Source organism: Gossypium arboreum, chromosome 13 (assembly GCF_025698485.1).
Source record: "Gossypium arboreum isolate Shixiya-1 chromosome 13, ASM2569848v2, whole genome shotgun sequence".
NCBI lineage: Eukaryota > Viridiplantae > Streptophyta > Magnoliopsida > Malvales > Malvaceae > Gossypium > Gossypium arboreum.
Window position 1 is genome coordinate 111,937,902 of NC_069082.1, and position 72,089 is coordinate 112,009,990.

Below are 72,089 nucleotides of genomic sequence, written 5' to 3' on the forward strand. Positions count from 1 at the left end.
ATAGAAGGAGACGGTCGAGGTATTACTGGCGAGGCTGTCCTTTGATTTGACTGGGTTTATTAATTAGTTTTTTTCTCCAGATATTTTAAGTTGTGTTTTTAAGTTTCCTGTTCTTTTAGTTTTTCAATGTTCGGGCTCATTACTTCTGATAAAAGGTAAGGCCCAGATGTTAATTGTTTTGGGTCTTGTTTTTCTTTTTAATTTTCTCAATATATAAAAGCCCGGTCTCTTTATTCAAAAAAAAAAAATTGAGTCATTAAAATTCACTTAAGAAATTTTCCTTTTCTTTAAAAAATTATCTACCATCCTTTTTCAAATAATTTAATTTAATTTTTAAAATTTTAAAATTAAAAATAATATATTTTCTCTTCCAAATTCTAACATAATGCTTGATGTGTATATTTATTTATTTATTTACTACACATTATAATACACTTGTTAAATTCTAAACACGCTTAGAAAACTTCACTATAGTATATTAAATAATTTCCTTAAATATAAAATACATAAAAAAGGACTTATTTATTTCAGCTTTCAAAGTGCGTACAATATTTTCTTTTAAAAAATACTAGTTAATTTTACATCAATTTAAAATGTTTGTTAACCAGACTATTTAACACCAAAACAGTTTAAAAAAATTATTTTTAAAATCAATATTCAAACATACCTTAATTTAAGTGTGTTGAAATTACATCCTTCTACTTTACAAAATTTTAAAAATTAGTATTTCTACTTTAATTTATTAAAATTTAATTCTCATATTTCATGAAAACTAATTTGTTTGTTAAATTAATTAATATTGTTATAACTTTATGATTAAATAGCTGAGTTAAAATCTATATTTCAATAATTTATATGAAATAAATTAATAAAATTAATAATTCAATAAGTTATATGCTATAAATTAATAAAAGGCAGTTTCAATTTCATTAAGTACGAAGATAAATAAATTAAAATAAATAGAATATTTTAATAAAATAGAGTGATGAAATTAAACCTTAATTTTAATACTAATATCATAAAGCCTTCTGCTTCATGGGCATGGAAAAGCTTACATGGAGGAGTTGAACTCCTTAATAATGGAGTAGGATGGAACGTACGTATCTAATGAGAAAAACATCATGACATTCCGAAAGCACCAAACTTTAAAATTCAGCAACATGGCATTGAAAGAGCTGTTTTCCCTCTTGTCTGCGACTCATTCAATACCAACTCCCACAGTTGGAATATTGACTTGCTGAAATCCCTTTTTTGCGGAACAGGAAGTTAAAAGCTATCCGGGCAATTCCTCTTGGCCCATCCCATATCGATGACAAGCTAATGTGACATTCTACTAGTGATATGGCATCTATACACGGTGAAATCCGGTTATAATTTACTCAGGGGAAACAACATTTCTCTCGAGTAAAGTTGCCCAAGCTCAGGTGATTCTCCACAAAATTCTGATTGGAACTCTATTTGCAAAATTCAAGTGATGTGTGACAAAATTAATTAAAAAGTTGACTAAGGTAAGTATACTTATCAATTAATAATATAGTTATGAAAAGTAAAGATAAAGTTTCCATAAAGACTAATAATACTAATAATTACTCTCTTTCTATTATTTAACTGAATCATTCGAGTGATTGATTAAAATTAAGATTAGCTAAATTAATTAATGAACAAACGTGACAAAGAATAAATCACAAAAATAATTGATTAACAACCAAGAAGTGAAACAATACCCAAGAAAGAATTCACCTAGATTTCATTTGTCATTATCAATCTAAATTACGAAATTTCTTTATTTAGTAACTTTATCTATAGGAATCCCTAAATTATGCAAATATCTCTTTTAAGTATAAGAGCAACTGAATCTAGGTTGATTAATTGTAATTTTTTTTCTAATTAAAACCCTTATTATGGCATTAACCCGTGCTATAGATTCCCCTATTAGATTTGACTCTAATCCGATAGATTATGTTGTCCTATTTTTAGAACTATATGCAACTCCACCCAACTATGTAAGATCTAATCTTAAACAAAGTCTATTCAACCACCGATTTAAGTACATCGAATAAGGATCAATAACATATAAATATCAAACCAAGAATTAAGCCCACATAATTGAGAACAAGAAACTAAGTATTTATTGTGTAAAATAAAAATCAAATCACAGAATTCATCATAAGGTTCATCTCCCCTAGGTATTTAGGAAATTAATTCATACTTGTAAATAAAAAAATTAAGAAACAGAATAACCGAAAGAAATCAAGAAACTCATGATAATTTCCTAAGAAATCAACTGGAGTCTTCAATTATGACCGAAATCTGTTTCAAAGTTTGTTATAATAGTATTTTTTGAGTTGTTTTCTTGAATAATCTATGACGACTTCTCTTATTTTCTTATTTTTGTCATATATACGTCTTAGAATGCTCAAAAAACTTTAAAATCATGATTTTTCGTAGTTTGGTATGTAATTTCGTGAAATTGACATGGTGTACCACACGTCCGTGTGGGTCACACAGCCATGTGGAATGGTTTAGTCCGTATGACTCCTGTAGCTCGCTCGGACACTCCAATTTTCACCATTTTTGCTCCCAATGGCTCTATCAAGCATTAAAACATGAATTTAAAAGATTAGAAGTATAAATTCATAATTAACATCAGATAATCACTAGACTTGTTCATGGATCCGATCACAAGCTCTGCCCGAAGGCCCACTCGAAATGTGGGAGGGTTTGGAAAAATTATAGGCCCAAAAAATGGGCTTGGACAAAAAATACGGCCCGTTTAAAAAATGAACCGGGCCTTGAGTAAGGCATTTTTGGCCCAACCCGAATTCACTAAATTATGTTGTTTAATATTATTTTCTTATTATTTTCTCCCTATTTTGTTACTATTTTACTATTATGTTACTACTATTTTGTTGTTATTGTTTGGATATTGTATAAATCTTATTTTATTGTTAATTTTGTTATTATTTTAAAATTTGTTAATTTTGTTATTATTTTAGAGACATTTGCTTGTTAAGTTGCATCTATCTTAGTTTATTTAAGTATACATATTTTTTAAAATTTATTTTCAATTTGTTGAGAAATATTTATTTTGATATTTTTAGTATTTTTGATGTTTTATATATTTTTAAATTATATAAAATAATATAAAAATTAATATGAGAGGATTGGGAGCCTAGGTTTTAACATTTTTATCGAATTCGAGCTTGGGAAAATTTTATGCCCATTTTGGGTCAGGCTCGGCCTAGCAAAAGGGCCTAAATTTTTAGTTGAGCCCGACTCAACCCATGCACACCTCTAATAATCACCAGAGGCTAAGCTAAAAATTTTTTGAGGAGGACAGAATTAAATTGTATATTTTTATGATAGCAAAAGTAAAATTTCACTATTTTAATAGTTTATATCTTTATAATTTTAAAGGATTAAATTATTTTTTATAATTTTTGAAGAGGTCAAAATGTAATTTTATAATATATTAATTTAAAATTTTAAAATTATAAAAAATTAAAGGTAAAATTTATATTTTAGGGCTACTGCCAATCCCTTAACTTTGCCCTCACTAATCACCCAAAAATGAAAATTAAAACATGTTAATAATCACCCAAAAATCGGTTATGAAACTTAAAACATGTTACTTTTAGCAGTTGTCAACAAGCTTCTTTACTTCGCAAGCTTGTAAGAATATCATCGCATCAAATGATAACTTGTTTCGACGCCACCGTGCTGTGCCTGATCATTGTTATAGATGTGGGAAAGATGATAAATCTACTGAACGCGTTCTTTTTCACTGCCTTTTCGCCAAAGCTGTTTGGCGTGTTTCTTCTCTAAACTACAACCCATCATTGGTTGGTTTCACAAGTTTCTTCGACTGGTGAATTAAAATAAATGAATTTCCGGTTTTTGGTTCTTCTTCAGTTGCAGATATTGCAGCATGGACTTGCTGGTTTATTTGGAAGTGCAGGAATGCATGGATCTTTGAAGGCGCTATCAAAAACCCGAATCAAGTTTGGAATGAAGCTTGGAACGGATACTCGGAATTTATGGAGATTAATAATGGCTGGAGACCTACTAGAGACACGACAACGGTGAGAACGCTATGGACTTCCCCTCGCCAGGGAACGGTAAAAACTAACGTGGATGCAGCTTTCGATATGAAAACTAATACAGCGGGTTTATTTCAAGAGCTAATGTGCTGGTTTTTGCATCATCTCCACTTGTTGCGGAGCCTCTAGCAATCCATTTGGGAGCCTTGCTTGCAAGGAACTAGGTTTGGAGTAATATCATTACTGAATCTGATAACTTGCCTGCTATTATCGGCTGTTATTAATGACATTGCTTCTATTTTGTCCGATTGTATGTTTGTGTCTTATGCTCATGTCTGTCGTTCTTGTAATAGGCCAGCTGATTGGGTTAAAAAAAAAAAAGGATTATGCCCTTTTGACCGGTTTTTTCAGTTGCCCCATGATGATGTTTTAATGGATGTTCTTATTACAAAAAAAAAAAAAAATAATGACGTGAGGATAGAATTGATCAAAGTTGATATATTAAAGGCTTTATTTTGACAATTGGCCCAAAAAAAAATGTTAAAAAATTAGAAGCAGATCTTCATAAAATCTTCTATACAGATAATTCTTGGGAAAAAAAAAAGATTAAGATTGACAAAGATGGACAACGTATTGTTAATTTGTTGTATTAAAGAAAAGAACGTGGGAAAGGCCAAAATGAGTTGAGATCCTGTCATTATTTTTTCATTTATTCATTAGTCATCACCAATTAAGATCCATTCATAAACTGTATATTGTGCAGTACCACTCCACAGAGGAAAGTCAAATCCAACCATTAAAATAGGTTCAACATAAGAATGAATACATGGTCTATTAACATTATAAATTAATTGAAACATCTAATCAAATTGAAATTTCTAAATGTACAAATAGTTAAATTAGAAAATTTAAAATTTTTAAGTGCAGACATCCTTGTGTTGATTTTATATACTTTTATATAATTTTTCATTTACATAAGTATTTGATACATTGTTTATTGAATTTTTAGACTTTACAAGTGAATTAAAAGTGTGACAACTGTCACATTTATATATATTGTTTTAGTTTAAATATCGTGGTACTTAAATTATACTGATACATAAACTAATAATTGTTATCCATTTTACCCAAACTGATAGAAAAAAATTTTTTTGATCAATTAAAACTTGCCACTTAAATTTCTATTTATTTTTCAAAATATTACTAAAATTTGTTAATCATCGTCTAAAATGTTACTAAAACGGCAGCTCCTTCCTTCCTTTTCTCAATCCTTCTTCTACAACTTCTCTTTGCATGACGGCCTCGCCACTGTACCCTCACTTCATCCGTTTTGCTTCTATTGAAGCTAAAGTTCTAGTATGTGGTGGTGCTCCTAAAGGATCTTACCTTCAATGTTTAAAAGGTATTTTCATGGCTGTCTTGGATACATGCACTCCGATTAAAATAACCGACCCGAATCCAGAATGGGTAATGGAAATTATGCCTTTAGCTAGAGTCATAGTGACATGGTATTGCTTCCAAACGACAACATCTCGGTCATCAATGGTGCCGGGTCCGGGACAACTAGATGGGAACAAGATCAGGACCTAGTTTTGAGTTTGATTTTGTACGGAGCCGACAACAATATCAGCTTACAGTTTGAGGTTCAAAATCCAACCACCATCCCTTTGATGTAGCATTCCACGACGGCGTTACCCTGTGATGGAAGAGCTTTAGTGGGCGGAAGCAATCCCCACATATTTTACAACTTCACCGATGTACTTTTCCCTAGTGAACTAAGCTTGGAGGCATTCCATGGGGCAAATAACAAGTTTTAGTACTATTTTGAGAAATAAATAAATAGACTTTCTATGTGGCAAGTTGTGAGTGGCCTCGGATTTTTCTTTTTCTAATGGGACTAAGAGTTGGGTAAAATAGGTAATGGTTTAATAGTTTAGGACAAAAAAATGATTTAGGTACCGACATTTTACTTTTTTATCATATTTTATAAGATACCTTAAATTTGCTTATAGAGTCTAAAAATTTTATAAATGATATATGAGATAATTTTTAAAAATACGAGTGTGACATAATCTAGAATAATAAATATAAAAAAAATAAAAGATATGTTTTAAATTGGATTGCAGTCAAGTGTAATGAGTGTTGAATTTTAAGAAAGGAAGGTGGTTGAATAGAATAATTGATTTGAGGTTGTTGGTCAAATCAATATTCTCTAAATCTAAAAACATTAGTTACATTCAACCCAATGATGGAGACATGTTTGTATTTCTACGGATGAATGAGAATCTGGGAAAGTCTTCGCTTTGACGACTAATTTACAATTAATTAAAGGTATCATCAGAGGAGAGAAATATTAAATTTTATTCTATCATTATTTTTATCATATGCTCTTATGGAGTTTTGAGTTAAAAGCCACATTACAGATTTTAAATTTGGGTTAAATGTCTTGATCAAATTCTAGCTTCATTTTTGCCAATCAAAGGAATGATTCCATCGAGACCAGATGAAATATGTCCCACCCAATCTATTGGCAACCTAGTTTGAAGGTGCAGTGCAAGCCCCATTTCAGTGGCCAAAGGATAGCATCATGGAATGCCGAAGGGTCCTCGCAACACATTCATCAGATCCACATTATCAAATTCCAATATCACCTTCAACCATCCATAGCACCGACTCTCATTGCTTAAGCTTTGAGTTTGACCATAAGGGTTGTCGAAACTTTTTTGAAATCTACTTTTTATTTTTAAAATAACTAAAAAGGAATAATCTTTTTTATTTAGGTGTGATCGGATCACCTCAAAATTTTATTATGTTACTAAAATGTTAAAATTATTTTTGGTCTACAAAAAAATCCGAAAAAAAGGTTCGGGAGTCGATTATGTACGAGAATGGATTAACACTCTTATAACGCCCAAAGTTGGTACCAAAATGATTACTTGGTGTCTTAGTGTTGAAAGTTGAAAATTCGAAAATTTAAATATGATCCCTCTTTGCACGATTTTTTAATTGAAATCATTTAGTTAAATCAAAACTTATATAAGAAGCCTTTTTATTTCGAGATTACCAAAACAAAAAGGTCATGTCCCGTAAGTTAAGACACAACATCCCGAATTCTCAAAAATAAAATTGCTCCTTATTTAATTATTGTCTAAATCTTATGTGTTTTAAGTTTTAAAAAGATGTTCGGTTATTTAGGTTCAAAGAGAAAATCAAATCCTGTAAGTTAAGGCATGATTTCTCGAATCTCTAAATAAGAACGTTGCCTTGGTTTTGAAATTCCCCTTTTTATGCATCGAAAAAAATTAATGTAACACTTAAATGATGTATTTATTCGGGCATAGTATGAAACGGAAAAACGAGTTTAAACTTAATGATATAACGATAATGAGATAATATAAAATGGCTATGTGGGTAGAATATTAGAATGATAAATAATAAATAATAAATAATAAATAAATAAAGGAATACTATAATAATAATGTAATAATAATAGGATTAATAATCATATCATAATAATAATGAAATAAGTAAGGTAACTTAAAATAAAAATAAAAATGGAGGATGCATGATTAAGAAGATAAATAGACATGACGTGAAAGTGCCAAAAACGATAAAAAACTAATAAAATAACAAGAAAAATAAAATAATAATGATAATAATAATAAATGAGCAAAAAATGCACAATTAAAAGAATGGAAACAATCTATTTTTTCGAGTATATAAAAAAAAAGTAATAAATAAATAAATAGAAAAAATAGTTTGCAAAAGGTCGAAGTTAAATAAACAAAGGATTAAATTTAAATTTAAATGAAATTAGGGGATATAAATTGTAAATAATAAAAAAATAAACTAATAAAACAGAATAAAGAACCAAAATAAAATGCGCGAAAAGAAACAGGGACTAAATGGGAAATTATCCCAGACTCCAGGACACACGTCATCCTCTAAATGGGTCCACAGTGACAGAGGGACTAAATTGCACAAAAAAAACAAAAAGGCAAAAATTGAAAAAATAATAATAAACAGTAGGATGAAATTGAAAAATAGCAAAAAAGTGAAAGGGCCGAAACAACAATTAGACCCCCTTAAAAAACACGCGGATCCTAAGGAGAGTCGGGTCCAGTCATCGGTTCAGCACCAAAACAACTTCGTTTTGGGGCATTCTGGACTCATTTGAAATGGCGTCATTTAGTTTAATCTATATGAGTTAAAAAATATTTAAAAAAACCTCATTTTCACCCGTTTAAAAAAACAAAAAGGTTTCCTTCTCTCTTTTTTTCTCTCTCCAGTCACTCCCATATCCAGCTAAGGGCCACCGCACGTCCGCCATCTCCGGTGGCCAAAAAACCAAAAAAAAAAACTTTTTAAACCCCCTCTTCGAATAAAACACAGATATAGGGTTTAAATCCCTAGAAACCTAACCAATGCTAAGCTGGAGGAAAAAAAAACCGAAAGGTTTTGCCCTTTTCCGACGAGGCCTTTGACGAAACCTTAAAAGGTTACTAGGCTCCTCGAGTTAGAGGAAAAAGACCTACGAAGGCGGCGAAGACGGCAGTTTTCAAGTAAGAATTTTTTTCTTTTTTTTTACTTCAAAAATATAAAATAAAATTCTACTTTTTTTTGAAAATTGTGCTTTTTGTATACTTCTCCACGTAAAAACTTACAATTTGTGGTTATGGCTTTTATAGCCATATGTTACATAATGTTTTTTACTATTTTATTTCTTTTTTTTTTGTAATTTCTTCGATGTTTCTTGTTGTTTTTGCTTCTGTCCTTTTTTCTTTCTCTTTACAGGTGGCGGTGGAAGGTCAATAATGGGGAAAGACCCTTGCCTTTGTCGTTTTGGTGCAAGGGCGACAAAGAAGGCGTCAGGATTTGGGGCACAAACGTACTGACGTGGCCAAGAGCAACGGCGTAGGGGGCTAGGGTTTTTAGTTTATCTGAAAAAAGAAAGTTTAGGTTGTGGGCCTGTAATTGGGTCTTAGGGTTTTGGGTTAGGTTATATTTTGGGCCTTGGGGTTTTCTTTTGTATTTGGGCCATTATTGTAATTGGACTTTAAACTTTTTATCTAATTTTTATTTTGTTTATTTTTTTTCTTATTTAGGCCTAATAAAATTGGCCTGTTACAAAGGTAGTAGATCCAGTGATGAGAAAACTGTGGCCATCCATCAACCGCCCTGAGGGGTCTTTAGCTACTGTTGCCACTCTCGCAATTCTTCTTTTATTATCAAAACCTACATCCATATTCACCCCTAAATATCAGTGAATAGCACTTGTCACAATTCAGTGACATATATATTACAGCACTCAAGATTAATAAACTATTATTAAATTTACAATTTGATCATTTAACTTCAAGAAGCTACAAAATGGACATTGAACTATTAAAAAAATTTCATTTAAGTCATTGAATTATTTAATTTTTTTTATTTAAGTCGTCGGACTGTTAAGTTTTTCTTTTTAAAAAGTTCATCTAGCAACTCTAAGTCACGTTCTCATATCAGTCCTCTGGACTTATATATTTAGTTTGCATGATCTTTCGTATACTATCGAAATGCATATATTATAACTCTTCTTTTAAGCATTATTTCATAATGTCAATTTAACTGATATACCATTATCAACTTTACATTTTATATCCCTATTAATCTGACTCAAACTCGAACGGATACACGGATCTAACCAACACACCAATTTGGCACTCAATGCATCATTGGACAATTCTGAAGTAAATAGTTTGCGCCCAGCACTCATCAGTATAACCGAAGTAAAAGTTGTGCGCCCCAAGACTCATCGACTCGTTGTCGAAGTAACCCATACTCTGTCTATCTTATGGCATGCCAACTAAATCCAACTATACTCGAATAGTTAATAGGGTAACCAATAATCTAATTTCTAACAAATTTTAAATTTTATACATTTTAGTCCTTATGTTCAAAAACTAGTAATTAAACTTTTCAAACTAGTCATTTTTCACTTCTAAGTTTAAAATCTAACAATTTAGTACTAATTTCTTCAAGAATTCATCAATGACAAGTTTTATAAATTTTATCAATTTTGTAAATTAACACATGGGCTAGCTAAACCAAGCTCTTATGACCTCAAAACATAATTAAACCTAATTAATTTAATTAACATTATTTAATTAAAATTAAAATTAATTAACAAAGTGGATGGCTTACAACTAGTCTCCACCACCGTTTGGCCATAAAGATATGGTTCAACTGCTCATTGATCCTTCAATTAATTAAAAATCTGTAGCGATGAATTTTTACAATTTTGTCTTCTTACCTTAATTAACTATCAATTTGAAAGAAATTGAGAGACCAAACTTTAATTAACCTTTATACTAACCTTGTAAATATTATATAAATATTAAATAATAATATTTACGGACTCAAACATTAAAATAGGTTCTGAAACCGCTATTTCTGACACTACTGAAAAATAGATTTTTACAATTAATCTCAATCAATCAATTAAATCTCAACCCAACTATATTTGTTGCCAAAATTTGTCAATCCAAACATGGCAGTTTTTCAAAGCAACTAATGCTACAAGCAGTTGGCACTAGTCCAGGCCCTAAATGAAAAATGCCTCAATAAAAATATTAATTCAAGTTTGAACATGGATGTTAAGCTTGTTTGACATGTTTTGAATCAAGTGAAGTTTATGCTTGATACATATATTGAATGGTTGGTTGAAAATTTTGAATAGATACCAAATTGTACTATTTTGCCAAAAATAAGAGCCACGTCTCGACAAGCAACCTCTCTCGTCACAATATCAGCTGACAGTAAGTGACATCACAATATCAAACAACACGATGTCGTGATATGACTTATTGTTTTGGCGATGTCATGACATGGAAGAGATGATATCACAATGTCGACTTGAACTTCTAAAACTTTGCAATTTGGTCATGTTTCATGCTCGGGTTGGAAAAATAGCTTTCATAAGCTTGTATAAGACCCAAAAATGATTGTTTAAGCATAAAACAAATGTAATTGACATTGGAATACGTGTGTGAATGATTATTGATTGTGCATTTCTATGTAGTTGTTTCGGCAACCAATATAGTATCCTGTAGCTCGAACCTAGCAATTAGGTCAAGCGATGGGTGTTACATCTTTCATCAGCTAAGAATAGTTTCCATTCAATAAGCTTGATTCAATATTCTCCTTAGTCTTAGGGATATTAATTGTTTTGATCCAATCCTAAAAAATCTTCAAGATACCAAGCAAGAATGGATTGGATATCAAGGATGGACCGGTATGAATCTCAGTAACCAAATAAATCTCAACCCAATTATATTTTTTGTCAAAATTTGTCAATCCAAACATGACATTTTTCAAAGCAACCACTGCTACAAGTAATTCACACTGGTCCAAGCCCCAAATGAAAAATGTCTTAATAAAAATATTAATTCAAACTATAGGATAGCTTATTATTTATTTTATTTTATGCATTTATTTATGTAAAATAAAAGGGTTAAAAATTAAAAATATTTTATAAAATCAATATAATTAGATAACTTTTTTGTAATTTTCATATTCGTTTTATAATTTATGTTTGGGATTCGTGACTATCCTACCCAATAAGGTCTACTCCAAGATTCAAACCGCATCTATCCTTAAAAATGCAATATATTTTACCATTATAGATAGCAATTCTTGATAATATAATTAGATAATATTATAGTTAAATATAAACCTAAAAATATTTTTATTATTTTATTTTTATTTATTTATAAAATAATAAGGGAATAATGAAAAGGAATAAGGAAAAAAGTTAACAACAAACAATTTTTGCAATCAAATGGTTACACATATCACCCATTGATATCTACTAGAAAAGTTAATGATTTTAATTGTTTAAGAATTTAATTAAAATGCCTTAAATTTAAAAAATAATAATCAAATTTCAACTTATAATTTGAAAATCTCTAATACAATTAAGCCATCCAAATATTTCGATAAGTGTTTTTTAGAGAGAGTTACCTTGAATTTGAACTTGAGACTAAATGTGAATTAAAACTAGAATGAATCTTTTATTACCATTATTGATTATGATAATTTTTTAAAAAAATCGACATAGATAAAAAAATGAAATAATAGAAAACTGTTGGGATGAAAAGAATTAAGGTCCCCTTTAGATGAGTAGAGGTTGTAGTACAATAAAATCTTTTATTTCACAAGTAAAATAATTAATTTTAACTTTATTGAAAATAAATGTATCGCAAATCTAAAAATACCCTAAATAAAATAATAGGAAAAAAAGTTAATGAAAGAAAGAAGATTAGTGGAAAGGTAAGGGCACCCAAATTTTGGTATAAAAATTCAATGTATTGGTGCATTCATATCTAAATCTCAACACCCACAAAATGTCAAACCCCAATTCTCCTTGCAGCCTAACTTTTTAACTTTCTCCCCCGATTCCCCATCTTCACTTGCCCCACCATCATTCCACGCTCATTTACTACTGTTTTTCAACACTATAATTGATTTCGTGATATTTGTTTTCCATTTTACTAAAATTACATAAATATATTGTTTTTATATGTGGCGTCATATTAAATTATGATGCATCCATTATGTTTTTTAGTTCATTATATACCATACCCATTATGTTGATGATGTATGAAAAAATTGGTGAAAATGATTTTTTTTTTTAAGTGAATACATTTTTATCTCATTAATCTCTTTTTCTGTGCCGCCATCTTACTGATACCATTTCACATAGAAAATTTATTTATATAATTATAATTGAATTATAGCACACATGTGAGTTATTTTTTTAATAAAAATTAATATATATTTATAAAAAGTTATGTAAAAATTAATGAGATTTTGATTAAAATGATAAAGTGAATTATAGGTTTAAATTTCATCAAATGTTGGTTCTTTTCTTTTAAGATTTATTTTGGGTTAGGATTTATAGATTATTAGATCATGTTATATTCACGAAGTTAAATAAAATTTTGGTTAAAATAATAAAATTAAAAGTTCAAAATTCATAATATTTCAAGTTCAAATATTACATTACATTAATTTTATTAATTTTACATAAAATATGAAATCACTGTCATAATAATATGACTTATTTTATAAAATTAATGATATTTTAATTATTTTTATTAAGTTAATGTTTAAGTGAATCGTGATACTAATTCGATTAAGAATAATATAGGAAACTTGATACACAAGTCCATTGCTGCTCTAAATGTAATTCATGTAATAAATAAATTATAAAAAATATTATTCTCACTCTAGTGTGAGTTAAAAGGATTATTAACACAAGCATAGTATATCAATATTATTATTTTTATTGTGTATGTTAGTCTCCTACTAGTATAAATAAGTTATTAGGGGAGAGTTTATGATGAGTCACCTCATCTCTCTCTTTCCTGGAACAATATAATTTCTGCTCCCTCTTCCTTTATTTCATTGCCATGAATTCCAGGAGTAGATCATCAGATGAAAATGAATGTCCTGAAGAGAGCAGCTGGACTTTGTATTTTCAAGATTTCTCATATAAAAACACCATTGATGATCTTATGAACCAAAACAGCTCCTCCATTCTTTCTCACATCAGTCATCACACCCCCGATGCTGCCTGTTCTGCCGCTGGACCACTTCCTTCTTTAGATCATACACGTTTGAGTTTCAAGAAGAGAAAGATCAAAGGATCATCATCTGGCTTCATTGATCATGATTTGGAAGATACTGCTACTTCTCCTGCAAATAGCCCCAAGGTTACCTATACATTTTTACTTCAAATTTATTATTATTATTTTAAATATGTAAAACTTCTATTTTTATAGGTTTATAACGTGGGGAACCAGTTTGATAAGCAGAAAGATGATGCCATGGGGATATCACAGGTGAGGAATCAATTTTTTTTTTTTGGTTTTAAAAGAATCCTTGGTTTTGATTAAGTATGGCCGTTGTTCCAGGAGATGAAAGGGAGTGGGTCGGGGAAGATAAATGATGAAGTGGGGTTTATTGAAGGAGAAAATGTTGGCCATAAACTAAAGAAAAAGGGTCTTTGTTTGGTTCCTTTGTCTATGGTACTTCATTCTTTAGGTTGACTCCAATTTTATTTATATAAATTGCAGACAATTATTGTTGCTGTGGAAAATATCATATTTACATCTCTCATTCCTTTTTATTTTTTCAACAATTTTGTTGAGTATTTTGCTGTGTGTACTCACGACAAGAGAATTGAATATTTATAAGATATATTGTTCGTCGAAATGAGATCTTAAGTAAGCTCTATGTATGCTAATGCGTAACTCGTTTAACTTTGCATTCTTTACCTGCGAATACCTAAGAATATGCGAACTTGGCTTGTAAACCCTCCTTGCGAACCTTGAATGTATCCGCCTTGTAAGGCCTAGACTCGAGTTACAGGTCGATATTTCGAATTATACCCAAATTTTGAATTAGTAACGGGAAGTACATTTCTAAAAGAAATTCAGAGTTGGATGTTTACTTTAAGACAAAAGCTCTTTAGACTGGTTCCCACAAGAGTTTTTGGATTTAGATTTTAATTTGTATCCGGATTTTAAAATTTAAAAAAAAAAATAATTTGATAAATATATTAGAAAATTTTTAAGAAATTCTGGAAAGAGATTGTAATACCCCATACCCGTACTTGAGACCGGGATAGGATACGAGGCATTACCGAAATTTTCAGAATAATTTCAATTAATTTATATTATTTAGTATTCATTTTCATGTTTCATGTAACATCCTTTTCATATATTCAATTCAAAATATCATATAAAATACGATACAATACTTAAATTGTCATATTTACTTGCTCATTCAGGGTATCCGAACCTACCTGACTAAATTGCAGAAATACCAAGATTTAGGGGCATATTGGTAATTTACCATTTTCTCAAATTTCACCCAATCTTAAATTGATAATTTCATTTAATTTATTAATTTAGATAATAAAACAATTTATTCCCTTCAATTTAGTCATTTTTGACATTTTTACAAAATTGCCCCCTAAAGTTTTACTTTTATTCAATTTAGTCCATGAGCTTAAAACATGCAAATTAGCCATGCTAACTGAATATTCATATATATTTTTTCCTCCTCCTCCTCTCCATTCCACATCCTTAATGTATATAACATTCTTGTAAGTATGATTTCACAATTTACTTATTAATGCTCACATCAATCTGTTCACACGAGTCATAGTCACTCAATTATTTATAATTCGAGCTCCAGAGCTAAAAATTAAGATCCGTAAATTTTCCCTAAAACTAGACTCACATATCATTCCACCATAAAATTTTAAGAATTTTTGGTTTAGCCAATTAGTACAGTTTATTCATTTAAGTTTCCCCTGTTTCACTATCCAACAGTTCTGACCTATCTTCACTAAAAATTAATTATATCACAGTACAAAACTCGGATAATGTTCCCATTGATTTCTATTGAAAATAGACTCGTTAAGGATTCTAATCATATAAATTTGAGACTCTAATTAATTTTATCCAATTTTTGGTGATTTTCCAAATTCAAAATAGGGGAACCCGAATTCATTCTAACATTGTCTCACAAAATTCATTATATCTCATAATTTACAAATCCATTGCTTACACCGTTTCTTCTATGAAAAACTAGACTCAATAAGATTTAATTTCATATTTTATTCATCTTCTAATTCGATTTCTACAATTTATGGTGATTTTTCAAAGTTAGTCTACTTCTGCTGTCCAATATTGTTTTAGTTCAAGATGTTTATTACCATTTTTCCTCTAAATTTCAAAGGTCATACAATTCAGTCCTTGCTCAATTAGCCCATCTATTAAGCTAATTTTTCTCAATTAACATTCTATTCCATCATTCTAAACTATTACACAATCTTTAAAAATCAGAATTTTAACACTAAACCTTAATTCACAACTTTTTCACAATTAGGTCCTAAAATCAATTTCTATTGAAATTACTTGATAAAATCATCAAACAACAAAATAAAAGCTTAAAATTCATTTTATTTCATCATAAACAGCTAACACTTATCAATGATAGCTTTTAATTTTGTTCATAAAATCAAAACTAATGAATTAAACACTTGGACCTAATTGTAAAAGTCACAAAACATAAAAATCTCAAAGAAAAGGGTAAGAATTGAACTCACATATGTCAAAGTATGAAAACCAGCAGCTTTCAGACCTCCCATGGCGTTTTTGCTGAAGAAAATGATGATATCTCTAGATTTTTCAAATTTGTCTTGTTTTATATGTTTAATTTGCAAAATTTCCCATTTTGCCCTTGTTTCTCCTTGTCTTTTTTGCTGATTTTCTTGCCCAACCGTCCAGCCCATACAATTTAGGTCCAATTTCCTTTTAAATCCCTCCTTTTTAATCACTTAAACTATTTAATCACAATTTAATAAACTTCACACTATTTTCAATTTAGTCCTTTTTAATTAATTGACTAACCAAACGTTAAAATTTTCTAACAAAACTTTAATACTAACTTAATAACACTCCATAAATATTTATAAAAATATTTATGGCTCAGTTTATAAATCCGAGGTCTCGATACCTCGTTTTCAACCAAATTTACCTGATTAATTCTTTTAAAATCGCAAAATTCACTAATTAAAAACAATTCTTTTAAGTTCGCACTTGGCCTATAATTATTATTTGTTAAAATTTCTAAACATACTCGTCGGATTTAGTGATCTCGAATTACTGTTTCTGACACCACTGAAAAATTTGGCTGTTACAGAGATTTTAACTCTGAAAAGAGATTTTAACTAAGTAAATTAGTTCTTCTCTAAAAACTGAAATAATTTAATCTCTATTAATTTTAAAAATGAGCAACTAAAGACAATGAATTACGAAATCAATGTTTTCTATCAATTTTACATATTTTAATTGGCATAATAATAAATTTGTCCCTCAAAATTTATACATTCTATCAATTTGGTTCTAATTTAACAATTTTAGCCTACAATATTTGTGTAAATGCTGAAATAAAATTTGTTGATTTTTTTAGAATGAAGATCACATTGACAAAATATATATACATTGAAGATTAAATTTGTATCATACCTAATTCAAAAAAATTATTATCATACCAAACAAAATTATGTACAATTGACGGAAGATATTAACATATAATTGATATTAACAAAATTTTGAGAATATTTATGTTTTTATATTTAATAAATCTATAAAATACATACATATAATTAAGAATTATGATATTTAAACTCAAAACATCATAATATCGAATTCAGAAAAACCATAGTGTTAGGCATCTCATTTTACAATTTCAACTAAACTTACGTTTAAATTTTTATATCAATTTCGAATAAATTTATTGCATAATTATTTTTACCTACATAACAAATGTGTCATTATTTAATTATAAAAATAGAAGAATTAGCGTTTACTTACTAATTTAATTATGAGCTAATTAAAGTCGTTAGCAAAACTTGACTATGAGGCTATGAAAATAGGTTGCAACTATTTTTTTTTTTTATCTTATTCGATGCACGAGTTTAATTGTATCTATCAATTTTAATATTTTATATTTATTTATTATAATATTTATGGTTGAAAATTTTTAAATTAATATAAATATTTAATTTTTAGAATTATAATAATTTGTATGATGATAAATATAAACCCATATATTTAATCAAAATGTTACCTTATGCATTTAAAAATAATTTAGCATAAGTTTAATTCACCACATATGGAGTTAATCATATAAAAATTTAAAACATTATACATATTCATGCAATATTAAGAAAATGTTTTACAAAACATCACTTCAATTCGCATGCCATTTTACATTAGAAGTATCATGGAAACAATGATTTAAGCATACATAAGAATATAAGATTTGGACATTTATACAACAATTATAAATAAATAAAAATGGGCTGTTAAAATAAACTTAAAACTAAGGAATTATACCAAGCCCAATGTTTTTGGCCTAAAAGCTTGCTGGGCCATACCGAGATGATGGAGTGGCTTTCCATGTTGATGGCCTGTTGGGTAGCCTAATCCGGTTCAGGTTCAAACCAAGCCTTGGACCTAGGTCAAGGCTTGAAACAGAAGACTTCAATTTTTTAATCCATTTCCCCAGTAAACTAAAATAGTCACTTTTATTTATCTCAAGTTATATTTTAATCACTTATATTTGAAATGTTATTCACTGAGCCGTTAATTGTTATTAACGGTGTAACGGTAAACTGACGTGGCACATTAAATCATCATTTCAAACAAAAATTTTAGGTTAAATTATACAATTGGTCCCTTTTTTTTGAGTAATTTATTTTTTTTCTTTTCTGTTCTTTTAAGTTTCTTTTTTTTTTTCATTCTCTTCTACTTCTCCCTTTGTTTTCATCCCTTCTCTATTTTTTTAACATAATTTTTCTATATTTTCTACTTGTTAAAAAATTACTTCAACTCTGTCAAAAGTTTCGGATAGGGAGCTTAATGATACTGCTTTTCGTAGAGATGGAGAAAAAGATAAATTTGATTATATTGAAAAACCCTTAAGTTTTTCCTTATGATTATGATTTTAAACTTATGTATCGGGTTTACAAACCATCCTCTTCTGATGAGGTAAAACTCGAACCCGTAACCATTGTCAACTAGGCTCCCCAATTATGCTCCATTCTGTGACTGCACATTAACATCCATCAAGTACGATCCCTAGCTATACTTCAACCTGTGATTGTATAAGCATTGTGAACTTGGAGCCTGAGTTGCAACATGATGAGCTTCTAAGGCAATAGTTCTATCCCTACAAGATAAATGAAATGTATGAGTCTCCAAGCGCTATCGCATCACCGCCAACTCAAATATACATTTAAGTTTTTACAATGTCTACCTCAAACACAAATACAAAAAAAATTGTCCTCATAAATTTTCAACCCTAAACCTTAAAAAAACCCTAAAAAAGTTTAAGGAAAGAGAAAGTGAAAAGCGCGTCCTATACGACGCACTTTCCTGCCATAGAAACAAAAAAATACATTCAGAACGCTTTTTCACTTCTCTAAAATTAACTTATTTCATTAAATATCTCGATCCAAAATTAAAATTAATTTTTAAAATCGACCATATAAAAATTGCAAATTAATAGCTTGAAAATGGGTGAACATTTTATAGTGCAAACATGTGGCGTTGTAGTATGCTGCCAAGTGTCACAAAATAAGCTATGTCATGTAATTAAAAATTTGTTAATTTGTAAAATGTCTAGATTACTAATTAGTCTTTCTAATTTAATTTTGCGGAATCAAATAATTAAAGTTGTTTTGAGTTTCTTTTTTCTAATATAGAATATAGGTTAGAGTATATGGCTTGTGAAATGTTTAAATTCATAGTGAAACTTTTTAAAAATATTTAATATTTAATCTATTTTACTAAAATAAAGAGTTGACTATCTAAATTTTCTTCTTTTTTTCTTTTAACAATGAAATACATGTTGTAGGCTAACAAAATTGACTAATCTCTTAGTTTTAATTTTTTTTTTGAAGCCAAAATTTTTCAAGCAGTTTTACAACGAGATTGAAAGTAAGAGACTATAGTTATCAAGATTAAGCAATTTGAGTATTCGATATTTGTTTTTCTTTTGATATTTGAGATTTTTTCTCGATGAAAAACACTCAAATAATTTCAAAAGATACAAGTAAATACCGAATATCCAAATTTTAAATTGAAATTCTCTACAATTTTTCAAAGAAAAAAATACCAAATACCCCAAATTGCTTAATCTTGATAATTCTAATGTTTTATTTTCTGTTTCGTTGTAAATTTGTTCCAATTTTTTCTTAAAAAATTAAATCCGAAAGTAAGAGAATATCAAAATCTTTTTATTCCTAAAACTTGTATTACATGGAGAAAAAAAAAGAAGATTACGTGTTGTGCTCTTTATTTTGATGAGGTAGATTAAATCTTAAATCTAAGGTTTAAATTTATTCATTTTGATATAAGGTTAAAACAATTTGGCTCTAATGGTTCGTATTTTAAGAGTTCTCAGTATAGCTACCACCATTAAATATGTAAATATTTTTAATAAAAAAATGTGCATTTGATATATTGACAATGCACTTTTTTTATTTCCATAGGTAGAGTTACAAATTTGTCACGTATCTAATTTCTTTTATATATTTATCTTTTACAAATTCTTTACTATATTGTATAAACACTTCTCATTATCCTAACCTACTTGTGGAATTTTTAAAATTCACTAGTAGTGTACCAAATATTTTCTCTAAAAAATGAAATTTTGTTGTCATTCTATTAATGACTTAATTGGTTAGTTAATAATAAGGATAATAGTAGGTTGAGTATTTGCTATTTTAACAAAAATTGAATTTGTAATTTTTTGGTAGCAACTAGCAATTAAGAATGCCTAATAGATACTATCATTTACATGCATAATACATATTGAATCATGAAGGAAGATACTCCAAAGGTGTACGGGTAGATTTGCAAACTGTTTCAGTATCAAATCGTGGCTGTGAGCCAATTTCGCCATATTGTCAGCCAGCTAGTTAACCACTCTATAAATGTGCTTGAAGGAAACTCTCAAGGCCTGCCACACAACGATTTTACATCCTGAACTAGTTGCAGACTCATAGGCTACTGTTACACCCTTACTTTACCGTGACCAGTTGCACCGCCAAGGTGCTGCCACATTCCACCTCAAGACAAAGGACACCTAAGCTCTACGCCGTAGTGAGTCACTCGAAAACTCCCCATATATAACTCCACTTCGAGTATGGAGCAAGAACCTAAGAACCAAGAACAACCCAACATCCAATTCCTAAACCGATCCCGCAATAGGGATGGCAACGGGGCGAGGCAAAATTTTGCATGCCTCGACCTGGCCTGAAACTTAACCTATAACACCCCTATCCCGTCTCCTTCGCCGAATTAGGGTATGGAGTGTCACATCAAATAAAGAAATAATTAACAACTAAAAACTTCTCAATATCAATTTAAATATAAACAATCAAATCATTTATTAAACATGGAAAACATTCACTTAAATAACTTAAACTGAGTTTAAAAGCCCTAAATGTGAATTTCAAATACTTAATAGAATAAAATTTTAAATTTTAAGTGATTAGTGAAAATCCGTAGTTGGTATCAATATTTAAATGATTCCTTTATGAAAATCGATACCAAATTACTATATTATTTTCATGTCAAAACCATGGGTATCAATATTTTATAAACAAGTATCGATACTTAATTAAAAAACAATACCATTTTGGCATTTTGTTTTTCTTAACATTTTTTCACAAAGCTAGGTATCGATACCGAATGCCAAAATATCGATATCTCAGTTCAAAAAGGTAAAAATTTCAACTTTAAAAGTTCATTTCAAGCCAAACCACTTCTAGATACTACCACAGAATTAAAATACATTCAAGGACACCAAAAACATGTCAAAATCATTCATCCTAAGCCTAACCAAAATACCATCAATAGGCACCACAATTAATACACTAAAATAACTCAAATTAAATATCACAAGTTCACATATTAAACATATACTAAACATACCAAATAACCAATTTATTAACATTCCATTCTACTATAGATTACCTACTTTCAAAAGGGCATGCATAAGTATCCAACGTCACATATTTACACCATCATTTACAAACCAACAACTAAGGACATTTAAACACAAATAGCTTGGCACAAACTCAAAACAAACCAAGTTGCCAAGATAATATTTAAGCCCTATTACATGCTATTTATAACCGTTTGCCAAAGTAATAAAAAACTACCAAAATGATGGATGGATAGTGTGATTGAGCTCTGACGAGATTCCAACCGATTGAGCTTTTCGATGATCTACAAAACAAAGAAAACAACTACATAAGCAACTAGTGCACTTAGTAAACTTGTACAAATGAAAATTAAACTTATTGAACATAATAGGATTAAACCAGGCATAATTTCATTATATCATGAGCAAAGTTTCCTTTCCTAAATACACCACCTCATAAGGTTAGTAGGAGTATAGGTAAGCATATAAATCCAACCAATTTGTGAAACATAACTCAATAAGCATTCAATATACATATCATCCATCATGTGTTCAAATAATACTCTTTCCATTTCAAGTATAAATACCAACATTTTCCATTTCATCTTATAATAACCTTTTCATATACATGCATACTCAATTAAAATATTAATCACTCATTGAACCAAATAGAATATCATCGGATACTTAGGAAATGCTCACACGAGCTGTGCCTGTATCAAGTAATTGTATGTGCTCACACGAGCTATGAAATGGGTTTGCTCACACGAACTGTGGGTTGAGATGATAAGCTATAAGATGCTGCTTACACGAGTTATGGAAAATCCACAACAAATGCTGGACCTCAACCATCGGTAGGACATCCAAAACCAACACCCGAAATCGTATAACTCCTAATGACATGTCATTTGTATCCTAAGTATTCACAAGGTTCAAACGAGATATTTATTCATCCAAAACCTTACATTTCTATCCATTATACCATTTCAATATACTTTCAAGAACTGTACATTTCCAAATATAACTTCTAATTTGATTAAATTTGCAATTTGATGCATAATACCATAATATCACAAATTTTCAATTTAAACTATACACATCATTAATATTCATTAACTTTTCATCCAGATTAACAAATAAAATATTTAATCTTTATATGAACATACTTCTACCCAAAAGCAACTTCTAACACGAACCGACGATTACTCCGATACTTTAGCCTTTCCGCGATTTGTGTCTGTTTAAGTTGTTTCTTGATCTAGATAAATATTTTTATTCAATTAATCTAATTCCAGCGCTTAAAATAATTAATTTAATCCTATATCTCATTTTTACTATAAATTTATAAATTTACCCCTAAAATTTTAACTTTGTACAATTTAGTCCTTAAACCCGGAACTCACAAATTAACCACTATTAATGAAAAACCAAGCTAGCCAATTTTTCCTAAGGTCTAATACAACCCATTTCTTTCATCAATCCACCCTATTTTCATTAGATTTTACTATTTTCTCAAAAAAGTCCCTAAACATTAAAATCATCAAAAATCACTTAACAAAATATTTATATTAACTACCAACCTTAATAATCTATCAACTAAATTCACAAACACTTCCAATTCATTCATGGAAAGCCCCTAAAATTTTAATAATTTTACGAATTGACCCCCCGAGTTAGCTAGATTAAGCTAAAACGATAATAAAAACATAAAAATCATTAAAAATGGAACTCAAAAACATACCATGCAAAAAGAACACCATAGCCGAAAGCTTCACTTCTCTATGATGGTTTTCAGTTTGTAAAACAAAAAGAAAAGGAAGAAGAAGAAGATGATATTATTTTTATCATCTTTTAATTTAATTTCAAATTACTTATTTACTAAATTAACCTTTTAAAATCATCAATATTACATCAAAAATCAATCCATATTTATCCACTAACTAAAGACATGGTATTTTTACCCATTAAGCTCATTAATTTTCCTTTCCATATCTATTTAACTCATTTAACTAATAAGCATCAACTTTTACATTTTTACAATTTAATCATTTTACTTAATTAACTATTTAAACCTTAAAATTTGTTAGCCAAATTTTAATATAACCTTCATAAATACTCGTAAATATTAAATAAATAATATTTACTAACTTGTTTGTCATAATTGTGGTCCTAAAATCACTATTTCTAGCACTACTAAAAAGTGTTGTTACATAACCAATTGCCTCGACCCCAACTCTTAAGAAAAAATCCACCTCGAACCCAAAATTAAATAGGAGACTTTGACCGATTCGGCTCAAATTTAATTTAATTGTTTTATTTGAAGCAAGTAAGACTTTTTTTTTAGTTTAGCCTTAAAACTTAATATATTCATATATTTATTTAGTGACACAAAAAGCTTAATATATATACATATATTAGGGGTATTTTTGTAAATATCTTGAGGCAGATTTACCTCAAACCTGACCCCGACCCGATCTGAGTATTTTTTTTAATTTCACCCGACTTGAACCCAATTTTTCAAAAAAAAAAAATCCAACCCTAACAGATCGGGTTAGAACCCATCAGATTCAAGTTTTTTTTTTATCATTTTTATCTTGTAGCACACCGCCAATAATCTGTCTATCCAGCATCTCCCCTCATTAAACCATCACAATTCAGCTTAACCCAACCAACCCTCAATGGCGCCCAGACCAACTCTTTTGATGCCCTTCAACCCTGCTTCTCATTATACAACTCAGCCCTTTGTACATGCCTTGCCCACAACATTTTTCGAGAGTGAAACTTTATAATGAAAGTATATTAGGAAAATGAAATTTTGCTTGACCTGAAGATGAAGTGTTCAACAAAGACAAATGTTCACATAATGGCAATATAGATGATTATTATTGAGCATCCAATATAATTGAAATTATTTAGGATCATTTTTCATGTAGATTACATATACTGAAAAGGAATACAAATGGTTATACAATAAAGATGGTTTTGAAGTATTGTTTCTTTTTTTTTTTTTTGGTAGAAGAAATATTGTTTCTTTATATGTATTGTGTTCGCAATAGTGAATGATACAATTCATTATGTTTTATAAAGTTGGTAGTGATATATAAAGCATGAGAATACAATTGAATTTTATTATTTTATCTTTAAATAAATATTGGTACACATCAACAAAATTTATTATATTTGTTGATGATTTATGTTAGTTCGAAAGATCAACTCGAAATCACCAAGAGGGGGTGAATTGGCTTTTAAGAAAATGGTGAAAACAACAAATGAATGCGCAACAAAGAACATAATGATTTATAGTGGTTCGACTCCAATTGCCTACTCCATTACCTTAACTCTTCACAATTAAGGATTTTCTCAAATTCACTAATTTGATAACATTTGAGGACAACATTTAACTTTATAGTCTCCCTTAAGATTTCTACACTAAATCTTAAGATTGCAACTCCCTTAAGGTTTCTACCCAAACCTTAAGACTTAACCCTTTCAAAGAGTAAATACAAATAGCAAACTAAGAATTAAGAACACATAAACAAGAATACACTTGAGCTAAAGAATAACAATGAAAGCTCACTAAGGTTGTATTGATTGATCTTTTGGCTTGATGATCTTTTTTATTGTTGTAGGACCTTTGGAATATGGTGTTTATACCATTTAATTCATTTCCAACCGTTGTAGTTGTTGGAAACATGAATAGATTCATTAGGGATGAAAACACTAGATCATTAAATTCATTTGCAACAAAGGGTATCAATACTTTTTCTTTGAGTATCGATACTATCAGCATTTAATGCTTGATTCAGTGGCCGTTAAAGTTAGTTTACAACGATACTAAAGATAATTTACAATACATGGTAAAAGGTATCAATACTATACTTTTTGTAATTGATTGATAACATAATGTCAATTTGGTATTGATTTTAGAATGAGTATCGATATTTTGAAAACTATCAATACTTATAGACTTGTTTTAAAACAAATTTAACTTGATTGAAAATGTTTAACTCAATTGAAACCATTTTTACTTGATTTTATCATTTTGCTAATTTTGTTCAACTTTAATTTTTATTCAAAAACATTTTAATTTGTTATATCAAAACATTTTATCAAATAAAGTTAGATATAACAATTTAAAATTGCTAAACAAGATTTAATGTATTGAAATTGAGTTATAAAACGTTCAAATGAGAGGGAGTAAATGCATATGATACTCTTTTTTTTTTTCATTGGGCTTTTCCCACAAAATTATTTTGAGATAAGTTTGCTAAAGTGTATGGACATGAATAGTGTATTTTATTATTATGATTTTTCCTAATAAGATTTTAATAATACATATTTATTAATTAACATTCAAGAAGGAAGATTATAAATAATATTTTATTATGGATGTCCATAACTTTCAAGTGATAACCTCTAATGGAGTGACCATAAAGGATTTATGAGATTAAAACCTATAACTCCATAGATTTTTATAATGTAATTAAATATGTATTTACTCTTTGTAACTTAAGGGCTTTATTATGTCTATAAATAGAGACATCGAAAAAGTTTGTATATATACTAAAAGAAATAAAGAAAGTTCTCTATTTTGTTTTTTGTTGTAATGTTTATTTCTACTGGTATATATTTGGTTGGGTGAGAAAATAAATAGATAAAAGAGAAAATAGAAAAGCGAAAAGAGAATAAACTGAATATATTTAATAAAAAGAAATAGAAGTAATTATCAATTTTCATCTTTTAACTCATAAAAATCAATACTTTAAAAATGGAATGATGAGGGAAAGAAGTATATTTTAGTTCAAAATTACGAATTGTTCAAATATTTTATTTTATTTTTTTATATTTTGACTCTACCCAACAATGAATGTTAAGAAAATTACAAATTTTCGATTTTTCTTATCAAATACATTTACGAAAAGAAACTTTCCATTTTTCAACTTTCTGCTTTTGATTTTTTATTTTTCCTTAACTTTTTTCACTCTATCAAACAAAGCATTCTTTGATTATTTCATAATAATATATTTTTATGAAAGCCATTTATTATTTTAATTGTATTTTATACCTTTTGGGGGAAAAAAGAGCAAAACTGTTGAAATATTCAGATAAAATTTCGACCCAGCTTTTCCCCATTATGCAACGTGGCAGATTTAAGAGGACAGTTCTCCGATGTAAAATCTAGTTTCACTCACAGCAGATAACAACCAGATTGAAAAAAAGGACAAAACCTTGGGTAAAAGGAGAAATTAAAAAAAAAAAAAAAAACACGCACGAGAGTTACGTAGTTAAATGCCTTTTGCTCATCTCTATAAAATAGAAAAGGCTCTTCTTCGTTGCCGGATATCTGCTTGGGATTTAAATTCCATTTTCTTTGTTTTCTCGAACATTTCTATTTAAAAATCTGATTTTGATTTATTAATATCAGAAGCAATGTTTTCTTCAAGCAAGATCAAATCCGTCGATTTCTACAGGTTCAGATCTTTCTTTTCTCTTTTTGATTCATCGCATTCTTTTGTTTTATATATATTTTTTAATTTATCTCATGATTGACTCAAAAGAATGGATCTGAGCATTTTTTAGAAAGACTTAAACTAATCTCTATTTGCTACATTTGGATTGAAATTTCGTTTATTTGTTCACTGGGAAATGAAAATAAATTGTTGCTTTCTAGCACTGGATTGTATTCGCTTCAATAGTTTTGGAGAAACTCTTGTTTGGTTGCTGAAAGATTGATAGTAATTTGGTGAATGAGTTGAAATTCTTCTTCTTCAATATCGTGTATTCTTTTTTCCTATTGAGGTTTAAGCATACCGCATTGACTCCATCTGCTGAAATGCTTAGTTTTTCTTATTCGGAGTTTAAGTAAATTTTATAATGATAATTCTGCTTCTATAAAGTTCCTCTTTTTTATTTCTTTCATTTCTGTACAGGAAGATCCCTAGAGATTTGACAGAGGCATCATTATCTGGTGCAGGGTTATCCATTATAGCAGCACTTGCTATGATGTTTTTATTTGGAATGGTAGGCAGCCTTTCTTTTTACACTCCAACTTAAACTCGATCTGATTTGACGCGCTTGACTTGTAGTTTGTTTGTTTTTTTCACCCCGAACAACAGTTATGGTCCAACATTCTTTCATCGTATTAGTTGTTGTCATTTCCTTGCCTTTGCTCTGATGATAATTATAAGATATATTTGTAGTTTATTACTTCAAATTTTGCCTTGTAATGAAAGCATTTCTGTTTTCTTCACTTACACCCATTTTAATCTATTAAATTTCTTTTGCAGGAATTGAATGATTATTTAACAGTCAGCACGACAACATCTATTGTTGTTGACAATAGTTCTGACGGGGACTTTCTACGCATTGATTTCAACATCAGGTGCATTAATTTCCCGTGGCAATGTTCTCTTGGTTGTAATGTCTTTTCGTAGTTAAAGTCTTAAGCTTTATGTGGTATTACTTGCCATACAATCTTGTTATTGGATCTTGAAGTAAGACTATTTTTGGCATTTTCAGTGTTTGGTATGATTGATCACCCAAAAACCCATAATGGCCTCCACCTACTGACAACTCGGTGATCTTTTGTGTCAATGATCTTTGATGACTTGAGTAATTAGATAACTTAGCTGGGTGGTAATTTAATTCCCATCCAAAAGAGGGTAAAACTTTTATCAACAAAGTAATATGTTACTATTACTCAAATGTACAGTTGAAATTTTTCATATTAGAAATTTTAGTTTTCCAAAATAATAGTCATTGTATCAATTTCAAAATCTGTGTATGTATATATATATATATATATTCTGTTTTCTTCTTCTTTTTTTAAATAATCTTGTAATGTCATATGCATAGGTGGCAAAATGATTATGAACTGGGAATCCCTCCAATTGTACCATAAAGTCAAAACCAAACAAAAAATGGTCCATGCCCAAAATAATTTGAGCTTGAGAATAATTAAGCCTAAGAAATCCCGAACCAAAAATTAATTGAGCCTGATCTGAACTGAGGCCAACCTGATTTTAAACCCGGATTTAATGCCAAAAATAAGTGGTTGAATTGTAGTTAATTAATTCTTTTATAAAACAAAATCTTTAATTATTAACTTTATTATAATATCTTTTTACTGATTTATCTAAGAAATTTAAATTTTAATATATGTATTAAAATAATATTTTATTGAAAATTGTATTTTGATGTGTAACTTTAACCTCTTAAGTCTTATGTATTGATGAATCTACCATCTAAATAAGTATGTTAAATATTTATTTCTGACAGTTGTTTGTAGCAGTGGTTGGAACTCCTATCACTCACTTAGATGATACAGGTTTTAACATTGTCATCCCCTCTGCCAATATTGTATTAATAAAACTAATATTTATTGTCTAATTATTAACAATTAGTTTAAAATTAAATCAACATTAAAATAATAAAATAAAAATGAGTAATTGATTTTTAATAAAGGATAATTGTTTTTTCTTAGAATTTAAAGAATAAAATGGTGATTATTATTTTTAATTCTTCTAAAAGGAATTTTTGAATGTAATTCATTGTTCTTAAATTTTAATATGATATATATTTTCTCTCATATATTTCCATATGTAATATGTTTAAATTGTTTGAAATAACATATTAAAAGTCAAGACTATTAACTTATTAGTTAGAAGCTTAAAAACAACCATGCTACTAATTTTATATGAGATAACGAAATAAATAAAAAAGTGTAAGAAATGGAAAACTTAATTAGTATGAGATCTATTGCATAACACACATATAGTTATATTACCAACAGTTTACTAGCAAATGAACAATGGGATAACATTAGCAATTCCCCATGCAATATGCTCCAACCTCTGTTGCAATATTTTTACTTGACTACCTAATGAGCAATAAGATAACATTTCATAGTGGTTCTTACAATACTTTGTGCTGCTTTCGAGCTTTCTATACAGGTTTCTTTCTTTTCAAAAGAAAAAATGTTGCGCTCAAATTGCTACATGTCAGTCAAGATTTATTTGGACATACTTTTGTGGATTTTCTTCAAAAATGTCATAGGTTGATATACTGTCAGTGATATTAGTATGCATGTGACTTTTCGTTTCCGTAATACCCTTGAACATTGTTTGACCTTTATTTTTGGCTGACTGTTCCAAGTGATCTCCAGTTTTCCAGCGCTCTCATGTGAATTTGCATCCGTTGACGTGAGTGATGTCTTGGGAACTGTAAGTTTCTATTGTCAGATGTCTTCCATTTGCTGAATTTAATTGAAAAAGAAAACCTATACTTCTATCTAGCTGTAAATATCTTACACGGATGGTCCTTACCTTGCTTTGAAGTACTTTAATAGCTGCAAGTTTAGTAATGCACTTCAAATGCCTTTCATAGAAACTTATCTGACAATACTTTTATGCTGAAGAAACTGAAATAGACCACACCAACTTCACCTGGATATTGTGTTAATATTTGCCTGTCAATATTGTTTTCATACTTCTTTCTTCAAGATGCCTGATTGCTTTTCCTGAAGGGCATTTACCATTATATTTGGTCCATATGACTAAATCTGTGTCTTCTGTTTTCAGAACAGGTTGAATATAACAAAAACAATCCGAAAGTTTTCTATAGATCCAGATTTAAGACCCACTGGTGCTGAGTTTCGTTCCGGACCTCTTCCTCATTACATTAAGCATGGAGATGAAGTTGATGAAGAAACCAATGAAGGTTCTGTAGCATTAAATAGTGCTAGCTTTGACAAGCTTTCACATCAGTAAGTGGATTAATTCGAAGCTTCAAGCCATTTAATTTTGTGTTTATTACGTTCCCGCTGTGGACCCTTTTTGCTAAATGCCAATTTTGGTGATACCTATATTTACTTGATTTGATTTTTTTTTTTTTGAAGGTATCAAATTTTAGTTGTCAATTTTTATGCTCCTTGGTGCTACTGGAGTACTCGCCTGGTAATCTACTATTAGCATGCATGATTTGTCTTGAAGATACCTGCCGAAAGCATTATTTGTTTAGATCTTCAGCTGTGTAAAGTGGGCCCCATACATAACATTATACTGATATAGTTAAATCCTCTACTTTTAGTAATCCCTTTTGTGACTTTATGTTCATTTATATTAATAGCTCCTTTTTTTAGGATAAGTGTGCATTTTAATAGCCTTCTAATATACATTATAATGTGATATTTTCTCTAGTAGGAAGTTTGTGAGGTCCCGTATCTTAAATAAATGCATATTTGCCTCCATATTCTTAAAAAAATAGCATTTAGACTGAATTAATCACGTGCTGCTAAGGAGTATGAAATCTTAGGTGGAACTGATAGTAATGATATGCTTTGAGCTGTTATGAGTTACGACTAGTATATATGCTTCTTTTTACCACTGAATGCTTGGAGTGGCTTCTTAACTTATCAGTAGCCTCACCATGTTTTTTTGGGTTTCAGAAACCGTCATGGGAGAAAGCTGCCAAGATAATAAAGCAGAGGTCTGAGAATACATCATTTCTCTTCCATGGAACAAATTTATAAATAGTTTCTTGATTTGGCAATGAATTTTGCATCCTTGCATTTTACAGATATGATCCAGAAGTAGATGGGCGTATTCTTCTGGCAAAGGTTGATTGTACTGAAGAAGTTGACTTGTGTAGGAGGTATTTCCTTATTTGATGTTCTATGACATGTAAATTAATGCTTTCTTGTTCGAGAATATCATTATATGTCATTATTTGACCACTAATGGCATTGTTGCATTCTGATCTCTTCGATGTTTCAAATACATATCAATATTTATCACTGCATATATTTAAACTGGGCTTTCTTGCTTCTAGTATAGAATTATTTCCCAAATATTGCATCTTTTTCATAGCTTTTCCACAAGTTTATTCTTTTCTCTTTCTCATTTTTTTTTTCTTTTCTGCTATATTAACTACTATTGTGCTCACTTGTTCTGTCTTCTTCTCGACACACAGAAATCACATTCAAGGGTACCCATCCATTCGAATTTTTCGTAAAGGCAGTGATGTGAGGTAAAAGAGAGTATTATTTTACATATCTACTCTATCCTTAATATCAATGACTTGATGTCCCTTCTCAACTTTTCCCCGTTGTTCCTCACTCCCCCTTTTTTTTTAATGTGGCTTGATACTTGAGAATATTATATTTGCCAACAGCTGTTTGATCTGTTAGTAGAGTGTTGGACTTTTAGTTCTAGTTTTCAGGGGTCAAATCCTGGTAACATCAACTATTAATAAAAATATACTATCTGCCAATGTGTTAAGCTTCCACTTTTCTTTGACCCTTGTTACTTTCTTTTAGGCTATTTAGTGCTGCTGAACTTTATGATATGTGCAATACAGATTCACATTGTTCTCTGACTTGTATATATTTCAGGGAGACCCATGGACACCACGAGCATGAATCTTATTATGGAGATCGTGATACAGACACTCTGGTTAAGGTATGAATAAATTAGTTTTGAATTGGCCATTTGAGTTTATAGATCAGTTACAGAAATCTTACAAGATAAAGATGCATGAATGACCTAATGCAGTTGTCTGCTTCTTCCAGACGATGGAAGATTTGGTTGATTCTATTCCACAGGAGGACCAGAAGATAGCTTTAGAGGATAAATCTAATGTTACAAAAAGACCAGCACCATTGTCGGGAGGATGCAGAATTGAGGGCTACGTGCGTGTAAAGAAGGTTATAATTGTTATTTTAGATTAGTTTCTGACCGTTGGACTTATTTTGTTTATAATTAGTTTGTCCAATCAATTTTGTTTACCTTGAGATTAATGAGCAGTTTAGAATATTAAAATTTGAGTTGTACTTTGCAGGTTCCTGGCAACCTTATAATCTCTGCTCGATCAGGATCCCATTCTTTTGATGCTTCTAAAATGAACATGTCTCACGTCATAAGCCATCTTTCATTTGGTAAAACAGTTTCACCTCAGGTTTTGAATGATGTCAAGCGATTAATACCTTACCTTGGTAGGAGCCATGACAAGTTGAATGGTCGGTCATTCATCAATCACCGTGATTTAGATGCAAATGTTACTGTAAGTTTCCTCGTTCTTATGACCCTTTCTGTTCAATTGCTTATTTTACCTTTTAAGTTGGTCTTAGCCATGAATGTTTTGTATGCTTCTAAGTCAAAACAATTGATGCTTTTACCTTGTGGCTGATTAAGATAGGTGTAGACGTAGATTTTGATTGACAATAAAGAATATTCTGTTCTAACAAATCCACCTAAAATTTATAAAATAAAAATGTAACCAATTCTCAAATAAGAAATTAAGATTATTGTCATGTGTACAAGCTCATGACTCACAAGCCTCACCTTGCTTGATTGCATTTTCAGATAGAGCACTACCTTCAAGTAGTCAAAACAGAGGTCGTTACAACAAAATCTTCTCATGACCATAGAATTATCGAGGAATATGAGTACACAGCGCACAGCAGTCTGGCACAGAGCGTGTACATACCTGTTGCGAAGTTTCATTTTGAGTTATCTCCGATGCAGGTTATTCTTTAAACTATATAAACTTATATTTACCTTCTATTCTTGTTTTCCATTAATTTGAGCGGATTTTTCTTCCATTTTTGTACTCAGGTTTTGGTAACAGAAGACTCAAAATCATTTTCACATTTTCTCACCAATGTCTGCGCTATAATTGGAGGTGTTTTCACGGTTAGTATCTTACTAATATCCTCATCAGAACAGCATTTTCTTTTTTCGTTTCGGAACTTGCCTTGGATCAGTAAAATCTTCTCTATCAATTGCAGGTTGCTGGGATATTGGATTCAATTTTTCATAATACAATTAGGCTAATGAAAAAAGTAGAAATAGGCAAAAATTATTGATAGGCAGGCAAAAAGGAACTTGTTATTCTGTAGAGTTCTAATTAGTGAAGATTTTTCCAAGGGAACACAAGTCTAAATGTAGCCCTTTTATATATAAAATGAAGCCCAAGAATTTTATTTCACCTTCATTCTACTTGCTATAGTAGGAAGCTATGTTATCTGGACTTCCTTTTCCTCCTCCTCCTCCTTAAGTATTTTTGTTTAATATCTATGTTTAAACATATATCCGGGCATGAAAGTGAATTTTTTCACAAAATATGAAAAATATGTTTTAAGTATTAAGAATATCTACATCCGATAGGATTGATGTCTCTCAATTTTGATTTTGAGCAAATTAACCATTTTAAAAAAATTGGAGCAATTTAGTCTTTGTAAATTTTGAAGTGAACAATTAAAACAATTGATCATAGTGATAATGCTTTTATTAATTATATGTAATTTTAATTGATATAATTCACAAGTTTAGCTCTCCATATTTATATAGTGTGTAAACATTGACAAAATATATATATATATTGCTGGCTAAATTTATTAAATTTGTATTAAATGAAAGAATGTGTAAATATTGTGAGTTAATTTTATTAAATTTGAGATTAAATTGAAAAAATATGTAAATTTTGAGTGTTAAATTTATTTTTAAATTAATAAAAAGAATAGGTACCATGAACGAAGTGATTTATTGCTTTGAAAATTTGACGTCAAAATGGAGAGAAATGAGTGAAATATTTGTACCTGTGGGACATTATTTGAATGTAAGGTGGAATGCGAGTATTGGGGGGTCTCTTGTGACAATGGTGTGACTTATTTCGGCTAGTCAAGCACATTTATTCATTTTTATTGGAAAGTTTATATATTATAGTTGAGCTGGATAGTATCTTAATGTAGAATTACTGGTATTATACTGCTAATGATTTTTTTTTATTTTTTTTATGGAGGGGATTAAAAGAAAAGAGAAATAAAATATAGAGAGGGAGAAAAGAAAGCTGGTAACCCAAATCCACACAGTATACAAATCCATTTATTTTGTATCAGCTGGTAACCCAAATCCACACAGTATACAAATCCATTTATTTTGTATCACACCAAATACTATACAAAGTATCACATTCTTCCTTGATTATTTTAACAATCAATTTTCAAGAAAAACCCAGTTGAACCCAGTGAACAGTATCTGATGAAAATCAAACAAATAAGTGTTTTTTTTTTTAAAAAAAATTCAAGAAAAAAAAAACAGAGGAAACAAATGGAATTCATAATTTAAATCTTTCAGAATCCTAAAAGAAGAGTTGAAGCTGCAAATACTGCTCCCATAGAAGCAGTAACACTCATGAATACTGCAGAAGCTGCATTTGGTGGTTTAGATTCATCACTTGGTGCTGGTGTAGGGTTCTCAACCGTTCCAGCTGGTGGAGAACCACCGGAAGGTGCCGGAGACGGCATTATATCGATTGAACTCGAAGGCGGAGGTGAAGAAGGGTTGGTTTCGTTCGCGGTCGAAGAACGGTTGCTTCTATCGGCTAAAACGACCACCACCAACTTTTCGTTCTTTTTACAGTTGTCTTTGTTTCCACTGATGAAATAGTAAGGCCCTGAATGACTCAAGGAGAAAACAGTGTGTCCATCGGTGTAGCTGGACAGTGGTGATTCTACACTGCAGTTTTTGTAGGCATCTTCATTCACTTGTAGCACTGAATCATCGTTTGGCGTGTAGGTAAACACTGTGCCATTGTCACACACAACAACGAAAGTTATATGTATGCATGGTTATATGAACTAAACCCGAGTTTTTACAAATCACTTTAATGTTGACAAGTGACCAAGAACTTACCAAGTGAGTCCCCAATCTGAAATCTGTTTTTTTCTGCCCATTGGTTGTAATTTTCAGCATTGGTGCCATTGTGAAGGCCCCAGTTCACTGAGAAATCTCTTGCATAACCCTTCTGAATCATTAGCAGCATGAAAGAAAGCCCCAACCCCACTACATTAAAAGCTTTTCTTTGATAATCTGTTATCAAAATGGAGTTGGCCATTGCGAACCAAAGACTAATTGTTTCTTTGTACGAAGAAATGATGAAAAATGAAGTCTACAGAAGGGGTTGGCAACAATAGGTGGCAAGACAGGGCTTTTTGTAGGCTAACTTGCATGAAACCTTTACCAACTGTGGCAGAGAAGCTTTTGTGTCTTTTCCATATTCTTAACTTTTTCTTTGGATTTCTTGGCTTCTGGTGCAAAGCATAAATCCTCACCTTATTATAGTTTATAAAAATGAAGAGTGGAAATAACATAATGCTAACTCTCTCTTTTGAATCATTTTTATTACTTACTTTATCGAGGGTTTATGCTTTGCTTGATCTTAAACAAAGAATATTCATGTTTTTTTTCCTTGGGCAAAAACATTACCATCATGTATACATTAAGGGAGTTTGCATTCACATTACAGGAATTGTTTTTCCAAAGAACCATTGAATCCTAGTAATTTGTCTGAAGAAACGTATTTAAGCTTTGGGTTTATTTCAAAGTTCCTTCTGCCTCAAGTTATTCTTGAATTTTTAACCATTATGAAGAATCAGAATCAGAAAAAGAAACAATAATTTAAAAAAACCTTTAAAAAAATGAAGGAAAAAAAGAGAGAGATAGAGAATCTTTTGAGACAGAGACAGGTATGCACATCTTAAATCTGTTTAAAAACTCAAAAGTATTGCTTCTATGGAATTCCATTCCACATTTTTCATACATCTAAAACTTCTCACAAAATTCGAAGTTTCATTCAGATTGTTAACTCTATAATTTTCTGTATATGGTATATATATATATATATATAATCTTTACAGCTAAAAATTATATATTGCATGATATTAAAACAGGTCAGATTTGAGCTTCAGACCCATATTTTGAACAATTTTTTTCTTTTTTTTGTCTTTTTGGGTCTAAATTTTTTTTGTTTTAAATCTTTCAAAACATTGAACAGATGATTTTGTGATTGAACGAATAACCCGACTCTTCAATTCCGCCCTCCTCTGTATATCCATCAACAATGCATCATTTGATTTCCCTGAAGTATCAAAAAGAAGTAATGTGATGGATGGGTTTAGCTCAAAGTGTTACTGAGTTAAAATCATAAAAGAAGAAGAAGACTTGCCAATAATCATGAATGGAAAGGATATGTGATGAGCAAGAAAGCAATGGCAGAGAAGAAGAGGAGAGGCATGGATGAAAGAAGAATTGCAGCACTTGGTAAACTATCAGGCAAAGCACATTCTGCTCCATTGAAGAAGACTTTAGAAGGGAAGCCATCACCTTTTCTTATGTTAATTGCTTCAGGTTTCTTCTTGGTGAATGAAATAACGGATTGTTGTTTCCCAGGCACTTTAGGCTTACTATCACTGGACCCATTTTTTATTTCAATTAAATATTCCAACCCTTTCAAGCCTTGGAAGAAAATGGTGTTCTTAGGGGAAACCAGTTTGGTCCCATTGAATGAATACACATCGTCGTACCCAGAAGCTGCCTTTTTTAATTCAACAGCAGCGTACCAGTCTTTAAACTGTGTTTCTCCCCAGTTAAACAGTGTCATACGAGCAGTCCATCCAGCCTTATGATCGGAACTCACATGCCAGTTTATGCTAACCACACAATTATCAGGGCAAGGCATGGCTCTGGGCACCGGTTTTTTCTTCAGTTTTGCATACGCTTTGATCTTTGCCGTCCTGTTTTCAGCAGGGAGTAAAAGCGCATCTGGTGGAAGCAACATCGCCCGAGAACTCGGATTGCATTTATCGGTTTGGCTATCGTCACATCCGCAAGCGCACGTACTGCACGGAACCGCCCCGTTGCTGTAATAAGCCGTGAAGGAAACGCAGCACTTGGCTCTCTTCTTCTTCGGTTTGGTCATATTGCACACAACTTGCCAACTTGCTACCGCGTAGGTTTTGGCGCCGGTTCCGGTGGCTTCGGGGAATGCGGAGGGGTCGACTCGGACGGGCGCACTGCAATGGTAATGAGCACTGACTAAGCTAGTGATGTTCCATCTTTGGGGTGGATACAAGACGGTTTTGGGTGTATCAGGGGGTAGTTTGTACACCCTTAATTGAAATACAGCCCTTGCATTGTTTTCATCCATCACGGGTGACACTAGAGAGCCGTTTTTACAACAATTAGGAATATGCCCAATCTCGGTATCATTAGCTTTTTCAAGTGGCAAATCCGAAATCACAGGCCTTTTCTCACAGTTCATCACTTGGCTGAAATCGAAGCCCTTGAGGTATTGGCCGGGTAAGCCGAAAATACAATCGGAGTACTCGATTCTCCGAGTGTAAGCTCCTCTCATGGAATGAATGAACTCGCCTCTCATCCATTCCCAAGTCAAGTTCCAGTTATCAAGCCGACTTAAGGTACCATCATTATCTATGGTTACTTGAGCCTCATAGCTCCCTTCATAAGATTTAAGAACATCATACATCAAGTTCACGTCTCCATATTGCCTAGGCGTGTACTTTCCTTTCGCAGACTGGTTCAGACTCTTGTACTTTGGGTCCTTGTGGCAACATGTGGTCAAAAATGTACCTGTATAATCAAACAAAACAATTTAACAATCATGAAAATAACCAAAAATAATAAAAAGACTTACGATATGTAGTAAGCATAGGGCATTTCCAGCCGTCGTTAGCGAGCCTGATGGACTTGGGGAGGGGAATTGCTTTTTCGTTCAATCCAAACATGGTACCGGTGAATTCAATCTCAGTCGACATCTTTGTTAAATCCCCAGCAGTATCAACGGAGGTCTTGAGATCCGTGTTGGGGTACCCTGATAAGGTTGCACCCTTTTCGACCTTCGCTGGAAAATCACCAGCACCGTCGACGAGGATGGCGTTCGTCGCCGATACCAGTACCTCTCTGTGTTGAAACCTAATGAACATCTTCCATCCTTTTAACTCTTCTAACCCAGTATTCACTAGGGTAGCCTTGGATTTAAACGACCATGCTTGAGCTGTAACGTTTTTTACGTGGGGTAACTCTTTATTCCTTTCCGTGAATGTATACATCAAGAATATACCGTTACATTTGTCTTGTCCCGGTGGATTTTTTTCCTTTGGCTCCTCTTCTTCATCATAGTCGTCATAGTCGTCCGGAGCACCGTAACATATCTGATTTCTTAAAGACAGAAATAGAAACGCAAGACATATGAGTTTCATCCATGGCATTTTCATGCCTGCTTTTTCTTAACCTTATCTTATATTATTTTTTCCTGAGATGGAGGTGGAAACGGAGGGGGAGCGCCGCGCAGCGACGACGCGGCAAAGAGGAGGGGAATTTCTGAGTGAAACCCTATGAAAATTTGGGATGGAAGGGTTATATAGAAGAAATAAATGGGAGATTAAGTGGAGCAAAATTCTCTTCCTCTAGTTTCAGCGGCTGGTTCGGACAAGATAATTAAATATTATGGTGGTTTCAATTCTTGTAGTAAGAATGTTTTTTAGTTTTTTTGCTATTTTTAGTTGTGGTTGATCAACTATGTCGTTTCTTCGGATTGTCCAAATTCGTTTCTTTTTTTACCCCCCAAAAATTGGGTTTTGATCTTAAATCGGATTAATGTGGTTTTATATTCTTGTTTGTCGAATTCTAATGAACACTGCACCACTCTCTTGCTTGTTGTCTCAACATGTCCCATCTTCTTGTTAATCATCTTAGACCCTAAACGTTTTATTGTTTGAAGAACTTGTTATCATCTTTTCTTGTGCTCAGCCTATGAATTGCAATGTGTAATTAATTAAAATTTAATTGTTGATGTAAGAGCAAACAAACTCATGAAAACATTGCATGTATTATTGCTCAAAGAAGGTGGTCGAGAAAGTAGGTTATTTCAGGTTTTTTCTCATATGGAGAGATAGTTTGAAATTAATTAATAATAATATGAGAAAGAAAAAAAGGTAAATTAGATTGTGAGTAAAATGAAATTCAAATACATAAATGCATCATATTAAGAATACTAAATGCACTGCAATAATTTATCAAGGTGCTGTGATCAATTTTGAGTTAGTGTCGAGTTAACTTATGACTCCAACTCTATTAACAACATTATCAATATTAGAAATTCTTTTACAATTGCATGTGCGTGGTTTCCACATCTATAGAATACAAGGATGTGTTTAAAATAAAATATAATAAATAATAAAATATATGGTTTGAAACTAATAATAACACATATGCAATATGATAAGTAAAAATTGTAAATTAATATGAGCACTATTCAAATTAAAAGTGATGATTTATCATCTTACAAATTTAATTATTCATAAGCACTATTCAAATTAAAAGTGATGATTTATCATCCAATGAATACATTTTCATAGGGCATGTTTCTTCCAAGGAGTATGTCCAATATGAAGCGTTGTGGCTTTTCAAATTGTATTCATTGAGTGCATATAAATAGAAGTATTATGATGCTCACAAAATATACAATTACTATCAATCTTATTTTCAGAAGATAGAGTAAGAATTAGGAAATTCCTTGATTTTGCTAATCAAAGGAAATTCAAAATATCATTGTATTCCGAGAGAACCTTGGTCTTAACCCTCTAGTAACTTTGTGTGGGGGCAAATAGTTCTCTTTGGAAAGTGTCATTCATGCTTTGAAGTTTACTATTTATTTCCACACAAGTCTCAGGTTCTATCGTCGCTACTCAAATATCCAACACAATATGTATGAAATTAAAATAAAAAGATTAGTTTAAATTGTGAGTAAAAAACTCAAATATATAAATACATTAGATTAATAATAATAAATGCACTCCAATTATATAGTACTTTTAGAGTACGTAAAAAGTTAATCGAAGAAAAATCAACATTAGAATTTAAATTATGGCACATTCACTATGTTTGTGAAAAACAAAATTATATCACAAATATATTTGTAAAAGTTGATAAGAAATAATATTGTTGGATGGTAAGATATAAATGTGAGTGAAATGCTAAGGAGACATGAGTTTAAATTTTGCTATATATGTGAATTTTCTATTTTTCATATAAAATAAATGTAATAAAAAATACCCTCAAAGTAATACAAATTATTTTGTAATGTGATGATGATATTTTCATCTTTTCCCAATTGAGATAAAATTAATATTTTATTAAAGAAAATAATATCAGTTCAAATTCAACCTCATGCAATTTTTAAAAATAAAAAATTAAAATACCCTTAAATAATATAACTTATTTAATTATAAGACGTTTTGGTAATTTTCCTAATTAAGTCGGTGTCCAATTGACTTGAGACACCAACTTAGTAAAAGAATTAAATAATAAGTACGGATATACAATTGATGGATGTGATAAAATATAAATAATACAATTAAAATGCACATACTACATTAAAATTTAGGATTTATTAATATAAATAGCATCAGCATATAAATTCTTATTGATTTTTAAATAAAAATTAAAATACCTTCTAATAATATATATATATATATATATATATAAGTTATTTGAGTGAGGCACTCATATTTAGATCTAGTGTTTATGCATTTTATTTTTACATAATATTCTATATTTATATAAGTATTGATTTTTTAAGAGAAAATATTAATTGATATTATATTCCTATAAATTTGACACTTAACCCAAATGTAAGCTGGAAACAGCTATATAGCTCCTAAGAGACTGAAATCTTACCACTGTTACCATACATTTATATGTGGCTTTACTGAGTCAGATCCAAATATAGTTATGGACTGATTATATTTTAAAAATTGTACTTTAATTCTAATCTTATATTGCATTGGAAAACAGACCCTGTCCTTTAATTTTAATCTCAGGATTTAAGGATCCGAATCCAAGTAGGCCTCGAAATTCTAGAATTTGAAGTTCCGAGTTTTGGGTGTGATATAATTATAAAGAAATTAAAAATTAATTATTATAAATATAATATAATATTAAATTTGATAAAAATAGAATAAAGTTGGGGATGTTAAGAAACTGGATTTTGCGTGGTTCACCATTTTCTATTGCATAAATCCGCCAGACAACATTTTAATGAAAAAACAAATGATACTAATTTAATTATAGCATCATTCTTGGGATTAATACGAAACATCATGATGTCCAATTGAAAAACCCAATCTTTTATCATTTTTTACTAGTCACATAAAAAGCTAAAAAAAAATTATACTAAATCCCAGTATCAAGCTTGTGACTGTAGACATCCAGCTCGGCAAATTACTTCTCTGATTACTATATGTCATTTTTCTTCACCCATACTAATTGCCAAAATAAGCACCAAACCACAGAATATTTCAACACATATAAAGGTCTAATATAATCAACATAGCCAAACAAACTTCCAAACATATCATAATCATCCACTGAACTGGAAAGCACATGTAACACAACATGCATACTTTGTCATCCAACCAACTTAGATATGTCCTAATCAGATAGATAGTATTTCCTGCTTCCACAGCACAGGCTTAGAAACCGTGGATTTTGATGTTTTCCTTCTTCACTATGCCAGCCTGATCAATAACCAAAGACAAAATGCAAATTTCCAACTTTACCACCACACGTTTTGCATAAACACGAGAAGCTTTCAAAAACACACTTATGAATTACCTGAACAAGGAAGGTTGATACATTCTTACGCTGGTCACCTTGAAGTTGAATCACCTAAATACATACCGCAAAATAACAGACTAAACAATTGGGTTCCAATAACAGATACAGATATAAGGTAAGGGGTTACGGGACACACCTGTCCTAATTCAGGGTCCTGGACCACGGTCCCATTGCAGCAAAACTCCTTCTTCAGGTCTTTAAGTATCTTGTTATAGCTGAATTCTTTCTTCAACCCCTGGACAGTTGTCAGGCTTTTGCGACCATTCCTCTGCTGAATACGAATATGCACATACTCCTTTGCACCCGCACCTGAGTCCTCAGCATTTGCATCAGCAAAGGGATCTAACACAACAAATACACACGTTATTAACAAGGACAGGCGGCAGATCAAGGACAAAGGTAAATATTTGGAAGTTAAGATGAAATCATACCGAAGGCAGTAGGAATTTGAACGTCAAGATCAGACATGAAACTTAGTTTGATCAAAGAGGCCTAACAAACCACAAGCTCAGACCTGAAAAATGCAGATCAATAGATCATCAGATTCAACATAAACCCCTATCAAGAATAATAACAGTTTTCACGCCAAACAAAAAGAAAAAGTAAGATTCAATTGGGCAACCAAAAAATAGTGGAGAATCTCAGTGCTTCTCATCAACTAATTAATCAATAAACAACAACCTCACAAATCTCGCATAAACAAGAATAGGCTGTACAATAATTGTAAATTCAAAACCATAGGCTGTACAAAACACAAGAACCATATAAACCTAACAAGACGGAAACTTGGTCGCGATAACCAAGATTCGGCCTAGAAGATTAAAGTCTTTAAGTTTCGAATTAACAATTTGATCTTCTGACTTCCTCCAAGAAGTAGAATACGAAATAGAATTAAAATAAAAGACAAATTGTTGAATCCATGCAAAATACTGCAACTTGATTACAGATATCATCAAAGAATCAACTAACAAGTTTATTAAAAACAAGCCCAAACATGAAAAAACTAAAGATTCACTATTTAAACAACGTATCTCAAAAATAAACAAAGAAAAAGTCACCATGAATCATTAAATTTTGTACCCTTCACTTCAGACATAAATTTTCTCAATCCAAATTAATTATATACAAGTAGCATGCCATTTAAAGAAATAAATATAAATTTTGATCATATAATCAAAACCCAAGATCAGAAAAACCTAAGTTCAATCAACGACCTATAAAGAAACGATGTTTAACCCACAAAAGAAAGGGGGAAATCAATTGAAGAAAATAGAGCTGCAAACTTACCTGATTCAAAGATTTTAGGGCTTCTTTTAGATGATTGAACTCTGGATTATCAAAAAATAATCAGAAAAGTTAGAAAAGCCCTAAAAACCGGATAGAGTCTGAGGGGGTGGTGGAGTTTAATTATTTCGTTGAGAAAGGCGAGGAAATTATAAGGAAAGGGCTACACAATTATTTTATTAATTTTTAAGATTTGTTTTTTTTTTATTTTCGGAAGTTGCACGCAACTTAATGTGATGGGAATCTGTAATCGTGAGATTATGATGAGGGAACTGTACTCGCTTGGGAAAACCTTTTTATGATAAACATGTAAACGTGGCGTTTGATGAAATCGAGCGTGAGTTTCACGGTCAAGGGAAAAGTTGAAAACGGCGTGGTTTTATTAATCATAAAATCAGCACGTGTAGGTGGTGGTGGTCGTTGTTTGGACATGGTTTAGGAGGGAACTAGATTCAATTTGGATAAGGTTGGAACATGATTCCAAATGTCAGCCCACCAAAGACACTGACAATGCAGACTGCAGAGTTTTAACATCCGTAGGCCCAACTTTAAATTTGTTAAGATTCTTCTTTCTTTTTTCTCCTTTTTCCACTTTCTTTTAATTTGAAAATTTTTACTTTATAAGAAAGGGTAAACTATTCAATTTGTCACTTAATTTTTAGAAACTTTCATTTTAGTCATTTCAGAAAAAAAATTTTCAATTTTGCCACCTAATTTTTAGTATGCTTTCATTTTAGTCATCTAAGTGTTCAATTCTTAATGAAGGTTAACTGTACATGTCAAATCATGTTTGCATTTTCATTTTAGTTACTCAACTTCTAAGTCGCTTTCATTTTAGTTATGGAAAAAAAATTCTAAGTTTTGATTTAGGTAAAAAAAATTAAGGATTAAAGTGAAAAGTAATAGAAACTAAAATAATGCATTAAAATTTAATCTCTTTCTAAATTTTAAATTTTTATTTTATATTTCTAAATTATCATTAAGGAATTAACTCAAATAACTTATATTTAATAATTGTCTATGAAACATAATTTTTTAATTATGTAATCTTGAATATTCCATACTAAACTAAACGAAAAATAAATAAATTCCTTAATTAAGTAATCAATTAATTCGGGTAAATAAGTGATGAAAATAATTATGGGTTTTGTTTAATATGGAAGATAAAATCAATTAATTAATTAAAATGAATTTTCTTTTCTTTTAGCTTAGTACAAAAGATTTAAGAACATATAATAAAAAAATTAGGTTTCATAGACAATTATTAAAGATGAGTTGTTTGATTTGATTTTAATTTTTAAAATGGGCAATTTACTAAAAAAACCCTTTTTTTCGTTAATTACTGAAATTGTCGACTTTTTTATTATTTACAAAAAATGACCGTTTTCCCCAAAAGCGCGTCCACGTCAGTGCAGAGTCAAGGGGCATGTCAGCAAAACGCGTCCTTGGGGGAGCGTTTTGTCCACGTCAACACAAATCACTTCCTCGTGGACACACTTTGCTGATGTGGCAAAAATGCTCCCCCAAGGAAGCGTTTTACCCTGTGTTTAAATTTTTAAAAAAAGTTATTTTTTAAAATATTATAAAAATAGACTACTTTTTTTAAAATTTTACAAGAATAAATCTTAAAAAAGATTTAAAGTGATAACACCACGTTTTTTAAGGTGTCACCAATTAATATGGAAACAAAATTTACAAAGCAAATCTTTATATAGACTCAAAGTTTTATTTCCCTTGTTTTCTTAAGCAATGTGGGATATAAGATATGTGTATATATAGACTCATGAATAGGTTTGCAGCTTGTTTCTAAATAATGTGGGATTCCTTCATCTTTCAACTAACAATATGAGACTAAATGTTACACTATATTTACAATTTTTTACAAAGCAATTTCTATTTTATTTATATTTTGTTAATATTTTCTCATAATATAAAATTATCTTTTGAAATATTTATTCTTGTTGCATTTTAGAATTGTTAACATATACAAAAGAACTATTAAAAAGAGAACAAATTGCACATATGAAACTTGTACATGCAATAATTTTCTATTCAACTTTAAATGTTCAAGTTGTACTTTTAATTTTTAGAATAATTTTCCATTATTTAAATTTAGAAGTTGTATTTTAATTTTTAATTTTATTTTTATTTTATATTATGAATGTTTGATTAATAAATAAATGGTGAATATTTGGCACTCAAATAGCATTTTTGTAATTTTAAAAATTGATATATCTGTTTAAAATATTTACTTATTTTATTATTTTACTATACTAATTAATTTTTTAATTCTAATTTTAATTTAATTTTCATCACCTAATAAATGCTGATAAATTTATTTCAGATGTATTTTGATAATCTATTTAAACATAGTATATAATTATGTTAAATAAGTTTTTTATAGAAATATATAATATACATAAAATATAATAATTATTTTTCATATTTTTATATCTAGATTAAATTACATTAGTAGTTACTTAACTATAATTTTTAGCTATCGAATTATAAAACCTTACAAAATGATCACTCAACTATTAGTAATTTTTAAATATTTATTTTTAATATTTTACCATACTTATTTTATATTTTATAATTTTTTACTTATAGAGTTTAAAATTTTATTTATAATATAACAAATGTTAACTTTTGTAAAAAATTTAAACTCAAAGTAAAAAAATATAAAATATAGTGTAGCTTTTAATCTCATGTTGTTAGTTAAAAGAGGAAGGAATTCCACATTGTTTAGGAACAAGCTGCAAACCTATTCATGAGTCTATATATACACATATCTCATTTCTCACATCTCTTAAGAAAACAAGAGAAATAAGACTTTGAATCTATATAAAGATTTGCTTTGTAAGTTTTGTTTCCATATTAATTGGTGACACCTTAAAAAAAGTGGTGTTATCACTTTGAACCTTTTTTAAGGTTTATTCTTGTAGAATTTCAAAAAATTTGGTCTATTTTTATAATATTTAAAAAAATGACTTTTTTTGAAAATTTAAACAAGGGCTAAAACACGTCCTTGGGGGAGCGTTTTTACCACATCAGTAAAGTGCGTCCACGAGGGTGCGATTTGTGCTGACGTGGACAAAATGCTCCTCTAGGGACGCGTTTTGTTGACACGTCTCTTGACAACGCGCTGACGTGGATGCGCTTTTCGGGAAAATGGTTCTTTTCCGTAAATAATAAAAAAGTTGGACCATTTCGGTAATTAACAAAAAAAGGGGCATTTTTTAGTAAATTGGCCATATAAAATATCTTTTTAAACTTTAGAATGAGATTAAATTAATTAATTTTTCAATATTATAGTAACAAATCAATTAACACTATAAAGTAAAAAAAAATTCAACAATTTATTTAATTGATTTTAATGTTTTGAAATTTAAAATTTCAATATTAAAAAATTTAACTTATTGCAATAGAGTAAATGAGTACAATGTAACAAATCTTTTAATACATTATTTTATTTTCTACCACTTTTTTATTTTAATACTTAATTTTTTAGTGATCAAAATAAAATTAAAATATGATGTAACATGTACAAACAATCATTATTAAATATTTGATGCTTGATTAACTGAGATGAAATCCTTAAATAAATTGAGATAGACATCAATCCCTTTTATATTTTAAATTCTCTTTTACTAAATACTCTCCTCACCCTCTTGATTTCCTTATGATTTCATAGTCGATGCTAAAAAATTATTAAAATTATTGTATTTTAAATACAATTAATTTGTGCGTCCTATGCGACAAAAAATTAATAATACTTTTATATTAAAATTAAAAATTTGTTAATTTATACTTATTACAAATTCATTTGGTATCGAGTTTAACATTCTTTTTAATGTAGTATTTGTATTTTTTGTTCAATATGATATTTGTATGTAACAATATCTATATATTTTGGTAAATGAGGGTGACAATATTAACTTTTAGTGTTTAATTTGAGTTTTAGAATTGATTTGATGAAAGCTTGTTGCTAATATTATTTTGGGTTTTAAGGTCAATTTGATGAAGTTAATTGCTAATATTATTAGTTAATTATGAATTTTCATTAAATTAACTCTAAAACTTAAATTAACCACTAAAATGTTAACAATGTTAGTTTCGGTACCAAAATGTATAAATTTTGTTTAATACAAGTACTATATTAGAAAAAGTGTTCAACTTAAGTACAAAATTATGTATTAGGCCTTATAAATCCCTAACTAAGTTATGTCACGGATTAACCAGTTACTAATCTGGGAAAGACAAAATAATCTCATTTTTCAAAGTAAATTATATTATTTTGATGATGTTTTTGTCATTTTGTATATTCTATATAGGAAAATAATATATATATACATAATACAATTTAAACCATGCTCTTTAGTTTTTTTTTTTAACAAATAGAGTTATATAAACTTTTTACAAATAGAGTTATTTCAAAAAAATTCACTGATATTGTAGATGTGCCATAATTTAGCATACCCTAAAATGCTTAATGTTTTATATTTTAAATAAAGTATAAAATAAATTTATAAGATAAATATGTGATTATTTAGTGGGTAACAAGAGGAGTCCAGAAGAGAGGGTAGTGATTGTGGAGGTCGGTTCATCCAATTAGGACAGAGAGTTGGAAGTTATGAAGAGTGATGGTGAAGATAATGTTAAGGTTAAAGGCTAAAAATGTTGATGAAGTGTAGGCTTATTAAATTATTATAAAAATTATATAAAAAGTTATAATAATTATTCAAATTTTGTTTAAAATTAGAAAAGAAATTAAAATAAATATTATAAAATATTAACTTATTATAAAAATTATAGAAAAATATTAAAAGTTATTATAAAATCATATAAAATTTATTAAAATGATAAAAAGACTATTAAAATTTCATTTTCAAAAGTGATATAAAATATAAAAATGATTATAATTTTTTTTGTTTTTGGTTATTTCATAGGTTTGGTATTTTCTGTTTCAGAAGTAAGGAAATGTGAAACTTAAAGTGATAATAGTGATTAGTGCGAATTAAGAGGTTTGGGTTGGGTGAGGATGAGTTTAATAATTGGATTGAGTGATGGATAATTATTTTAGTTGAGGAGAGAGACATGGAGAGAAAGGTTGATATGGACACATTTTGGTACGTGGAGGATAACGTGGAAAAGCAAAAAAGTGACAGTGCTTTTATAATTTTATAACATTTTAATAATTTTTACACGTAAATGCTAAAGAATTTATAAAATTATTAGAAAATAAATTAACTTTACCACATTTCAGTAATCATATCATGTTTAATTAAATGTCAATGATAATGATTAAACTGAGTCTTTACTTTGGTTTAGAAACTTAACCAATTATATTAAGAAGGAACGAATCTTACTTTATCTAACAATTATCAAACACTATGAGATAATTTTAAATTATAAGATCACTCTTAATCTGGTAAAATTTAATTAAGTTCTAATAAATAATTTAATAACTTAATAATAGATTATTAGCACCTTCATGTAAATTCGAACAAGAGAGAAACTTGACTGCAAAATGCAAAAACATATTTATTCAATGCCATAGAACCTTGAAACCTAAAGAACAACTAAAAACGTTGATAAAAGCAATTATTTTTACTCGTAAGCTTCCCCAGCCTAGTGGCCAGCTCACATTAGCATACGACCCACACACATACAAACTTAACGCATCAACAATAACTGGACAGGTGTTCGGCACCACACTTAAAAGCCACCGCGGAGGCGAAGGACCAGGTGCAAAGTGGATTCCTTCTGGATGTTGTAATCTGCAAGGGTCCTCCCATCTTCAAGTTGCTTCCCAGCAAAAATCAGCCTCTGCTGGTCTGGTGGGATTCCTTCCTTATCCTGGATCTTGGCCTTAACATTATCAATCGTGTCTGAGCTCTCAACTTCCAGGGTGATGGTCTTTCCAGTCAGGGTCTTCACGAAAATTTGCATCCCGCCACGGAGACGAAGAACCAAGTGGAGGGTGGACTCCTTCTGGATGTTGTAATCTGCAAGGGTCCTCCCATCTTCAAGTTGCTTCCCAGCAAAAATCAGCCTCTGCTGGTCTGGAGGAATTCCTTCCTTATCCTGGATCTTGGCCTTAACATTATCAATCGTGTCTGAGCTCTCAACTTCCAGGGTGATGGTCTTTCCAGTCAGGGTCTTCACGAAAATTTGCATCCCGCCACGGAGACGGAGAACCAAGTGGAGGGTGGACTCCTTCTGGATGTTGTAATCTGCAAGGGTCCTCCCATCCTCTAGCTGCTTTCCAGCAAATATCAGCCTCTGCTGGTCTGGAGGGATACCTTCCTTATCTTGAACTTTGGCCTTAACATTATCGATTGTGTCAGAGCTCTCAACTTCCAGGGTGATGGTCTTCCCAGTAAGTGTCTTCACAAAAATCTGCATACCACCACGAAGACGGAGCACCAAGTGGAGGGTGGACTCCTTCTGGATGTTATAGTCAGCCAGGGTACGGCCATCCTCCAGTTGCTTACCAGCAAAAATCAGCCTCTGTTGGTCTGGGGGAATTCCCTCCTTGTCCTGAATTTTTGCCTTAACATTATCAATGGTATCTGAACTCTCTACCTCCAATGTAATGGTCTTCCCAGTCAAAGTCTTAACAAAAATTTGCATTCCTCCACGGAGGCGAAGCACTAAGTGGAGTGTGGACTCCTTCTGGATGTTGTAATCAGCCAACGTGCGGCCATCCTCAAGTTGCTTACCAGCGAAGATCAACCTTTGCTGGTCTGGGGGGATGCCTTCCTTGTCCTGAATCTTGGCCTTTACATTGTCAATAGTATCAGAACTCTCCACCTCCAATGTGATGGTCTTTCCGGTGAGGGTCTTGACGAAAATTTGCATCTATTTTGAATAAAAATAGAACACAAATAAGACTAAATAGATTGAAACAAGAATAAATATACTTCCAACAACCAGGTCCACGAAAATAAAGCAATTCTGATACAAATTTTCAAGAAAATATACTAAATCTTATAAAGGGGGCCTTAATAGATCAGCGATTCCTGCACGATCTAAAAATATTCAGCTTGTTCTAAATTATTAAAACCCAACTTAACAGTAGCATCAAATTCGTAAGTTTCATTTAATAAATTCGAATATAAATTCAAAAGAAGAAAAAGGAAATCTACATGTCAAATTAAAGAATTAAGATGTAGATTCATGTTTCGCGATTGCATGTAAAGAAAATCTAGCACTGAAGGAGAAATCCCTAGCTTTAATTCAAAACTTGCGATTGAATTTAAAGAAAACCCTAAAATCGAAAAGGAAATATAATCCCTAAACTAAATTTCATAAAATTCATTGGAAATTTCCAGAAATAAATTAATTAATTAAAAATTAAATCTACCGGAATCTTCTGAAAATAAAACACTGAAAATAATGAAAGAAAATAAAGAAAATAATTACCTTGAATGAGGAAATTCGAAGAAGGCTTCAAAGTGATAATCTCAAGGTTATATGAATTTGGTATGAGAACAGCGAGGCTCAGATCTTAATTTATAGGCCGAATTAGCATGTGAAATGACGAAAAAGGGCTTGATCATCAACCAATGGCATGAGACCACGTGTCTTAAGTCATTTACTCTAGTTTGGCCTGCACGCTAGGATTACGATTGGATTCTTGTCGTGGAGTGTCCTAGTTTTAGATAATATGGAGAGATGGGTGTTCCAACCGAACACGCTACTTTCAAAGCGAGTCTAAAACACGCTCTTTTATATTTTTTTAATATTATGTATATTTATTTTATTTTGTAATTATTTTTAATAATATTGTCTCTAAAATATAAATTTTATATTCTTTATTTTAGAATATAATATATTTTATTATTATATTTAACCACTTATTGATTAAATAAATTTTAGTTGAATTCATTTTGATATTTCTTTGCTATTTTATATTTGTGTATATATATAATTTAGATATTTGTTATTGAGACATTGAATGAATGGATAAATATCTTACATAAAATAACTTGATATTAGTTGTGAATAGAGCCAAAATAAGAAATTAGGTAAAGCTAAAACGAGAAAAATAATAATTGTAAACTTTATTTAAAAGAAGATTTATAATCCTATTTTTTTCTAGACAATAAAAGGTTTTTTTATAAAAATATCTTAAAATTTTGAATAATTATAAAAATAATTTAATTTTTTATTATGTACGTAAATGATTTGAAATGAATAGTAAAAATTGGTGGAGCCAAAAAGACTAACACTACCTGTATAAATACGAGAGAAATATTAATATTTTTTAATAATTGAGGGGCTAAAAAATAAATAATGGTGGTAGAGCCATAGAAAATGATGCCACCACTTTAATGTGTCAATGTTTATTTTTTAGTTTATTTTTAAATTTAAAAATAAAAATAATATTTTATTTGGTGAAGCCATAAAGAATGGTGTCACCAATGTTATGTGTCAGTTTTTTTTTAAATGTGTTTTTTTTAAATTTAAAATTTAAATTGGTATTTTATTTGGTAGAACTATATAAACTTGTGTCACTAGTATCAGATTTATTTTTTTCTAGTCTTTTTAGTTTAAAAGTGAAATTATTATTTATTATGTGGTGCTTTAGAGAATGGCGCCACCACTATCCACAAATTTTTTTGCACTATTTTTTAAAAAAAATTGTTTTTAAATAAAAAAGAAAAAAATAGTGGTGTCATTGAGAATGACGTGTCCACCATAAAAATGATTTTTTTTTATTTTTTATTGGTGGAGTCATTCTGTTTGGCATGACTACTTTGGTGGTGCTGCATATATAGATCTTGTTGACATTCTTGTAACAGTTGAACTCAAATAGAAGAAAAGAGAGAAATTGTTGTGTTTAGTAGGAGAGCTCAAAAATTGTAGTGAAGATGAATAACTAGGTGTTTTTAGTGTACGTTCTTTTTTATGGTGAAATTGTAGAATGTAATGTTGATTGTGTATTTCAAGGTCGGTAGAGTGTAGGGTTGCAATTCAATAAAATTGTGAAGCTGGAAGAAACAAAAAGAAAGATCAATGCGAAAATAGCTATCCGTTTTGGAATGGCGATGTCCAAATTATTTTACAAGTTGCCAATCTCTGTAGATTCGTTGAAATTTTGTAAGATGCAATTATTAGATGATGATGACTTGGGCACTATGATGGAAATATGGTGGTCAACTAGGAATGAGAACCCGAACCAGTTGAGTTATTTGTTGAGTTAGCCGACTTAGAGCTCATTGAGAATGTTAGTCTAATAAGTCAACATCGCAAGTTTGATTTGCAGAGGGACATCGAAGATGCCCGAAAATCCAAATTATGGTGAGAGTTTGTATAACAACCCTATCCCAGTCTACATCTACAAATACATTCGAAAGTGATAGGCACTGATACAAATGTCGAAGAAAGGTCCAATAATGATGAAGATTCTAATTACGACGTTAAAGATTTTAGAGACTCCGATCTTGATGAGATTCTAGACGATATCAACGCTTAAGGCCCAGAGAGGTTGAAGATGTTCACACCTCTTTTTTCAGTAACTCGAGTCGTGACATTATTTTATGGAATGACCTTGAGGGCGACATATTGAGCCCTTACTCATATATTGACGTCAAATTCACAATTGGAAGAGTTGTTCGTTGGGCAATGGTTCGAGAACAAAGTGGATTGTGTGTTTGCCATCAAACGTACAACATGAAACTAGCCTAAGGTTGAGGATGACGACAACCTTAACTTTATAAATAGGATCTTAAACATTTGTTTAGGGACAGCTTGGATATTCTCAGTTGTTCCTTATAATTTAGTTTCAAGTTTTTTTTCTTTCTTCTAAGGTTTAGATTTCTTTTCAATTCTTTTTTGTTTGTGCTATTCAAAGAACTTGCTTTGTAATGCAATCAAATGTTTGAGGATTATTGCACTTCATTAATCGAATACAAGCAGGATTCTCTAAACTGTATTCTTGATTTATTCTTTATTCCTATCGTTATTGTCAAGTTTAATATGTTTATAAATTCCATAAGAAACTAATCATCTTATTGAGGATTAGTCTTGAAAAGAGTTATATTTCATGCCTTTAGTTCTAGGTAATTACCTGTATTTAGGTACATTTAGTTGCATTTTAGTACATCTCATTAGTTTTTTTTTTGTTTGTTTTAACATTACATTAGGAGATAGAACTATAACGCCCTAAAATTTTTATTTTTGATTTTGTTAAAATATGATACAAATATATGTCTGCTTTAGTGGTTAAATGTTCTAGGTGTGTGAGAGGTCCCAACTTCAAGCCTTGTCTTGAGAAAATTTTTGTATTTTTATGAAAAAAGCCTTAACCTGGTCTATAGGGATTAAGTTTAAGTATGTGTAGAATCATATCAGAATGGACCTGCTGGTCTTGTGGTTAAGTAGAGTGTTGGAATGTTAGAAGTCCTGTGTTCAATTCTTTGTGGTGGCGTGGAGACAGTATTTTTGTTCCACTTTCGGCTAAGAGTTGTGCAAAACTGGGTTTCTGAGTAGTTATGATGTAGTGGGGTAAGTAGAGTGATTTGGGGAAATTGGTAGTTGTCAAAAATATTTCGATTTCCCTCTCATTCCCAAAATCTTTCTCTACCGTTTTTTTCCCTCTCACTTTCTCTCCTTGCTGCCGTTTTCTTCATACTCTCATTTTGCTATTTTTTTCTCTTTCTTCAATTTTTGCCTGTTACCTATTATCGTTATTCTACAGCTCTTTACTTCTATGTTCTGCGTGCGTGATCGGTAAGTTTAGAGGTGCGTTTTCGTTTTAGTTTATTGAATGGATTGATAAGAGTTCGTTATGTGATTAGGGATCAATCAAAGATCAGTAGGCTATTAATCTGCACATTGGTAGTGAGAAATTGCCGTTGCTTCGCTGAAGGTAAGGTTTAGTCGCTTTTAGGTTAAAACCTCGATACGAGTTCGATTAGGGATCGTGTTTTAATCGATTAAATTAGTGTTATTTGTTCAATTATAGGTCTGGAGTGCTTGGGGATTATTTTAGCATCAAACGGAACTAGGTGTGTACTCGAACCGTAGAAATGAAATTCGACGTAAAGTAGAAAAAGGCACTCTGTCGATGCTATACGGGCGTGTGGTCGCCTGTGTGGTAGGCCATGTAACGGTACATTGGTGTGTGATCGATGAGCTAGGCCATGCGCGCATGACACGGCCATGCGATGGCTGGGCGAAGCCGTGTGTGACACACGGGCTCGACCAATTGGGCCGTGTAGGATTCTGGGCTAGGCCGTGTGGGCTACACGGGCAGACAACATGGGCGTGTGAGCCTATTTTCACTGATTTGTTACTAAGGTTGCACGAGTCACCCGAAACGATTGTGAACCTACTGTAGGGTCGGTAAGTTACCTAGACCCTTAATTGTATGAAACAACTGAACAACTGTTACACGTATAAAAGTGTTTGTGCATGATAATATTTCACTGAACTGATATTGTGTGAACTGTTACTATGAGATAGCATGACATAATTGTATGTTACATTGCATCGGGTTGGGGTTTGATATTGATCGGAGGAAGTGTACTGAAAGACTTCGAGCCTAACTTACTGGCAGCTCAGCTACAAATCACTGTCTAGTGCCGCATTCGGTACTATTTAGAGTGTAGGGATGGGTGGGTTGATTATATTTCCACATGAAGTGTAGGGTTGAATGGAGATGGAGTGTAGAGGCTAGTTGGATAGGATTTTGTAATGCTTACTGTTATTGAGATGGGCTAAGGCCAAACTGATACTGATACTGATATTGAAAAAGGCTTAGGCCCAAACTGTGATTATCTATTTACTGTTTGTTATTTGCTTAGGAATTACACACTGAGTTTACGTAAACTCATCCCTTTCTGCTTAATCTATACAAGTAATCCCCAGACTTGACGGATTGGTGCAACGGAGGACTTGACGGTGGTCACACGTATTTACATTATTTTGATTTCAACTTTAGGTATTTAAAAATCTTAATTATTTTCTAGGTTAATTTTTTATGTAAATTTGTAGACTTTCTGAGAATTTTCCTGAATTTGAGTCATTACTTAATTTTTATGGATTTATAACTGCTAAAGTGTTTAACAATTCAATTTTCAAAAAGGTAAAGTTTTCTCTAAACACGCGATTTACTCAAAACGACTTTCAAAAGCTTCTGCAACAAAATGTGTAAAAATGATTGACTAGATAAGTAACGATTTTAGGGTCAACAAGAGTTAACCAATGGAAATTATTTTATCGTAGCAACTTAGTTTCAAACACTATCATGTGACATCGCTAGATTCGGCCATAACATCTAGGCCGGGTTTGGGGGTGTTACAGTGAACTATAATTAAATGTTAGTAATTTTTAATTACTTGTGGAAGGGTTGTGTGTAATGGTGGATTAGCAGCTACAGGATGAGGAATAAGAAGTAAATGAGTGAAGGTTTATCGGGGTAAATGGTTGGATAGTATGCCAACATGAATGCCATGGCAATGCCAGGAAGATGTCCATTCATCATTCAAAGCGAACTAGTCTTACGCCCAGTTGAACTTGTACAAGATATAACTACCTGAAAAATAGGGAAGAAAATTATGGACTATTGGATTTACCCTAGGGAAAACGACTATAAAAGCCAAAAGAGGAAAACCTAAAGGGGACAGACAACCAAAAGGAAAATCCTTAGGCAGAAAAATAAATGGTAGTGGCAGAGTAGAGACGACTAGAGGAAGACGAAGGCAGTCCCTCTCAGCCACTACAAGACACTACATCGCTGGAGTATGGATTGGATAAGCGAAAGCTATCTCCCGATGTTCTTCCATTATTTCTTGACTACTTATCGTAAATTGATTTGATAAAAACGATATTAAATGATACTTTGGATCTGAATGGTTTTGCCAAAGCATTACTTTCAATAAGGGCAGATTCTTAGTAATCTCGACCTTTTAAATTAGCATAGTAGACCCTCTATCCTTTGCCATATTATCTTCACCATAACATTTTTAGTTATTTACTTGTTCATTTTCATATTACTCACATAATTATTATCGAGTTTGCCATTGCATTCTTACTATTGTGTTGCCATAGCATTTTCCATTATTTATCAATTATTCATATTACACATATCATTATTCCTTCAAATACTGCTACATTCTTGTCATTATTTTCGTCAAAACATTAATCATACTTCATTATAATAACTCAACCATTTTATACCTAACCAATCCCTATAGAAACAATCTCGCTTATCACTTTATTACTTGAATTTACGTGTATACTTGCACAATTTGCATATCATTTCACACGCGACAATTAGCGAGTGAATGTGTGATTAACTAATTATTATGTAGGGTTTTCTTAGCGAATCAGTTGTTTGGGAGAGAAAAAACTTAAACTTCAGGATTAACGACCCTAGGAAGTCATTTAAGTGGGAATTAACCTAAAATTGGTATGGCATATCCGTGAAGACCTTAGCCCTGAACCAATCTAGACATTGAGGTCAAGAGATAAGTAGTTCTTTCTGACTCGTTAGTTTAGTGGAAGGTTGAGAGATCCTGCTAGGGTAACAACTAGTTGATTGAATAGAAATCTGAAATAGGAATTAGTTATGATCTCCAAAGCGAGCTAATCACCCATGTCTAGATTTGATTAAGTTTATAAATTAAGTTTTCTGAAGTCTACTTTATTTAAGCATATTTTATTTCTTCATTTATAAAAATCCAAAAATTCTTCTTTATGTTTCATCGTACTATAATTTATTTAAGCTAATAATTAATTCTATTTATATTTAGGTTAACATTAATTTAGTACCCGCCTCCTTTGGGTACGATCCTCAGAGTACTTACCTACTTCGTTGTAAAAACTATATTACAACTTGACCCGTATACTTGCAAACACTGCCTCAATTCTTTATCTTTTGTTGCAGTATTCCTACTCTAAACGTTAGTACGTTCGAAGGTAGTCAATGACCATTGGCAAAGAATACTTTGAGAAAATATGAGTCAATGTAGAGATTTCTAGAGTGTGCCTCACATTTTTAAACCCTTTCAGGCACTTACCGCTACCCATATCGTAACATGAGGATGTTAAAAATGCAACACCTCTAATAGGCGACGATGTCGCGATAAGGAGGTTTTTGACATCATAACAATGTGACATCACGATGAGGAGTTTCTACATAAATCAAGCTTCTTTTCCCAGTTAAACTCTGCTATTTTTTCCCAATTAAACTCTAATTATTCAAGGATAGTTTAGCCATATATTCACACAAATTTCAACCTATAGCTTTCTAACCCTAGAATCGATATCTTTATCACATTAAGATTAAGAGAATATTAAGAGAGCTTAAAAAAAAAATTTCATATTGTAGTCAGAGAACTTTGTTTATGAGGTTTAGGTTTGTTTTTTTTTGGGTTATCTCCATCTTGTACTCGTTTAGATTATTTTTCGTTTTAGTAAAGTTTCCTTTGCCCAAGGTTTTTTTCCTCTTTGGAGGAGTTTTCCATGTAAAATATTTGTGTTCGATCTTTTCTACCTTTTTCTATTTCGTTATTTATACGGGTCGATCCCCAACATATCATATCCTATGATATAATACCAGTTGAGAGTTTGTCCATGGTTTTTATCCTCTTCGAAGGAGTTTTCCAAGTAAAATATTTATGTTCGATCTTCTCTACCTTTTTCTATTTCATTGTTTATACAGGTTGATCCCAACACATCATATCCTATGATATAATACCATTTGAGAGAATGAAGTCAGACATAAGCATCAAAGACAACTTGTGATCTTTTTAATTTTAGATATTCAAAGTTTTGAAATGTGATTAAGAGAACATTTGTTGTTCTAAAAAAAGATCTCTCATATTCACATCACATCAAGATAGCATAAAAATAGGAGATATTAATAATCTTAATGATAAAAATTCAAATTTAGATTCAAATGATAAAAACTCGTTAGGGACCAATAGATAATGATAAGAAGTACTTGTTAAATCTAGACCTATAGATGTTTATTTTTCTTCGATTTTTAGTAGTAATGTATTATCGATTACTTTTTATACTAATATATTACATATAATGATTTGATTTAAAATTTTGTTACTCATTTAGAAATTTTTATTGTATTGTTAATTTTTATAGTAATTATTATTTTAGAAAAGATAAAATATATTTATGTAATTACAATTTGTATTTCTAAACATGACATAAGAAATTACAATTCTTTGTAATTACAAGAGAATGTAATCACTACCCTAGTAATTGAATTTTTCCAATTATTCTATACTGTCCAAATAGACCTTAAATGTTAAAGGGTAAACTACCAAAATAGTCACTTTTGTTTACCTTACTACATTGTAGTCACTTATGTTTGAAATGTTACATTTTAGTCACTTATATTATCTTGTTTTAACATTTTAGTTACTGTACCATTATTTTCCATTAACGTAGTACCGGTAATCTGAAGTGACACATTAAATCATCATCTTAAAAAAAGAGAGAGGTTAAATTATATAATTGGTTACCATATTTTTTCGTTTTGAGTAATTTAATTTTTTTGTTATTTTACGTTCTTTTAATTTTTTCCCTTTATTTTCCATTCTCTTCTGCTTCTCTCTTTGTTTTCTTCCCTTCTCCATTTCTTTTAATGTAGTTTTTCTATTTTTCCATTTGTTAAAACTTTTTTATGTTCATGAAAAAAGAAAAGAGGAAAGCTTAAACCAAAATAAAACTTGCTTCGCATATTCTCCCCTACAATGACAAACCCTCATCATCCATCACTGCTTTATCAAACCAATTTGGATCTCTCAATAACTTAGTCCACAAGCTCGCCTTAGTCAAAGACCTTACCAGTCGTAACTTATGGCAGCTCACCCTCAACAAAGTTTCTTGAGCCTGTTCCCTCAACCTCCTAACCAACCCCCATGACCACCTTATCTATATTACCTACAACATTCTTGTCCTCTCGAAATTACGTTGTTTCACAGATTCTTCAAACGAGCTCTACACTCTCAATGACTAAAATAACACCATATGAAACTTACCCTCAGCTTTACCCAAACCAGTTTGGTTTCATGCTCGGCTTCCAATCAAGCTTGGTTGAGAGTATCCAAGAAGATTTAGATTAATTTTATAGTATCCAAGAAGATTTAGATTAATTTTATCGTTTACTTAATTTTATTCGCCAGAAAATAAAAAAAAAAAGAAATGAATAATTTCCACGATTCTGTAAAAATTTGGAAACAGAAAAAATTTTGTTTTGACTATAAAGAATTCAATTTGTGTTTATATTTGATTAAGGATATGGTTTTTATATTGAATAGTTAGATTCAATTTTAGTTTCAAAATTAGGTTATATTCAAATCGAGATTTGATTAAGAATGATTGATATTCGATTTTGAATGAAATTCAATTTAGGAATCATGTGAAAAAACAATAACTTGGTTTATTTGGTGGGTAAAGATTATGTTTCTACAATGAAAAATATGATAAGAGAGAAAAATAAAGGAGAAGAAGAAAAGGAAAATAAATAAATAAAAAGAACAAAATTAAATTATTCAAAAAATAAAAGTATAGAGACTAGTTTTAACAAATGGAAAACATAGAAAAACTATGTTAAAAGAAATAGAGAAGGGAGGAAAACAGAAGGAGAAGCATAAGAAAATGAAAAATAAAGGAAAAATGAAGAAAATTTAAAAGAACATAAAAGAAAAAAAGTTAAATTGCTCAAAATGAAAAAATATAGGGACCAGTTGTATAATTTAACTTAAAATTTTGGTTTGAAATGATGATTTAATGTGTCACGTCTCTAACAACCTATTTTTCAATAGTGTCAGAAACAGTGTTTTGATATCACTAAATCCGACGAGTGAGTTTGAAAATTTAATAAATTAATAGTTATTAGTCAAGTAAGATTTTAGAAATATTTTTGAATTAGTGAGTTTTGTGAATTAAAAGAATTTATTAGGTAAATTGGGTTGAAAACGAGGTTCTGAGATCTCGATTTCATAAACCGAGCCCTAAATATTTTTATAAATATTTACGGAGTGTTAGTGAATTAGTATTAAAGTTTCGTTAGAAAATTTTAATGTTTTGATAGTTAATTAATTAAAAAGGACTAAATTGAAAAAGGTGCAAAACTTGTTAATTATCAGTCTAGCATAAAAATGGCACCATTTGAAGCTTTTTATGGAAGAAAATGTAAGACTCCATTGTATTGGTCTGAATTAAGTGAATCCAAGTTAGTTGGAGTCGACTTGATTCGAGAAACTGAAGAAAAAGTTCGAATCATTCGGGATAGTTTGAAAGCAGCTTCCGATCGTTAGAAACCATATACAAATTTGAAAAGAAGAGATATAGTTTGCGGTTGGCGATCGAGTGTTCTTAAAAGTTTCACCATGGAAGAAAGTATTATGGTTTGGCAGAAAAGGGAAATTAAGTCCAAGATTTATTAGACCATATGAGGTTATTGAAAGAATTGGCCCTGTAGCTTATCGATTAGCTCTGCCTCCAGAACTTGAAAAGATTCATAATGTGTTCCATGTATCCATGTTGAGATGATATAGATTAGATCCTTCACACGTGATTCATCATATTGAAATTGAGCTTCAACCATATATGACTTATTCAGAAGAGCCAGTGAAGATTTTAGCTCGAGAAGTTAAAGAACTACGAAATAAACGAATACTGTTAGTTAAAGTATTGTGGCATCATCATGGTTCGGAGAAGGCAACCTGGGAAACAGAAGAATCAATGAGATCACAGTATCCGAATTTATTCTCAGGTAACAAATTTCGAGGGGAGTTGTAACAGCCTAATTTTTAGTGGCGTCGAAAGCAGTGATTTGGGATCACTAAATCCGACGAGTGAGTTTGAAAATTTAATAAATTAATAGTTATGAGTCAAGTAAGATTTTAGAAGTATTTTTGAATTAGTGAATTTTGTGAATTAAAAGAATTTATTAGGTAAATTGGGTAAAAAACGAGGTATTGAGACCTCAATTTCATAAACCGAGCCGTAAATATTTTTATACATATTTACTGAGTGTTAGTGAATTAGTATTAAAGTTTCGTTAGAAAATTTTAATGTTTTGATAGTTAATTAATTAAAAAGGACTAAATTGAAAAAGGTGCAAAACTTGTTAATTAAAGAAATAGCGACTAAATAGCTCAAATAAGAAATAAGAAGGATTTAAAGGGCAATTGGGCCTAAATTACATAAGAGAAATGGAAATTGGTAAGGAAGTAGTGTGAACAGGGGGAAAAATTGGAAATAAACTAAAATTAAATAGTTAAAATAGGATTAAATTGAATTTCTAGAGATATCTTCACTTTTCTTCAGCCAAAAACACCATTGAAGAAACTTTAAGAAGCTGGTTTTCATATTTTATTACATGTAAGTTCAATTTTTGTTTATTTCTTGAAATTTTTGTGCTTTTGAGACTTTTACAATTAGGTTCAACTATTGAATTCATTAGTTTTTGATTCTATGAGTGATTTTGAAAGTTCCTATGAATGAGTGCTGGAATCTTATGATGAATAAGCATGGATTTGAATTTCTAATATTATTATATGATGATTTTATTAAGTAATTTTGATAGAAATTGATTTTAGGACTTAATTGTGAAAAAGTTAAGAATTAGGGTTTGGTGCTGAAATTTTGAATGTCAAAGTTTGTATAGTAGTTTAGAATGAAAGAATAAAGTGTTAATTGAGAAAAATTAGCTCAATTGAGGGGTTAATTGATTAGGGACTAAAGTGTAAAAATTGTAAAATTTAGGGTAAATGTGTAATTTCAAAAATTGAAGGATATAAATTGTGAAGTGGAATGAGGCTGAAATATAAGTGCTAATGAATGAATAATTTTATATTATAGATCAAGAGTCCAAAGAAAATCGAAAGAAAAGAGAAATTATCCGAATAGTTCCTGAGCTACAACAAATTTTACAAACTAGTCCAGGTAAGTTCGCATGGTTAAATTTTAATACTACATGTTGATTGATGAATGATGTTTTATATTTAATTATAACATTTTTTGAAAAATAAAACTATTATTTAAGTTATGAAATTGAATCAAAAGCTCGAAGTAAACAGAACGCAGAATTGAGTACAGTCTTTCAGTGCAAAAGAGGAATTGACGGAAAAATTGTCTAAGTAAATCGAGATTCAGCATTTGTTGTGAATTCTCATATTTGCTTTTCGTTTAGCTCGAATTGAGTTTTAGTTGACTCATATGAGTTTCAGATTAACCCTTTTGGGTTTCAGTTTAGCTCTTTTGAGCTTCAGTTTAACCTTAATGAGTTTCAGTTCAACTCTTATGAGTTTCAGATTACCCCTACTAGGTTTTTGTTTAGCTCTTATTAGCTTCTGTTAAACCCTTATGGGTTTTCGTTTAGCACTTATGTGCTTTTGTTCAGCCTTTGGGCTTCCGTTTACGATGTACTCATATCCGTAAGACGTTCATCAGTCTGACAAAGGTTGATAATTTGGTAAGTGATATTTGATATTAAAGGTTGAAGATTCAATGATAATGTTTATTTTGAGATGAAATAAGTGAATTCATCTACTGAAATTGTGGTTGGCAGGAATTAATGAATGATTTATTTAAATGCATTATTTTAGTGTGTTCGGTAAGATTTATGTTTAAAGCCAACGAACTTACTAAACTTCATTAAGCTTACTTTAGATGTTCAATGTTCTTTGCAGATTTTCAAAAAGTTCAGAGGAACGGATCAACACATCGGTTCATACTATCCAGATAACTCCGATAGATTTTGTTATGTATCTTAAGGTTTATATAGCATGTATAGGGTTAAATTGAAAAGAAGTAAACTTGTAATGTGGCTGATAGTGACACATATACATATATGCATGTTTGTATGCATTTATTTAGTAATAGTTTATAATAATCAATGAATGGAGTTAATGTAGTAACTTTATGCAAATGATTTGTGACATATTAGGTTTAAAACTTGATTTTTGACTTGTAATGGTTGCTTGATTGGGTTGTATTGTATATGAGAATGTTGTATGCAGGTTGATTGTAAAAAGGGTGAGAAAAGTGGCCTTTAAATGGCCTATTTCCGTCCACACGGGCAGAGACACGGGTGTGTGTCTCAGCCATATGTGACACACAACCATGCACATGGGCGTGTAGTCTGGCCTTGTGTCCCCTGCATCTTAAAATTTAGAAACAGAATGCTCAGAATTGAGCACATGATCAGAGACACGGGCGTGTGTCTTAATCGTGTGAGGCACACAACCTAGCACACGGGTGTGTGGCTCTGCCGCGTGAAAACTGTACCTAATTTTAGGAAAATAAATTGGCCACACAGCCTAGCACACGGGCGTGTAGATTGGCTGTGTGACCTAAGTCAGAAAGTTACATGGGGTAAGCCACGACCTAAAGCACGGGCATGCCATGGGACCACACGGGCGTGTGACCCCTGTACTTAGGCAAAACTTTGAAATTTTACGAAAAATTTTCTAAGTTCCTGATTTAGTCCAGATTCGATTCTAATACTCGTATTGGGCTTCGAGGGTCCATTTAAGGAATGTTATGAATAATCTCGAAAAATGTATTGTATTTGACATGAATTATCTGTAAATGATCTGAAAACTCCAGTAATGCTCAGTAACCCTATTCTAGCGACGGATATGGGTTAAGGGTATTACAAGGTCAGCTTACCATTACACCGTTAACAACAATTAACGGGTCAGTGATAAAAATGTTACAACACGATAACGTAAGTGACTAAAACGTAACATTTCAAACATAAGTGACTAAAATATAACTTGAGGCAAACAAAAGTGATTATTTTAATAGTTTACCAAATGTTAAATAATTTTAAGTAATTAACATAAATTATTTTAAAATTTAATCTAATTATATCATATATAAAATATTTTTGTATTTAAATTTAAAATAATTTCTATTTTTTTCAAAAAGCACAAAAAAGAAAAAGAAAAAGAAAAAGAAAAAGAAAAGCAATGTTGAAATTTAAAAATAATAATTTAATCTATATCCACATGTAAGTAGAGAAGATTAATCTAGAATCTTTTAACTCCGATGTAACATTGTTATGCATTCTTTGCTATCCTAATTTCTTAGAAGCTTCCTGCCATCCTCCTTACAAAAAATTTAGAATTTTCTGGTTCATTTCATTTTCACATGAAAGTTGTCGTAAAAGGGTAACTTCTTGCCAATATAAATATTAAATTCACTTTCACTGAACTACTTTTTCTTGCACTGAAATATTAAATTCACTTTGAATTGATTTTGTTATTATATTAATAAAAATTAGGTAGGTAATTAAGTTTTAATTTGATTAGTATTGATATTGTTGTCAATGTAGGAGAATATGTGTTTGAGTGCACTGAAACGTATTATTCTCCTATTTAAGGATTGAGGAGGACTATGATTAGTTCTAGATATTGTATAAAAAATATATTTCTAATATATAAAATTAATAATAAAGAGTTGATAGGAATGATAAAGAAAACATTAGGGAATAAAAGAGTTTTATTTTATTTTTATTTTTATGAACAATCAAGTAACTATTTTGGATGAGAAATGACGCTCCATAAAATTTTTTAGGAGGGTTGGAATTAAATTATATAATTTTATAATAGTAAAAATATAATTTTATTATTTTAGTAGATTATATCTTTATAATTTTAAAAAATTAAATTAAATTTTATTATTTGAAAAGATAAAATGTAATTTTATTATTATTAATTTAAAATTTTATAAATTATAAAAAATTTAAATAAAAAAATTCATTTTAAAGCTCCGCCCGATGCGAGTCCTGTGGCTACATTATTAACGCCTGAAGGGTGGTAAGAATGTATGAGGATAAATATAGGGATACGAAGCATGTGGATTTCTTTTGCATTTAATTTTAAGAGGAATTATAATTTTAAATTGTATTTAAAAGCGGATCAAAGATTCAATTATTTAATACGTGGTAAGATTATAATGTTGAGCAAAAATTAGATTTGTGATCGAAAGGTTAGATTATTTTTCATGGGTAATTATATTTGCTCATAATTTGGGCTATTTGTTTAGGTTTGAATGTCTGTCTAAAAAATAAGAAGGTTTGGACAAAATACGAGGCCTAAAAAATGAGTTTAGATAAAATTTAAGGCTCGTTTTCTATATAGGCCGGGCCTTGTACAATATTTTTTGACTCGATCTTGGCCTAACCCAAATATATTATGTCATAAAATTATTATATTAATTATATTTGTTAAATAATTATATATATTAAATCACTAACCCAATAACAATTAAACCCATTACCCGAATTTAAAAAAATTACCCACTAAATAACCCAACCCAAAATATAAAATTTTAAAATTATATTTAATACAATAAAATATTTATTATATTTATTTGTGTTTTTAATATAAATACTTTTTAATGTGTTAGAAAAAATTATTTTAACATTTTTAGTGCATTTAGTGTATTATACATATATTTTAAAAAAAATTTTAAATAAAATTAATATAAAAATCAAACATGAGTGGGCTAGGTCGAGCCCAGATTTACTTTTCTTAAATTGGCCTGGACTTGGACAAAAAAGTAAACATATTTTTTAGGCCAAACCCGGACTTGGAAAATTAATTTACATATTTTGGATGGGCCTAACCCAAATCTAACCTGGCTATAACATCTCTAGCATAAATGTGGTGAAGATTTTGTACTATTTTAAATAAATGTGTTGTTTTAAATACTCTTTTGTGGATACATAAACCTGATATTTTGGTGTTGATGGAAATGAGAGTGAGTGGAAGAAAAGCTAATGATATTATATGGAGAACTAGCTTTGATTTCTCATATAGGGTTGCAGCAAAGGGATTCTCAGAGGGTATTTAGCTTATTTGGAGTGAGAAATTGGTGATTGATGTTGTTGAGGTCTCAAATCTACTTATTCATTGTCGGTATACTAGTCAAGGAATGAAGCAAAGTGTCTTCTTTATTGCTGTTTATGCAAGTCCAAAAGCTATGAAACGTTGTGGAACCATCTTGCTTTGTTGGCTCCACAAGAGGAGGTACCATGGTTCCTTGGGGGTGACTTCAATGTTATTGTCTCCCATGAAGAAAGAAAATGAGGTGCAAGGAATCGAATTGGTATTTATCATTTATTCCGAGACTTCTTATTCGATAATGGACTGTAAGACATGGGATTCAAAAGACCTTCTTTCACTTGGTGTCGGGGCTATCTTATTCAAAGATTGGACTGATTCACCTGTAATGCAGTTTGGTTGGAGACGTTTTCGGATTCTTCTATGGCTCACCTCTAGTGTATTGGTTTGGACCATAGAACAATATGCCTATCTACTAGGATCCATAAGATGCCCAATAAAAGAAGGCCCTTTCGCTTTCTTGCTTCTTGGTTAGAGTATGAACAATTTGCCTTAGTTTTGAATGATTCCTGGACTATGGATGATGATGTAGAGGTGAACATAAATAACTTTATCTCTAAAGTTAAGGCTTGAAATTGTAGCTCTTTTGGTCATATTATTCAAAAGAAAAGGGTTCTCATGGCTAGACTTAAGGGGATTGAGGAGAAGCTTGATAGGTACCTTTTAGTTTTTCTTCTTAACTTAGTGAAACAAATCTGATCTGAACTTGAGGAAGTTCTTACTCAAGAGGCGAGTCTTTCGAAACAAAAGGCCCAATGTAAATGGATGTGTGATGGTGACCGAAATACAAAGTTTTTTCATGCTAGTATGATTAAAATGAGGCACTCTAATTTGATAAGCATGCTAAAACTTAGCGATGATAGTTGGTGTGAAAACTCTAAGACTTTGTAACAAATGGCTATTGATTTTTACATTGTGTTAGATCCTTTACCATGCAAGTTATCTGGAATGGAAATATTTCTCATGTTTTTACCCCATTTCGAGGCATACGGCAAGGTGATCCTATTTTGCCCTATCTTTTTGCTCTTTGTATGGAGTGTCTGGCTCAAAATATAAATGTTCAAGTCCAGAAAGGTGTGTGGAAACCTATAAAACTCTCCAGGAATGGTCCTGATATTTCTCATCTCTTTTTTGCAAACGATTTGGTGCTGTTTAGTGAGATGTTAGTTGATCAGATGTTGATTATGAAAAGGGTTCTTGAAAGCTTTTATGCTAGTTTTAGCCATAGTGTTAATGCATATAAAACACATATTTTTTCTCTAAAGACATTTCCCATAATCTGAAAGAGAATATCTATAATGACAGGTTTTCAGTGAAATCGGAACAGTGGTTTTGGAACCACAAATCTGAAGTCATAAAATTTATTTTAATATTATTTTCATATCTATAACATTTTATAATTATGGTAAAAAAATTTTGTTAGGAAATTTTACTGTTTGTATGCTTAATTTGTGAAAAAGGACTAAATCGCATAAAATGCGAAAGTTGGGTTCTATTATCTAAATGTGTTAATTAGCTATAGAAATTTAAAGTGGAGGTCCTTATATTGTAATTAGACCATTAAAGGTTATAGTGGATGAGCATGGCTTGGCAATTTTGTTATTTTTAGAGTTATGTAAGGTTAAAATGGTAATTAGGTAATAAATGAATAAAATTGAAAAAGACAAAAGGGCCATCTTCTTGCTTCATATTCAACCAAAATTTATAGCATAGGAGAGCATTGGAAAAGCTAGAAATTTTTCAAATAAAATCCCTTGCATGTGAGTATTTTCTTGTCCTGTTTTTAATGATTTTTATGTTTTCGGGATCGTTTTAGCTATACCTTCCTAACTAGGGGACTAATTTGCAAAAATATTGAATAGTTTGAGTTTTTCCATGGGTGAATATTATAGGTTTTTGAAGTTTTATGGAAGAAAATAAATTTTTTTGTTAAATAAACAACTTTTGTTAAGTGAGTTTTGTTGAAATTGCCAATTAGGGATTAATTTGTGAAATTTGAAAATTGTGTGGTAAATGCATGAAATTGTGAAATTTGTGGTCTTTTATGAACACATAGAATATTCGGCTAGGCTTGGGTGAGGTGAAATTTCATGAATTTAAATTTTACGAGCCTAGGGACTAAACTGTAAGAAGTTAAAAGTATAGGGGCAAAATAGTAATTTTCTAAAACTTGAATTTTAGATTAAATTGAACAGAATAAAGATTAAAGTGAGTTAAATTTGGTTATATAGATCAAGAAAAGCATCATTGGGAACTAAATCGGGGAAAAGACAAAGTCGTGGATTAAACAATCATTTTTCGTCATTCGAGTTCGAGGTAAGTTTGATGCGATCCTAGCCGCATCATGTTATGACACAACTTGACGTTACCAAGATTGGCCTAAACACGAGGGGCCCAAGTGCAAAATGAAATTTAATTTCAGTTTGTTAACTTGTGTATAGGTTTTAATTATTCGAGATTGGGGTGGAAACCATTGCTGGAATAATCGAACAATCACAGATGTCTAGCTCAAGTGTTCCATGCAACTTGAAACAAGCTCATTTAGCTCGTTTATAGCTCATCCTAGCTCATTGAGCTCCACATTATTTGTTTTTAGCATGCATCAATTTGCTAGAATATCTAATTCGGTTTAGCTCAATTATAGCTTTATTTAGTTTATGCATTTAGTTGCTGGAATAAACTTAAATAATATATAGTTTAAGTATTAAATGAGTCTTAGTAATGTGCTTAGTTATTTTAGTTTAAGTAATTAAGTTGTTTTATTTTACTTAGTTGGTTAAATAATTTCGGCAATTAATATGTTCCAGCTTAATTAATTTCCTATAGCCATTTAATTTGTTTAATTGTGTTTATAGGTGAAAACACAGGTGAATTAATCATTTGAACCAGCTGTTACATGGATGGGCAATTAAAGAGATGAAATAAATTCAGCCAGCAACTGTTATGAGCTTCTCCAAGTAACTGTTCGAAGAGTTCAATAGACAAGGAGCTATTCACACAAGCCCATTCAGCTCTCAAATGTTTTTACATAATGGTGGCTGTTCCAATTCGTTCGTTCACACCTTTTGACCGTTTATATTCAAGCATTTACACAAAGGGGGCTGTTCGTGTGCCAAATGACATTAATTTTTGGCTGCTGTTCATTTGGCTGTCCAAAGAGAAATTAAAAGGCTGTTATGACTCTTTAGCTGATCAAGCATTGAATCAAGTTTATTCAGCTCAATAGAGTTAATAATTAGCTAAATAGGAAGACCAAACATGCCATTGCCGTTTCTTATGTTAGAGTTCATCAAAGGTCTTATAGTTTTTAATTAGCTCAATTAAGTTCATTAATAGCTCAATTAAGCTGAGTGTGTGTGTCTATTCGGCTGGGGCTTGTCTCATGCCTATAAATACTTTGTTTTCAGCTAGTTGTAGACAACTTTTGCTAAATTTATGAAATATTTAAAACTTACGAGAGTTCAAATCTCCTTGTTCTTTTTGGGACTGATCTGACTTATCAAGCTAGGCTTGTGGCGTCTTATCCTTCCTTTTTTTCCCAAACTTATCACTTTTCAAGTGTGGCATTCATTATACCTTTGGTTCCTATCTCGTTAGATAGCAGGTCAAGGTTTATTTGTTGTTTTCATCGATCGTTATCCATCTAAGTGCTTGTAAGACTTGGGTTAACAATCTTTCATATTGTTGGTTCGGCCTTTGCCTTAGCTAAACCTATCAATTCCTTCCTTAAACATTCTTTGAACCTTTGTTTGAGCCTATCTTCTATCCATTTTCAACCTTTCTTGAAATAAATCACAACTTAATTAATTTCTCGATCGGGCACACAAATACGACTCGAGACCTTATCAACCAAGTTCGTATCATTTGGTATCAGAGCTAGTGAAATTGAAGTAAGTATCGATTTTTTAAGCCTTATGGGATTGTGATTTTATTAAAAAGAAAAAAAATTAAAAAAATTCGTATTAAAAAAATTTAGTATCCATTGAAGTTTAAAGTGTGAAATATAATTTTTTTTGGAATACAAAATTTGTTGGAAATTTTTTTAAAAAAAAAGAGAAGAGAAGCTAGTTGTATCAAGTTCTTACTGCCCGAAGCAATTCATTTATTTCCTACCATTCGGCCACACTTAATTCACTCCATTTGGTTTTCTAGCCTACCCTTTTGTCCTAACATCATTTCCTACCCAAAACTGAACAACAATTTTGCGAGCCGATTCCACAACGATTGTTGATTTGTCTAAGAATCCATTGAGAATTTTGAGAGGCGAACTTGAGTAGAAAAAGGCAAGAGTGCGGTGAGACTATTCGAGCAAGTAAAAAGCCAAAGTGTGTGAAAATTTCTTTGCGAGAGAAGTTGTGTGATTAAACCAAAATGTCAAGAAGTACCAAAAGGATTGATGATGATGGTGATGTTTTTTCTGATCTAACATATCAAGCATTCTTTCACGAGGTGGATCAAAGGCTCCAAAGAAAATTAGAACCTGGAAAAGAACGATGGAAACAATTGGAAGATTGAGCCCAACAGAAATGAATTTCACCAAGCTAAGGGACGGAAAGAAGATCGTCACGGAGAAAAATGTCCAATGATTTTCTGAAAATAGACTCATATTGATATTCTTATTCATTAAGGAAGTCAAGTTGGTATGAAACAAACCACGAGTTTGAAACCTTTCGAGCTACCAACGAGAAGGAAGAAATTTCTCTTCAAGTGCCGCAAAGTATTTATCTACGAAAAAGCCCTTACAAAGAAGTGAACGTGTTTCGTATAAGTACTCGTCCATAGAGGCTTTTTCACGAAGAGATGATCGTGACTTATATGAAGATTTTTTCACTTCTTTCCAACAAAAAGCCTATCATTCTGATTCTTGTGTATTATCTCCATCTTGTAATGATGTTGAAAGAAGAAAAAGAGAGACGAGAGAAAAAGAAATCAAAAAAGAAAAAGAAATTGAAAAAGAAAAAGAGAGTAAGATTGCAAAAGAAAGTGTGCTAGAAATGAGTGTTGTTGAAAATGAAAGTGAAATTACAAGTGAGAGTAAGTCTTCAATAATCAAAAAGACCATGAGAAAAGAATGAGATATTGAAAAAGGAATGAATGAAAAAGAAGAAGAAGACCAAGAAAAAGTGAGGAATGTTTTTACTAACCTACATACGAGTTGTCCTCATATTGTTTATTCTTTTCAGGTTTCTAAAGACTCGAGCGACAAGTTTCAACTTTATTACCTTCCTGATGAAAGATGATTCTATTTGATCGAAAAAGGTAAGGTTAAAGGTGAAATTAATTCCTGAGTACTTAAAGGTAAGAAAGGTAAGGAGTTTTAGCCATTGAATCTAGGCAGTCAAATTTGAATGCTGTTAAGATAATTGTCGATGACTTAGTTATTGAAAGATCTCTTCACTTTGATTTGGTTTATTGTCATTCTATGAATATTGTTGATAATTTCGTTTCAGATAGTGCCATGAAGAGATTTTCTTATGATAAATATTATGTTGGCAAGTTTGTTGATGAAGTTAGCTTAAATCGGCATAAACAAAATTTGATCATGTGTGATAAAGATTTGTCACATAAAAAGCCTAATCTGTTTGTTTGCGATGGTAATGTGAATTCTCTGATTTTTTGTGTGAAAACCTCATGTTTGTGCAAGTCTATTCGGATGAATTTCAAGGGGTTTGATTGTTTGAATGTAAGTATCATTAAATCCTTCTTGCCTAGCATGTGTGGTTTATGGGTGATAAAGAAACTCTTGCTGCACTTTGGAACAAGTAATCAAAATCGTATGTTCAAACCTGGAGTTTGTTATTCGGGTACATTGTTGAGAGAAATCAAGCATCATAATTTTT

At 30.7% G+C, this 72,089-nt stretch overlaps 6 protein-coding genes across 8 annotated transcripts; 2 read left to right on the forward strand and 4 right to left on the reverse strand.

The window, feature by feature from the left end:
• Positions 1–13,413: 13,413 nt before the first annotated feature.
• LOC128286648 (vascular-related unknown protein 4-like) lies at positions 13,414–14,297 on the forward strand. 2 transcript variants are annotated; one of them, XM_053023975.1, is made up of 3 exons: positions 13,414–13,795; positions 13,865–13,924; positions 13,997–14,297. In XM_053023975.1, the coding sequence occupies exons 1-3, from the start codon at positions 13,493–13,495 to the stop codon at positions 14,129–14,131; spliced, it is 498 nt and encodes a 165-aa protein (XP_052879935.1). In that variant the 5' UTR covers positions 13,414–13,492; the 3' UTR covers positions 14,132–14,297. The 2 variants fall into 2 exon arrangements, with proteins under 2 accessions (XP_052879935.1, XP_052879936.1); XM_053023976.1 differs by having other exon boundaries at positions 13,886–13,924.
• A 12,562-nt stretch (positions 14,298–26,859) lies between these two features.
• LOC108461884 (protein disulfide-isomerase 5-3-like) lies at positions 26,860–33,578 on the forward strand. Of its 2 annotated transcripts, none has more exons than XM_017761860.2 (15): positions 26,860–27,064; positions 27,524–27,614; positions 27,881–27,975; positions 29,758–29,815; positions 30,173–30,357; positions 30,490–30,547; positions 31,039–31,079; positions 31,170–31,244; positions 31,563–31,619; positions 31,984–32,050; positions 32,161–32,295; positions 32,430–32,651; positions 32,954–33,115; positions 33,206–33,283; positions 33,379–33,578. In XM_017761860.2, the coding sequence occupies exons 1-15, from the start codon at positions 27,024–27,026 to the stop codon at positions 33,454–33,456; spliced, it is 1,443 nt and encodes a 480-aa protein (XP_017617349.1). In that variant the 5' UTR covers positions 26,860–27,023; the 3' UTR covers positions 33,457–33,578. The 2 variants fall into 2 exon arrangements, with proteins under 2 accessions (XP_017617349.1, XP_017617350.1); XM_017761861.2 differs by having other exon boundaries at positions 26,866–27,064; positions 27,528–27,614.
• An 865-nt stretch (positions 33,579–34,443) lies between these two features.
• LOC108463305 (early nodulin-like protein 3) lies at positions 34,444–35,589 on the reverse strand. Its single transcript, XM_017763255.2, has 2 exons — positions 35,285–35,589; positions 34,444–35,174 (listed from the first exon to the last, which is right to left on the reverse strand). Exons 1-2 carry the CDS (start codon positions 35,484–35,486, stop codon positions 34,723–34,725), a joined length of 654 nt encoding a protein of 217 aa, XP_017618744.1. The 5' UTR covers positions 35,487–35,589; the 3' UTR covers positions 34,444–34,722.
• Positions 35,590–36,135: 546 nt separating this feature from the next.
• LOC108462681 (COBRA-like protein 10) lies at positions 36,136–38,940 on the reverse strand. Its single transcript, XM_017762601.2, has 3 exons — positions 38,085–38,940; positions 36,597–38,020; positions 36,136–36,509 (listed from the first exon to the last, which is right to left on the reverse strand). The coding sequence occupies exons 1-2, from the start codon at positions 38,662–38,664 to the stop codon at positions 36,603–36,605; spliced, it is 1,998 nt and encodes a 665-aa protein (XP_017618090.1). The 5' UTR covers positions 38,665–38,940; the 3' UTR covers positions 36,136–36,509; positions 36,597–36,602.
• Positions 38,941–41,744: 2,804 nt separating this feature from the next.
• On the reverse strand, positions 41,745–43,616 carry LOC108461222 (protein translation factor SUI1 homolog 2-like). Its single transcript, XM_017760977.2, has 5 exons — positions 43,355–43,616; positions 42,499–42,581; positions 42,204–42,409; positions 42,065–42,118; positions 41,745–41,967 (listed from the first exon to the last, which is right to left on the reverse strand). Exons 2-5 carry the CDS (start codon positions 42,533–42,535, stop codon positions 41,923–41,925), a joined length of 342 nt encoding a protein of 113 aa, XP_017616466.1. The 5' UTR covers positions 42,536–42,581; positions 43,355–43,616; the 3' UTR covers positions 41,745–41,922.
• Positions 43,617–48,870: 5,254 nt separating this feature from the next.
• LOC108464014 (polyubiquitin) lies at positions 48,871–50,859 on the reverse strand. The gene is made up of 2 exons (XM_017764070.2): positions 50,780–50,859; positions 48,871–50,215 (listed from the first exon to the last, which is right to left on the reverse strand). The coding sequence occupies exon 2, from the start codon at positions 50,213–50,215 to the stop codon at positions 49,070–49,072; it is 1,146 nt and encodes a 381-aa protein (XP_017619559.1). The 5' UTR covers positions 50,780–50,859; the 3' UTR covers positions 48,871–49,069.
• Positions 50,860–72,089: the final 21,230 nt, after the last annotated feature.

Bases quoted from the DNA above. Each gene is read 5' to 3' on its own strand.
- LOC128286648 (XM_053023975.1), top strand. From the start codon at position 13,493: ATGAATTCCAGGAGTAGATCATCAGATGAAAATGAATGTCCTGAAGAG. The intron at 13,796-13,864 runs GTTACCTATACA...CTATTTTTATAG, and splicing joins CTCCTGCAAATAGCCCCAAG to GTTTATAACGTGGGGAACCA. The intron at 13,925-13,996 runs GTGAGGAATCAA...CCGTTGTTCCAG, and splicing joins ATGCCATGGGGATATCACAG to GAGATGAAAGGGAGTGGGTC.
- LOC108461884 (XM_017761860.2), top strand. From the start codon at position 27,024: ATGTTTTCTTCAAGCAAGATCAAATCCGTCGATTTCTACAG. The intron at 29,816-30,172 runs GTAAGTTTCTAT...TTCTGTTTTCAG, and splicing joins TGAGTGATGTCTTGGGAACT to AACAGGTTGAATATAACAAA. The intron at 32,051-32,160 runs GTATGAATAAAT...TGCTTCTTCCAG, and splicing joins ATACAGACACTCTGGTTAAG to ACGATGGAAGATTTGGTTGA.
- LOC108463305 (XM_017763255.2), bottom strand. From the start codon at position 35,486: ATGGCCAACTCCATTTTGATAACAGATTATCAAAGAAAAGCTTTTAAT. The intron at 35,175-35,284 runs GTAAGTTCTTGG...ACAATGGCACAG, and splicing joins TCAGATTGGGGACTCACTTG to TGTTTACCTACACGCCAAAC.
- LOC108462681 (XM_017762601.2), bottom strand. From the start codon at position 38,664: ATGAAAATGCCATGGATGAAACTCATATGTCTTGCGTTTCTATTTCTG. The intron at 38,021-38,084 runs GTAAGTCTTTTT...TTGATTATACAG, and splicing joins CCCTATGCTTACTACATATC to GTACATTTTTGACCACATGT.
- LOC108461222 (XM_017760977.2), bottom strand. From the start codon at position 42,535: ATGTCTGATCTTGACGTTCAAATTCCTACTGCCTTCG. The intron at 42,410-42,498 runs GTATGATTTCAT...TTGTTGTGTTAG, and splicing joins TCAAATTCCTACTGCCTTCG to ATCCCTTTGCTGATGCAAAT. The intron at 41,968-42,064 runs GTAATTCATAAG...GTTATTGATCAG, and splicing joins TATCAACCTTCCTTGTTCAG to GCTGGCATAGTGAAGAAGGA.
- LOC108464014 (XM_017764070.2), bottom strand. From the start codon at position 50,215: ATGCAAATTTTCGTCAAGACCCTCACCGGAAAGACCATCACATTGGAG.